The sequence below is a fragment of the Rhinoderma darwinii genome, chromosome 3, assembly GCF_050947455.1.
Source record: "Rhinoderma darwinii isolate aRhiDar2 chromosome 3, aRhiDar2.hap1, whole genome shotgun sequence".
NCBI lineage: Eukaryota > Metazoa > Chordata > Amphibia > Anura > Rhinodermatidae > Rhinoderma > Rhinoderma darwinii.
Window position 1 is genome coordinate 248,401,955 of NC_134689.1, and position 72,089 is coordinate 248,474,043.

Sequence of the window (72,089 nt, forward strand, 5' to 3'; positions counted from 1 at the left end):
GGAGGAAATAAGTATTTGATCCCTTGCTGATTTTGTAAGTTTGCCCACTGTCAAAGTCATGAACAGTCTAGAATTTTTAGGCTAGGTTAATTTTACCAGTGAGAGATAGATTATATAAAAAAAAAAAAGGAAAATCACATTGTCAAAATTATATATATTTATTTGCATTGTGCACAGAGAAAGAAGTATTTGATCCCCTACCAACCATTAAGAGTTCAGCCTCCTCCAGACCAGTTACACGCTCCAAATCAACTTGGTGCCTGCATTAAAGACAGCTGTCTTACATGGTCACCTGTATAAAAGACTCCTGTCCACAGACTCAATTAATCAGTCTGACTCTAACCTCTACAACATGGGCAAGACCAAAGAGCTTTCTAAGGAGGTCAGGGACAAGATCATAGACCTGCACAAGGCTGGAATGGGCTACAAAACCATAAGTAAGACGCTGGGTGAGAAGGAGACAACTGTTGGTGCAATAGTAAGAAAATGGAAGACATACAAAATGACTGTCAATCGACATCGATCTGGGGCTCCATGCAAAATCTCACCTCGTGGGGTATCCTTGATCCTGAGGAAGGTGAGAGCTCAGCCGAAAACTACACGGGGGGAACTTGTTAATGATCTCAAGGCAGCTGGGACCACAGTCACCAAGAAAACCATTGGTAACATATTACACCGTAATGGATTAAAATCCTGCAGTGCCCGCAAGGTCCCCCTGCTCAAGAAGGCACATGTACAGGCCCGTCTGAAGTTTGCAAATGAACATCTGGATGATTCTGAGAGTGATTGGGAGAAGGTGCTGTGGTCAGATGAGACTAAAATTTAGCTCTTTGGCATTAACTCAACTCGCCGTTTTTGGAGGAAGAGAAATGCTGCCTATCACCCAAAGAACACCGTCCCCACTGTCAAGCATGGAGGTGGAAACATTATGTTTTGGGGGTGTTTCTCTGCTAAGGGCACAGGACTACTTCACCGCATCAATGGCAGAATGGATGGAGCCATGTACCGTCAAATCCTGAGTGACAACCTCCTTCCCTCCACCAGGACATTAAAAATGGCTCGTGGCTGGGTCTTCCAGCACGACAATTACCCAAAACATACAGCCAAGGCAACAAAGGAGTGGCTCAAAAAGAAGCACATTAAGGTCATGGAGTGGCCTAGCCAGTCTCCAGACCTTAATCCCATGGAAAACTTATGGAGGGAGCTGAAGATCCGAGTTGCCAAGCGACAGCCTCGAAATCATAATGATTTACAGATGATCTGCAAAGAGGAGTGGGCCAAAATTCCATCTAACATGTGTGCAAACCTCATCATCAACTACTAAAAATGTCTGACTGCTGTGCTTGCCAACAAGGGTTTTGCCACCAAGTATTAAGTCTTGTTTACCAAAGGGATCAAATACTTATTTCTCTGTGCACAATGCAAATAAATATATATAATTTGGACAATGTGATTTTTTTATTTTTTTTTACATAATCTATCTCTCACTGGTAAAATTAACCTAGCCTAAAAATTCTAGACTGTTCATGTCTTTGACAGTGGGCAAACTTACAAAATCAGCAAGGGATCAAATACTTATTTCCTTCACTGTATATAGTGTTCTAGTTAAAACAAATGCACATACTGCATAATCCATGTAACCCTTAAAATGTATGCTTGGGCACTTTTACAGGGAGTACAAGCATTTATGAGTCCATTGTTGGTGCTTTGATATTAAAATGACTTGAAGGAACCAAAGATGAATGTGGTGTCAGCCTGAAGTTACCAAGGCTTTTACACTAAAAGACAGAAACAAATCAAGCCTATTTCAAAGCATTATATATAATATACACAGACTGACATAGTACAGGTAAGACGCACCTGACATACAGAATTTACTTGACAAGAACCCAGCGTTTACACACCGGATATGCTTGCACAATGCAGATAGTGTAAATGCTTAGACAGAGTGGAAATGTTCTGGGAACATGGTGTACCTAGTGAATAAAGTGCATCTGCTCTACCGTGACTGGGAGTGTTTACACCGCAAACACTGTAAAACCGTGTGCCATATGCCTTAGCAGTATGCAGAGCAACACCTAATTGTTAAATAGTTTTTATTATACATACATAACATATGGCTCGTGGGACAGACATAATGTACACTTACTGTAACTGTCCTAGACCAGCAGTAAAAACGATACAGGACAGAATGGCTTGGGGGGGGGGGGGGGGGAACAAAACCCGCCAGAGGGCTCTGGTAATATTTAGTCAAGAGCTACACCGTGACGTCTGTCACCTACAGCCCAACTGGCATGTGATTCTACTACTGAGGTCCCATAATTTTGCTTGACCTATGTACGATGCCATAGGCTATTGAAGCAAGGCTATCATTTTCCGTGTTACCACAGCCTCATTGCACCTCACATATTATTACGTGGGGGTTCCTTCAGTAAAGATTTCTACTTTAAAGTACAGTTGTGTAAATCCTGGGGAAGGGGCTGTTCTGTGAATAAAGTCTGAGGGATGCATAACTGCTTTGTGACAAATTTGCACAACCAATTTAAGAATGAACAGCTTATCATAATACCTAACCCCTTTAGCTACGTTTTTAACATATGAAGCGCCCTTACTATGGGCTTTGGTTTTCTTGAGTGAAGTTCCTAAACACACATATTTTAAACCGGTATCTCAATCTCTAATACTTCAAAAAACATATATAAAAACAAAACGTCGGGGTGGGACATGATTTCTCTTCAAAAGTAATTCTTCAGATGCAGTTATTTCTTCTTGTCCCCAAAAAAGAACCTTTTGTGTTTTTCAACCTGTCAAAAAGTAAGAAACATAATATTAGTATAGTTGGTATTGATGTAATATTCCCCAACTGAATTTACTCTGTTTCCTTGTATAGTTAAATATGACTTTTTTTTTAGTAACTACATGATTTTATGCAAAGTAGTTGTTTTTTTTCTTATGAAGTGACTTGGACCGAAGGTTTGGTTGGTGCTCTGTGCAGTAATGTCTATTGATTCCCTCCTTGCCATCGAGTGTTCATATAATACAATTGTACAGTGTCCAAATCAGATTGCCGTAATGCCCCAAATAATACTGCCAGACCGTTGTCTAAATTATACTGTTCAAGCAATAAACTAGGAAATGCAGCTGCCGTTCCATAGCTTTGGGCGCAAAGTGGGGATCGGAGGTGCAAGCTCTGAGTGCCCAGGCCATCAAGCTCAGTGGTGCCCCCTTAAGTAGCAACAGGTGAGACACCCTGTGTGACCGCACAGGTCGCTCATTCCTAAGGCTGGCCCTGACTGGGTACTGTAGGGCACTGCTGATTTCAGAGGTAGACAATATTATGCCAGTGCAAAACAACAGTATATGGCCCTGCCTACAGTATAGACTGCAGAGGACTGATGCCATCAAATAGTGTAAGCCGAAGTAACCCGGCAGTGTAAGATATACAGGAGTTTTACCACGATCTGTCAAACTTCCCAGGTATATAGTTTATCTTTCTTAAGAAAGGATAAAAATAATCAAGAATAGACATACCTTAGCAACATTCTGTTTTCTCACCGCTAGCTTTGTAAAATCTCTTGAGACTGTTTCATATGGATTGTCTTGTGCAGTACTTGCATGGGCCACTTTCTTGTTAATTTCTCTAGAAGTAACTTCCTTAGATGTCCGTGTGGAAATCTGATCAAAAGTGTTTGTAGTACACATGGAGTAGTTGGATATCTTGTCCACCATATGGTATTCATTCGTGTAGCAGGGATCAATAAATGGTATTTGTTCATAAGTGTCCTCAGCCTCAGAGTGGGATACCACAGTAGGAAACAAAAATGAGCTGCTGGGGTTATCAGCCCTAGCATGTAAGAATGGACCACTTAATGTTTTACTGTTAACTGTCTGTATAGATGTTGCAAACCTCATCTCCAGAACCTCACATTCTGAATGTTCATTCAAGCTGGAGATCAGTCTGGGTTTCCTACTGTCCTTAAGTGCGTCTTGGCTTAAGGACTGTGATGAGCCTTGTAAGTGCCCGAGAGCTGAGGGTAAACTGTGGTCCAACCGAACCTCAGAATAAAGCACGTTTTGAGGATTCTCCTTCACAATATTCTTCTGATTGATTTGGGTTTCTTTTACAAGAGAATAATGAACATCTTTGTTATTACTTGCAGAATATGGATTTCCATTTGCTGCTTTTTTAGGCTTTGCATAGATTTGCTCATCATTATCATCTAGATAACGATTTCTCTCTGGTAACGGTGGAGCAATGTCCTGGAACAATTTCATACAATACATTTGTTGTTAGAGATGATATTACTGTATGTACTGGTTATAATATAATTAACCATTTTATGCCCCCTAACCTTATATGTGTTTGCTAAGGAGATGCATTAAGAAAAATTAAGTTTTGTAACTAATGAGTTTTCTTGGTCCTTTAATAGCTAGGCATGATAAAAAGGATTTGTTTTGCCACTTCCTTTCTACAAATAACTTTTCTTTTATGTATTAATAGTCAATACCACGTGTTACAATGAACATTATACGTTGAGTCATCAAACATATTTTAATATCCACCATAAAACACAATATATATTTTTTCGATCTAAATTTATATTTTGATTATTTCAGAATATATCTTTACAGAGGTTGGAGCTCCATTTTGCTCTTAAAGAGCTCCAAATTATTGGCTTTCTTTTACACAGTGTTAAATGCTAAAATTCTGTCTGCTTGCAGCTACCACTAGAGGGAGATTAGGAGCCTAACGCATACAGATTTATTATTGAGATTAATGGGACCTGTACAAATACATATCCAGTAAGCTCCCTTTAGTGCTGGCTGCAGGCAGATTTTGTTCTACTCTATGACTATTTGAAAAAAAGCAGGAAATTTAGAGCCATGTAACAGAAAAATGGAGCTCTGACTGCTTTAAAGCTACATTATGAAGTTAGATACAAGAGGAAAGCAATGTGGTTAAATAAATGTGTAAGGAAAGCAATAAATTATAAAAAATGAAAGCGTTTAAACTACTAATGCAAGACGGTATCTACAAGGCATTAAATAGTTATAAAGAGATAAGATGTGTAAAACAGACAGAATCATTGCCAAAAAAAGTAAAAATAACCCAAAAATATTTTTCAACTACTTGAATAATAATAAATTTAAAATTGCCCCTTTCTGAAATAATCTGGATGTAATGTAATTATCTAGCGATCGGGTGACTAGATTTTAAAATGGTATGGGGGGTGTCTCTTATATTGAGAGGCTAGAAAAATTAGGCTTGTTCATCTTGAAAAAAACCCGCCTTAGAGGCGATCTCATCTACTTGTATAAGTATACAGTGCAGTCAGAAAGTCATCAGAACCTTTCACTTTTTTGACATTTTGTTACGTTTTTCCCCATCATTCTAAGCTTAATACCCCATAATGACAAAATAGAATTTTAGACATTTTTGCAAATTTATTAAACACTAAAAACTCACGTTTCGCACAGACTTAAATATTCAGACCCTTTGCTATGACACTTGAAATCTAGCTCTGGGGGCCTCCCATTTCTCTAGATCATCTTTGAAAAGTTTCTACACCTTGATTGGAGTTCATCTATGGTAAATTCATTTGATTGGACATCATTTGAAAAGACACACCCTGTCTATGTAGGGAGAGCTGACAGAGCAAAAACCAAGCCATGAGGAGGAAAGAATGGCCTGCAGAGCTCAGAGACAGGATTGTGTGGAGGCAAAGATCTGGAGAGAGGTACAAAACAATTCTGCTGCACTGAAAGTTCCCAAGAGCACAATGGCCTTCATAATTTTTAAATGGAAGAAGTTTGGAACAACCAGGACTCTTCCTCGAACTGGCCGCCCCACCAAACTAAGTAATCGGGGAAGAAGGGACTTGGTAAGAGAGGTGACCAAGAACTTCATGGACACTCTGGCTGAGCTCCAAAGATCCTGGGTGCAGATGGTCAACTATCACTGCAGCACTTCACCAATCCGGGCTTTATGGCAGAGTGGCTAGAAAGAAGTTTCTTCTCAGTAAAAGACACATGAAAGCACGCCTGGAGTTTTCAAAAAAGCACCTAAAGGACTCAAACATTGTGAGAAACAAGATTCTGTGGTCTGATGAAACCAAGATTGAACGTTTTGGCCTCAATTCTAAGTGTCATGTCTGGAGGAAACCAGGCACTCCTCATCACCTGCCCAATACCTTCCCTACAGTAAAGCATGGTGGTGGCAGCATCATGCTGTTGGGGTATTTTTCAGCGGCTAGGACAGGGAGACTGGTCAGGTTTGAGGGAAGGTTGAATGGAGCAAAGTACAGAGATATTCTTAATGAAAACCTGATCCAGATTGCTTTGGACCTCAGACTAGGTCAAAGGTACACCTTCCAACCAGACGATGACCCTAAGCACGCCAACAAGACAGCATAGGAGTGGCCTAGGGACAACTCTGTGTATGTCCTTGAGTGGCCCAGCCAGAGCCCTGACTTGAACACAATCGGACATCTCTGGAGAGACCTGAAAATGGCTGTCCACGGGCGGTCCCCATCCAATCTGACAGATCTTGAGAGGATCTGCAGAGAAGAATGGGCATAAAATCCCCAAATCCAGGTGTGCAAACTTTGTGGCATCATACCCAACAAGACTGGAGGCTGTTATCACTGCCAAAAGTGCTTCAACTAAGTACTGAGTAAGGGCTCTGAATACTTATCTCAATGCAATATTTTAGTTTTTCCTTTTCAATAAATTAGCAAAGATTTCTAATATTCTGTTTTAACTTTGTCATTATGGGGTATTAAGTGCAGAATGACAGGGAAAACTTGATTTTTTTTTTTACTTTAGCACAAGGCCTCAACATAACAAAATGTTAAAAACTGAAAAGGGCAGAAGGCTTTCAGAATGCATTGTATGTATGGTCATAACAAAGAACTGGCACATAATTTATTCTTTCCAAGGACTTTACAAAGGAACAAGGGACATTCATTATGTCTAACGGTTTTTCAGACATCAATATAGGAAGGGTTCTTAACAGTTAGGCTGGCCATACACATTAGAAGTATGACGGCCAAGCCCGCTGATATCGCCGGGACCGGCTGATAATGATTACATCTAAGTTATGTACTTCGATATGATCATTATTAGCTGGATCCTGTGTGCCAGAGACAGGTAGGACCTGCTTTCAATCAAGCCGTCAGTTCATCTGAACAGAAGGAATCGACTTGGACAGAATGATACAGCTTCTATGTATACAGGCAGGGCCGGCCTTAGGGGTGTGCAACCAGTGCCTTTGCATAGGGCGCATCACTCCAGCAGGTGGAAGGGGGAGCTGCACTGGCTCTCTTCCCCTGCTTGTTTCAGAAGCGCCCGGGCCCGGCGACTCAGCAGTCGCATTCCCGCCCGGGCGCCTCTTCACTCGGTGGCCGTCGCTACCGCTGTAGCAGCCATAGAGGCTGCTAGTGGCGACACCGAGCATGAGGGCGCCCGCTCCGGGCTCCCCCATGGGCGTCAGCGCCGCTAGCGGCTGCTGCGGCTGCCACAGCGGTAGCGACGGCAGTATAACATGGAGGTATCTCCCTGCTCTACTATCTACTAGCGCCACTCTAGCTCCCTGAAGGAGCGGAATCCCCGTGTGGCCCGGGATTCCACTCCTGGAGCACTCCGCTTGATTTCTCTGTCCATATATGGACAGTGACATCAGGGGAAACTCCTGAAGCGGAATCCCCGTCCACAGCGTTGTAGACGCTGTGACTGGGAATTCCACTCCAGGAGAAGCCATGATGTCACTGTCCATAAATGGACACAGACGACAGGAGCTTGGTCATATGGTCATATTACTGAGAGTAGGGGGCTGATGGTCATTTTACTATGGGTGGGGGGCTGATGGTCATTTTACTGTGAGTGGGGGGGCTGATAGTCATATTACTGAGCGTGGGGGGCTGATGGTCTTCAAGTGGTTTCCACCTCTGACGTCCAATTGAAATTAATAGGAGGCAGAAAATACCTGTGGCGCTCGTTTGGTGCTTTTTTGCCTGCGTTTTTTGCCTGCGTTTTTTGCAGTAGCTTCAACGGCTTAAAAAAGAACGCAAAAAAAAAAAAAGGTCAAACAACGCTGTCAATACAAAATCTGCTTCAAAATTCCTGAAGAAATTTTGAGGCCGATTTTTTTGGCCTTACAAAAAATGCTGTGTAAATATACCCTACGAGTGTAGTGCTTGTTTTTAGCCGTTTTCTGTCTTTCTCAAAACAATTTTTGGTAGGGGTGCCCTGAGGAATTTTTATTTTGCCAGTTCTGCCTCGAGTCCGAAAAGGTTGGAAAACTGTACTAGGCTACAGGATCACGCCGGCCTACGCAAGGATCCCGTCGTGGAGCAGCTCAGTTCGTCGTGGAAACGGGGCCTAGGTGAGTATAATTTTTGTTTGGGGCACGGTCTACAAGGGGGAGGTGGGGGATTATGGCACTGTCTACAGGGTGGCTGTATGGCAAAATCTACAGGGGCACTATACTGTGTGGGGGCCACTAAGCGGACATTATACGGTGTAGGGGTACTACAGGGGGGCATAATACTGTGGGCACAATTAAAGGACAAAATACTGTGTCCTTGAAGGGGTTGTAATATATTATATTATTAAATATTATTATTATTATACTGTATGGGGGCACTAAAGGGGCATTATACTTTTTTATGGGGCATTTCTTTTTAATGATGGGGTGGGGCGCTGAAAGATCATTTTGCATGGGGCGCCATCTATCCTAAGGCCGGCTCTGTATACAGGCTACAGAGAAGCAAAGAAAAACAGATAACTGGAAAAGCATTGTAGCCAAAAGACCTCTTGGCGGGTGCAGAGCTTCAAAAGGACTGACCTCTCCTCTAAGTCAGTACAAAAGATGGGCAAGGAAGCAGCGCTCCAAAAATGTAAAAGGATTTATTCACCACCACATCTCAGTGCAACGTTTCACCCTCACAATGAGGGCATTCTCAAGGCTTGAAAATGCCCTCGTTGTGAGGGTGAAATGTTGCACTGAGATGTGGTGGTGAATAAATCGTTTTACATTTTTGGAGTGCTGCTTCCTTGCCCATCTTGGATACAGAGAAGCTGTATCTTAAAAAGTAAAACAAAATTGAATAAAAGTGATTTTAAAAATTGCATAAAAACACTAAGTGCATTAATTTAATAAAAAATGCTTAAAAAGGTGTACATATCCTTTAGGGCTTATTCAGACGAACGGGATATACGTCCGTGCAATGCGCGCGATTTTCACGCGCGTCCAACGGACCTATATTAGTCTATGGGGCCGTGCAGACAGTTGCGTGTTTTTTACGCAGCGTGAGTCCGCTGCGAAAAAGTCACGACATGTCCGTTCTTTGTGCGTATTTCGCGCATCACGCAACCATTGAAGTCAATGGGTGCGTGAAAATCACGCGCACCACACGGAAGCACTTCCGTGGGACGCGCGTGATTCGCGCATCAGCTGTAAAACTATGAATGAAAACAGAAAAGCACCACGTGCTTTTCTGTTTACAAACATCCAAACGGAGTGTCATAATGATGGCGGCTGCGCGAAAATCACGTAGCCGCGCATCATACGGGGCTGACACACGGAGCTGTTAAGTGCAAAACGCACACACTCGTGTGAAACCGGCCTCAATGGAAAGGGTGGATTACAGTACCGAGAAAGGTTATCAAACTTTGGGTTATTCAGTTTAGAAAAAAGACGGCTTGAGGGCGAATTAATTACAATGTACAAATATATGAATGGACAGTACAGAAATCTGTTTAATGTTTCTTTTAAAACCTAGGCCTGTAACCATGGCAAGGGGTAATCCTCTACATCTAGAGAAAAAAAAGGTTTCATCCTCATCATAGACGGGGATCAGGGGCGTAGCTAAAGGCTCATGGGCCCTGGTGCAAAAATTCAGCTTGGCCCCTCCTTCCCCGCAACTTCTCTTTATGGCCGATGTCTGTGGCCCACCTGTAACTTACAGCTGCATCGCTGGGTTTCTTAAGTGGCCCATTAAAGCAGCATTAGCAGCCAGAGGCGTTGCTACGGTCAGAAAAGATCATGGGCACAAACTCAAAGACATATGCTTTGTACCGCCCCCCCATACCTCTAAATAATGCAGCCCCCAATAAGTGTCAAATACCAGTTCTACACAGTGAATACAGAGCATAGTACAGTTACATCCAATGACTTACATGTGACGTCTTCTCGTTCCCTTCTCTTCTCGATTTCTTCCAAGTTCCAGTCATGACTCATTTTTGCGCACACACTTCCTATTCTGTTGCTACCCCCAGTGTTTCTACAGAGTTAGGCTATGTTCACACAGGGCGGATATGCTGCGGAGCAGGGAATTCCGGACAAAAAAACGCACCAAATTGTGGTGCAGTTTTTCTAACGGAATGTCCACTGGGGAAAATTAAACATAAAAAAAGTCATACTTTTATATAGCCATGGTGACGCGTCCCTCTGCCGTCCTGCAGGCTGGCCGCCTGGAATGACGTTTTATCCCATATGACCGGTGCAGCCTCTGATTGGCTGCAGCAGTCACATGGGATGTCCCAGGAGGCTGGCCTGGATGAAGAAACACAGAATTCTGGGTAAGTATAAGATTTATTTATTTTTCGTCGTTGAATCGCTGCTTTTCCGCCGGAAAAAAAACCATCTGCTATTTGTTGCAGGTTTTACATCCCCATTGAATTCAATGGGGAAAACCCAGAAAAAAATATTACAATTGACATGCTGCAGATTAAAAATCGCACCGCAGGTCAAATTCTGAGCAGATTTTCCGCTCGTCATTTACGCAGCGTGTGGATGAGATGTGATTAAATCTCATCCACTTTGCTGCTACTGTATTATCTTGCGGATTTTTCAGCACGAAAGCGGCGATACCGAATAAATATAGTTTCTTATGTTTCGCTAGGTTTGCACAATAATAATACTCTTTTTTTAAAAAAAAAAAAGATTTTGTTTTTGCATCACCACATTCCAAGAGCCGTAACTTTTTTATTTTTCCATCTATATAGCCATATGTGGTCTTGTTTTTTGCAGGACAAAGTGTAATTTGCATTGGTACTATTTTGTGGTACATGGGACTTATTGATCAACTTTTATTTTATTCTATTGGGGGGGGGGGGGAATGAAAAGAAAAAGCTATTTTTCTGTTGTTTTTTTAAGTGTTATTGTATGCCATTCACCCGGCGGTTTAATTAATGTGTTAACTTTATTGTTCGAGTTATGATCACGGCTATACCTTATATGTGTATTTTTTCACACTTAAAAAAAAAACAAAAAAAACATTACAGTAAAAACAAAATAAAACCACGTTTTTTCATTCTTTTTTTTAATAAACTTTAACTGTTTTTGAATTATTTTTTTTTAGTCCCACTAGGGGACTTCACAATGCGGTCTTCTGATTGCAGATAGAATGCTTTCGTACACTTACAATAGTATATCAAAGCATTATTGACTGTCAGTGTAAACTGACAGGCAATCCATAAGGCCACGCCTCTGGAATGGCCTATTAGGCAGTTACTGTTGGCAGACTTGGGGGCTTTTGTTAGGCCCCCGCCTGCCATGTTAATCAATCGGCGCGCCACAATCGTGTTGCGAGTGTGCCGATGGGGTGACAGAGGGAGCTACCTCCGTCAAACACCTTAGATGCCGCGGTCGCTATTGACTGCGGCATCTAAGGGGTTAAACTGACAGAATTGTTCTCTACAATTTCGGCAGGTGCGGCAGGAGCCAGGCTGTGTCTATGCTTGTAGGTACACTGGCAGTACCCACGAGAGACTAATATATCAGTCACGATGTGGGAACTAGCACCTGCTTGTGACGGATATATCCGTTGTTCATCGTTAAGGGGTTAAAGGGGTATTCTTATCTTAGGCATTTATGGAATATGCATAGGATATATGCCATAAATGCCTAAAAAGTGCTGGTCTCACCTACGGGATCCTCACCTATCAGAGAACAGGGGTCCACTGACCCCCCATTCGCCAATTCTCAGCTGCTATATTCTTCATACGTGTTAATAAAGAGGTGGCTGCGCTTGCGTGCAGCCATATCTCCACTGAAGTATATGGAGATTACAGCTGGCAGGAATTGGCGGACAGGGGTCAGTAGACCCCTGTTCTGCTGATAGGTGAGGATCCCATAGGTGGTACTTATGGCATATACTGTAAATAGGAATACCTCTTCAAGAAAGTAATAAAATACTTGTTGAATACAATTGGTGAGGAGAACTACAACTCAGAGCTGATCCTGAAAGCCTACAGGTATGCTTGGATTTATAGTTCCCCATGCAGGGCATAACAGACAGTAGTTTCTTTGGATATATATTTTCTATATTTGCTTTGTTGTGCAAAGTACTGGGGACACACTTTTTTCTCATATGCTGCTGCCTGGCTCTTACCTTTGAGTTTGACTATGTCTCTGCTCAGCTCTGTGAAGCCGTGATGCTGCCGGCGCTCTGTCCCCCGAGGATGAATGTGGGCGGGTGGCTGGAAATACCTGCTTATGCAGAGCAGGGGCAACAAGATGTAATATGATGGGGCCGGGTGGGGGGGGGGGGGTTGAAAAGGTAAGTCCACGACTCATGAGGCACCTCCTGCTGCTATAACCATGACAATTCCCCCCTATGCAATGCACAGTCTACATGCTGGCTGCTGTAGTACACAGCCTAGTGCAGTGCAGCCCAGCCAATCAGTATGACCCACACTGACTGGCTGGACTGCAGCAGGCTGCTTAGTATAGGGTCCGTCAAGTGTGCTCAGGGAGGGGAAATGTGTCAGGCTACAGGGCAGGGCCCGCAGCTGGGGATAAAGAGGTGGGTGGGTAGCAGCAGCCTACTACGTGCTCCGGCATCTGCCAAATAGGCAGCCTGGCCCTGCAGTCTGCGTTAGTGTGGCGAGGGGGGCCTGCGGGCCCTGCAACTACGACCTTTATAGCTACGCCACTGACGGGGATTCCTTACTGTGAGAGCAGTGAGACTTTGGAACTCGCTGCCACTGGAAGTTGTGATGGTTTATGCATTGAACAAGTTCAAAAAGGGTCTAGATGCCTTTCTATAAAATTATAATATTACAGGTTATGAGTACTAGATTCTGGACATGGGACGTTGATCCATGGATTTATTCTAATTGCCATATTTGGAATCCGGATGGAATTTTTTCCCCCCATTATGGGGCAATAGGCATCCACTTTATAGGTTGTATGTCCTTCCTCTGGATGAACATGGTAGGATTACATGTTGGACTTGATGGACCTGTGTCTTTTTTCAACCATATCAACTATGTAACTATGTAATTATTCACCGCAGAGTTTTGGATGTAAAAATAAAATATATAAGTTGGACGGCAATGGGCACGAAGTGCACCACTGAACATCCTCCTAAACTACTGTCTTGGAGGCTGTGTGCTATGCCACAAACTGGCTCGGTAGGTGGTTTAGTATGAAATCATCCCTGCCAGTTTCATTGCAATGCACACAAGGATTAAATAGATGTGGATTGCCATAGAGCAAGGAGATTAGCGCGTAATCTTTCACACTGCATCACCTTCCACCTGACCGAGAGCTGGAGAAGGCAAAAGAACTGTGAAGCCTATGAACTGTGGTTTAGTGGGTTCACTTATCACTTACTTTATAACTTTGAGTTGAAATCAGAAAAACATATCAAAGTACATATATAATAAGGCTGCATTTGATCATTGTTGTAACAGTCTGAGGCAACAGGATCCAACTGTCTAGATATTCTGATCCTTTTATGGCAGAACACGTTTTTTTGCATTATTCAGTAAAAAACATGCTTCAACTGTATGCCAAAAATGTTGTGTGATACCAGAACCAAGATCAGTACATAAATGCAGCACCAGAACCAAACTCAGTACATATATACAGCACCAGAGCAAAGCTCGGTACATATATACAGTACCAGAACTAAACTCAGTGCATATATACAGCACCAGAACCAAGCTCGGTACATATATACAGTACCAGAACAAAGCTCAGTACATAAAAACAACACCAGAACAAAGCTCAGTACATATATACAACACCAGAACCAAGCTGAGTACACAAATACAGCAACAGAACAAAGCTCACTGTAACGGTCGCATACCGCAGACCCCTTTCAGCCTGCCGACATCTTCCTCCCCGGAGATGCCAGCACATGCGGCCGTCCTGTCCTGCAGTGACCACTAGGGTGCGCGCAAGCTCATCCCCAGCCTTAAAGGGCCAGCATGCGCACATGTTAAGAATTAACTAATTACTCCAAGATCACCCTGAACTATAAAAAGAGCCCTGCCCTTTCACTCCTTGTCTGAGCGTTGTTTGCAAATGGTTCCTTAGTCGTATCCTATTCCCATGCCCTACTACCTGTATCCCATACTGTATTTGTTCCTGTGCCCTCTCTAGTGTTGGAGTCGTGTTGTGCCATCTGCTATGCCTGCTGTCTTACACCACATCTGGTGTCATCTGCCATGCATGGTACCTCCTGCCATGTTTTGCATCACCTGCCATCAAAGTACCATCTGTGCTCTAGCCGCTGCTACTGTCTGGACTATTACATGTACCCGTGTGCTTGGACTTAGTATAGACTTGGTACACTGTTGCTTGGCCAGCTGCTAGGGGGTCCACATACCCACAGATCGTGACACCCAGTACATATAAACAGCACCAGAACAAAGCTCAGTACATAAATACAGCACCAGGACCAAGCTCAGTACAAAAATACAGCACCACAACCAAGCTCCGTACGCTCAGTGTATAAATACAGCACCAGGATCAAGCTTAGTACATAAATACAGCACCGGTACCAAGATCAGTACATATATACAACACCAGAACAAAGCTCAGTAAATAAATACAGCACCTGAACTAAGCTCAGTACATACATACAGCACCAGAACTAAGTTTAGTACATAAATACAGCACCAGAATCAAGCTCAGTATATATATATATATATATATATATATATATATATACAGCACCAGAACAAAGCTCAGTACATAAAGAGCATCAGAACAAAGCTCAGTACATAAATACAGCACCAGAACAAAGCTCAGTACATAAATACAGCACCAGAACAAAGATCAGTACATAAATAAAGCACCAGAACCAAGCTCTGTACATAAATACAGCACCACAACCAAGCTCAGTACATAAATACAGTACCAGAACCAAGTTCAGTTTCTTGACTTCAATGACAAGGTAGCCATTATAGAAAACTATTGCGACCCCTTTAACTTAGAGGCATGAGAAGAATGTTTTTTTAAGACTTCTTAGGAAGAAGTCTTAAGAAGAGACAGGCTTTCAGCAAAATTTGTACGGTGCTTTATCAAGCGAAGATCCAGCTTCAACAACAACACCCGGCAACTGTCCGAGTTTATCATAGGAGTAAGAATGTATCCTCCTCGCATCAGTGGATGAGACAATTGAGGCTCTTGAAAGTTGTGTGGGAAATTAGATAATAAGTGGGAAAAATGAGGAACAACCATCTTATAAGAGGTAGATGCTGATAGAGAGAACAAGGATCACCACGATGGAGAAGATGCAGATCACCAGATTGGGTATCGTCGCTTCTAGATAAACATGCCGGCGGGTTGTGAGTATGTGATGCTTCTCTCTGTTTCATTCCCAACTTTTTCACTGACACTTCTCTGGTGCAGACCTTCAATATCATATTGTCATATTGCATGAGACTATTTGTTCGGTATTTAGCCCCTACTGCTTTCTTTATTTACTTTAGTTATTTTGATTATACCTTACAAGTAAAACACGGCCGTGTGAGGTGTACCTGAGCAGGTACTGTTGTGATGCCTCGCAGGCCCCATCTATAGTAATGTTATGTTGGAGTTTCTGGCCTGACGGAAATGGAGTGTCCTCCTCATGCCAGAAAAAAGTGAGGACTCGCTGAGTTTTTGTTCATTACAAACAGTCCTTACAGCGATGTGCATGCTCTGTAATCGTTGTGCCCTATGTTTTGGTCTTTTGCTGTGTTATTATGTGTGTGATGGAATTTTATTGCACTGTCTCTTTTTGGCTGTTTATATTGATGCAGGTACCTTAATGTATATCTGTTTTTCTAGTGTAGGCCAAACCTCACTATTCTATAGCTCACCATTAGTCTTTATTGAACGCTAGGTTGTAGGGGGTACAATTATCCCGTTTTACCATGCACCATTATGGTGGTAATTTCCTGAAATGTGAAGGGACTTAAAGAGGCTCTGTCACCACATTATAAGTGGCCTATATTGTACATGATGTGATCGGCGCTGTAATGTCTCTGTGAGATTTACAGCAAGGCAAGCGTAATCTCGTTTGAAATGACAGGTTACATCGTAATCTCGCGAGATTACGCTTGCCTTGCTGTAAATATCACAGAGACGCTACAGAAGTGACAGAATTCTGAATACACATCACGTCCTGGCTGGAGGTAATGTATATTCATTGTCAGGACACTGCAGTAACGTTATAGTGTGCTTATGTGGCTGCACATAGCGATATAGCTATATCGCTATGTGCTGTATAAATGAATGGGGAGAAGTGTATGACGCTGATTGGTCAGTGTCATACACTCCTCTGTACCCCGCCCACTTGGCCAAAAAGTAAAATACGCCCAGTTGTTCATTAAGAAACTCATTAGCATAAAGCTAATATAGGTCATAACTCTGTCAAAAATGATCGTTTTTCTAAATAAAAAACACTGCTGTAATCTACATTACAGCGCCGATCATATTATGTACAATATAGGGCACTTATAATGTGGTGAAAAAGCCCCTTTAAATCCCTAAATAAATGACTTAAGATTCTGGGGCATCTAAAACGGCTACACGCCGATATAGCCCTCTTACAGGAAACCCATCTGTTAGAAGCTGATTTTTATAAAATGGAGAAGCTCTGGGTCGGACACAAATTTGGATCAGTGGGTCAAAAGCAGGGGTCATGATTTTGATTCATAAGAATGTCACCTTTTAATTGAAATCACAAACCAAAGACACCAAAGGTAGATGGGTTTACATTTTAATAGAACATGCGGGAGAACAGCTTAGTATTTACAAAGTATATGGCCCAAATAAGCTTTGTTTTTTTCAAGATTTGTGTGTGACGATCTAGGCGGATAAGACTAAGCTAATTGTAGTGGGGGTTTGAATACTGTTCTTTAGCCTAGTGTAGATAGGAGAAGTAATGAACAAAAATATACTGCCAAGGACTTGGAAAACGATTCTTCCTTCTTTTCTGGAAGTTATGGGGCTCCCAGATGCCTGGTGGATACTTTACCCAGATGGTCGAGAGTTCACTCATTTCTCCCATGCCCACTACGTGTTGTCCCGTATGGAATACATTTTCACAAATGATCACTTGACAAAGAGGATTAGAGATACGACAATCCATGACTTGATAGTCTCAGATCATGCCCCAGTCCCGGTTGAGATCCAGACATTGTATCCCAAAGGTGTAGGTTTCATCCATAAATTTCCCTCCTTCTTCACTAAAGATTACAAATTTGTAGAGCTAGTACAGGGGGGATGGTTGGAATTCAAGTCGGACAATAAGGGCCATAGATCCGATCCAACACTGTGCTGGAATACTGCTTAGGTGATACTGAAGATATAGATTATGGCTTACGCAATGTTGATTAAAAAAAGGGTGGTGGAACAATATGCTAAATTACGAGCAGACTATTCTACTTTTGTTTCCTTAGCTGCGGAAGTGCATAAATCTAACTGGCAGATGGCTAGAAGCTCTTAAGAGCTGTAGTTCGATAGGAGGGAAAGTTTGCATAGGTCACAATTTGAGGCGGACTTGTTCTGTTTTAGAAATGTCTGGCAGATTGTTAGCATGGTTGGCCAAGGGACGGATACATTTGTCTCATATTACCTCTTTCAAGAACTCCAGGGGTACCATTCACTCTAATCTGAAACAAGCTCATGTAAAAGCTCTCTTAAAACCAGATCCGACATCATACCTATTTCGCTCATCAACCAAATTGTTGAAATTATGTCCAGAACAATGGCTTATCGACTGGCTCATTTTATGCCTAGTTTAGCAAGTTCATCCCAAGTAGATTTCATTAAAGGGAGATCAGCTGTCACCAACTTGAGAAAGGTGTTGTTGGTACTGGACAGGGTGCGTTACCATCCTCAGTCAGGGTAAAAACCAAGTCTATTGGCACTAAATGCAGAAAAAGCCTACGATAATGTTAAATGGAGTTAACTGAAGATGGTGCTGGACAGACTGAATATAACAGGGCGGTTACGTACCTTTCTAAATGCACTCTATAACTCACAAACTGCCAGAGTTCATACACCTGGTTTTCTTTATACTCGCTTCTGTCACGATGCGGGGTGTGGACCCACTGGGCCGTACCACGTAGCGGGATGGCAGCTGGCCAAACAGGTAAGTATAGAGTTCAATTAGTTCAGCGAGGGTACCTGAGGCAATCGTAGGCACTAGCGAGGCAGGCACGTCCAGGACCAGGCGGCGGGCAGTCGTCAGGTGAGACGTAGCAGATCAAGTGTAGACTGTAGCACAACACGGTAATAGCACAGCACAGCAATAGCACTAGGTAGAACGGAAACAGGATACGGGATACAGGATACAGGAGCAAGGTACACTGGGAAACTGGAAGACACTGGGAGACCATAAGCACGACAAACAATGGGTAACGAACAACGCTCTGGCAAAGAGCAAGAGGGCAGAGCCCTTTTTATAGCCAAGGGCATCCTGGGCTAGATTGCAGAGTTCCTGCAAAAATGCGCGCACTGGCCCTTTAAGGCCAGAGACACTCTGAGTCCGGAAGTGAGTGCCGGCGCCTGACAGGAGGACGACGCTGCAACAAGATAAGCTGTCCATGGCCACGGCCGTCGAGGTTAACGACCGAACGACGGACCGTGGCCATAGACGTTACAGTATCCCCCCTCTTACGCCCCCTCTTCTTGGGACCAGAGCGGGAGAGAAACTTCCTCATGAGGACAGGAGCATCGATGTTCTCCTCTGGCTCCCAAGACCTCTCTTCTGGACCGAACCCCCTCCAATCCACTAAATAAAATGTACATCCTACCACCTTCTTGGTAGCCAGAATCTCCTTTACTTCGAAAGTCCCCGATGAGCCGCCAGGGGCCACTGTGGAGCTAGGAGTCCTGGAGTAGCAGTTCAGGACCACGGGTTTCAGCAGGGAGACGTGAAAGGAGTTAGGAATCCTGAGGGTAGGGGGGAGCCGCAGCTTGTAGGATACCGGGTTGATCTGTAGCAGGATTTCGAAGGGGCCAAGGAACCTAGAAGCAAATTTGCACGACGGCACCTTCAGCCGGATATTCCTAGAAGACAGCCAGACTTTAGTCCCTGGAAGGAACTGCGGAGGCGCCCGTCTTCTTGTATCTGCCTTTCTCTTCATGCGGTCCACCTGTAAAGGATCTGCCAGACACAGCTTCTGTGTCGACGCCCGTGGGTAATCAGTCTGCACCTGCTCCTACAGTGAAGGAAATAAGTATTTGATCCTTGCTGATTTTGTAAGTTTGCCCACTGTCAAAGACATGAACAGTCTAGAATTTTTAGGCTAGGTTAATTTTACCAGTGAGAGATAGATTATATATATATATATATATAAAAAAAAAAAAGAAAATCACATTATCAAAATTATATATATTTATTTGCATTGTGCACAGAGAAATAAGTATTTGATCCCCTACCAACCATTAAGAGTTCAGCCTCCTCCAGACCAGTTACACGCTACAAATCAACTTGGTGCCTGCATTAAATACAGCTGTCTTAAATGGTCACCTGTATAAAAGACTCCTGTCCACAGACTCAATTAATCAGTCTGACTCTAACCTCTACAACATGGGCAAGACCAAAGAGCTTTCTAAGGGTATGTTCACACGGCCAAATTTCAGACGTATACGAGGCGTATTATGCCTCGTTTTACGTCTGAAAATACGGCTCCAATACGTCGGCAAACATCTGCCCATTCATTTGAATGGGTTTGCCGACGTACTGTGCAGACGACCTGTTATTTACGCGTCGTCGTTTGACAGCTGTCAAACGACGACTCGTAAAAATACAGCCTCGTCAAAAGAAGTGCAGGACACTTCTTTCAGACGTTTTGGGAGCTGTTTTCTCATAGACTCCAATGAAAACAGCTCCAAAAACGGACGTAAAAAACGCCGCGAAAACGGCGCGAAAAACGCCGCGAAAAATGCGAGTTGGTAAAAAAAACGTCTGAAAAGCAGGGTCTGTTTTCCCTTGAAAACAGCTCTGGATTTTCAGACGTTTTGGTTGACTACGTGTGAACATACCCTAAGGATGTCAGGGACAAGATCATAGACCTGCACAAGGCTGGAATGGGCTACAAAACCATAAGTAAGACGCTGGGTGAGAAGGAGACAACTGTTGGTGCAATAGTAAGAAAATGGAAGACATACAAAATGACTGTCAATCGACATCGATCTGGGGCTCCATGCAAAATCTCAACTCGTGGGGTATCCTTGATCCTGATGAAGATGAGAGCTCAGCCGAAAACTACACGGGGGGAACTTGTTAATGATCTCAAGGCAGCTGGGACCACAGTCACCAAGAAAACCATTGGTAACACATTACGCCGTAATGGATTAAAATCCTGCAGTGCCCGCAAGGTCCCCCTGCTCAAGAAGGCACATGTACAGGCCCTTCTGAAGTTTGCAAATGAACATCTGGATGATTCTGAGAGTGATTGGGAGAAGGTGCTGTGGTCAGATGAGACTAAAATTGAGCTCTTTGGCATTAACTCAACTCGCCGTTTTTGGAGGAAGAGAAATGCTGCCTATGACCCAAAGAACACCGTCCCCACTGTCAAGCATGGAGGTGGAAACATTATGTTTTGGGGGTGTTTCTCTGCTAAGGGCACAGGACTACTTCACTGCATCAATGGGAGAATGGATGGAGCCATGTACCGTCAAATCCTGAGTGACAACCTCCTTCCCTCCACCAGGACATTAAAAATGGCTCGTGGCTGGGTCTTCCAGCACGACGATGACCCGAAACATACAGCCAAGGCAACAAAGGAGTGGCTCAAAAAGAAGCACATTAAGGTCATGGAGTGGCCTAGCCAATCTCCAGACCTTAATCCCATCGAAAACTTATGGAGGGAGCTGAAGATCCCAGTTGCCATGCGACAGCCTCGAAATCTTAATGATTTACAGATGATCTGCAAAGAGGAGTGGGCCAAAATTCCATCTAACGTGTGCAAACCTCATCATCAACTACTAAAAACGTCTGACTGCTGTGCTTGCCAACAAGGGTTTTGCCACCAAGTATTAAGTCTTGTTTGCCAAAGGGATCAAATACTTATTTCTCTGTGCACAATGCAAATAAATATATATAATTTTGACAATGTGGTTTTCTTTTTTTTTTTAAATATAATCTATCTCTCACTGGTAAAATTAACCTAGCCTAAAAATTCTAGACTGTTCATGTCTTTGACAGTGGGCAAACTTACAAAATCAGCAAGGGATCAAATACTTATTTCCTTCACTGTATGTCTGTGAGACTGACTCCATCTTCCACCACTCAGGATGGCAAGCTTAGGAGTGGGAGAGCCTATCACAGTCTGACCAGACGGAGCTAGCTCCCACCCACTGTCTATTTATACCTGCCTTTCCTGTTCCTCCTTTGCCTGTGATTCTGCTCTGCTTGTTTCCTGGCTCTGCTGCTGCTGCTTGAACTACTGATCCTCTGCTTGTTATTGACCTTGGCTTACTGACCACTCTCCTGCTCAGCGTTTTGTACCTCGTGCACTCCTGTTTTGACTCGGCTCGTTCACTACACTCGTTGCTCACGGTGTCTCCGTGGGCAGCTGCCCCGTTTCCCTTAGCTTCTGTGTACCCTTGTCTGTTTGTCTGTCGTGCACTTACTGAGCGTAGGGACCGTCGCCCAGTTGTACCCCGTTGCCTAGGACGGGTCGTTGCAAGTAGGCAGGGACTGAGTGGCGGGTAGATTAGGGCTCACCTGTCTGTCTCCCTACCCCGTCATTACACCACCGCCAACAGGATAAAAGATTGGGTCTTTTGCCATATCAGTAGAAAGTCCCTGAAGGTTGAATCGGCTGCAGGCACCTGGGACATTGTAGAAACAGGAAGAGGTATACGAGGATGTTGGCCGTAGACGATGAAGAATGGACTGGAAGTGGTCGACTCACTGGTGTGGTTGTTATAGGAGAACTCTGCCCACGGGAGCAACTGCACCCAATCATCATGGTGCCTGGAAACAAAGTGACGTACACCGCATTCCAAATTATTACGCAAATGTTATTTTTCGCTGATTTTCCTAAATAGTCGATGCAAATGACAGTCAGTATAATCTTCAAGCCATCAACCATTGGAGTATAATGCAAATTTTATTGAACAAATCTCCTAATGATAACAGATTTTTTTTAGAAGTAAAAAACTCAAAATGCACTGTTTCAAATTATTATGCACAACAGAGATCAAAACATTTTAAAGGGTGTAAAGAGAACTAAAATGGTAATTTGTTGAATTTGCAGCATCAGGAGGTCATATTTACAGAAATCAAAAGCTCTTTCAATAAAAAAAAACGTAGCAGGCCAAGTTACATGTTAACATAGGACCCCTTCTTTGATATCACTTTCACAATTCTTGCATCCATTGAATTTGTGAGTATTTGGACAGTTTCTGCTTGAATATCTTTGCAGGATGTCAGAATAGCCTCCCAGAGCTTCTGTTTTGATGTGAACTGCCTCCACCACTCAGGATGGCAAGCTTAGGAGTGGGAGAGCCTATCACAGTCTGACCAGACGGAGCTAGCTCCCGCCCACTGTCTATTTATACCTGCCTTTCCTGTTCCTCCTTTGCCTGTGATTCTGCTCTGCTTGTTTCCTGGCTCTGCTGCTTGAACTACTGATCCTCTGCTTGTTATTGACCTTGGCTTACTGACCACTCTCCTGCTCAGCGTTTTGTACCTCGTGCACTCCTGGTACAAAACCTGGTGAATGGTCTACCGTTGCCTGATCCGATCATGCTCATCACTGAGCCGTTGACACTACGGGTCGGAGCTCTTCACTCAGAACAGATCACCTTCCTGGTACTACCTAAGGCTATCAATCCTATCCTGCTGGGTCTGCCATGGCTCCATCTACACGCCCGACACTCGACTGGAATTCTGGAGAGGTTCTTCAACGGGGTTCCAGATGCCACAGCCATTGCCTGTCACAAGTCCGTCCTGTTGTGCCCCCTCTGCCTCAGTCACTCTCCGATCTACCTTCTCAGTATGCCAGTTTTGCGGATGTCTTTTGCAAACGAGAGGCTGAGACGTTGCCTCCACATCGGAATTATGACTGTCCCATTGGACTGGTTCCCAATGCTTCTCTTCCCCGTGGACGAGTATATCCTCTCTCCTTGCCAGAGACTTTATCGATGTCAGCCTATATCAAGGAGAACTTGGAAAGGGGTTTTATTCGAAAATCTTCCTCCCCGGCCAGGGCAGGCTTCTTCTTCGTTTAAAAGAGAGATGGATCTCTCCAACCCTGCATTGACTACCGTGGTCTCAATCAGATCACGGTCAAGAACAAATACCCGTTGCCACTCATATCCGAGCTATTTGATCGCATACGAGGAGCCAAAAATTTTTACAAGCTAGATCTGCGGGGGGCCTATAATCGAATCCGGATTCGTCGGGGTGACGAATGGAAGACGGCATTTAACACCCACGATGGGCACTACGAATAGCTAGTGATGCCCTTCGGCCTGTGTAACGCTCCCGCAGTATTTCAGGAGTTCGTTAATGATATCTTCCGAGATCTCCTCTATATGTGTGTTGTAGTTTATCTCGATAATATTCTAATTTTCTCCCCAGATCTGATGACCCATCGGAGGCATGTTCGTCAAGTTCTTCTGCGACTAAGAGAGAATCGCTTGTATGCCAAGTTAGAGAAATGCACCTTTGAAAAGAGGTCTTTGCCCTTCCTGGGCTATGTCATCTCGGATCAAGGCCTTAAGATGGACCCTGAGAAATTAAAGTCTGTCCTGGAATGGCCACGTCCTCAAGGCCTAAGGGGCATACAGCGGTTCCTGGGTTTCGCCAATTTCTACCGGCAGTTTATTCTGAACTTTTCTTCTCTGATGGCCCCCATCTCTACCCTTACCAAGAAGGGTGTGAACGCCAAGGTATGGACTCCAGAGGCAGAGTCCGCATTCATTAGCCTCAAGAAAGCCTTCACTTCGCTTCAATCCTCCATCACCCTGACGTATCTCGGCAGTTCTCACTAGAAGTGGACGCTTCCTCTGTTGGTGCAGGCGCACTTCTGTTCCAGAGGAGCTCCAAAGGAAAGGCAGTTATATGTGTCTACTATTCAAGACTGTTTTCTTCTGCTGAGCGCAATTACTCCATTGGAGATCGGGAGCTACTGGCTTTAAAATTGGCCCTGGAGGAGTGGAGACATCTTCTGGAGGGCGCTGCTCACCCCATCCTGATCTTCACCGACCACAAGAACCTCACCTACCTTCAGTCCGCTCAAAGACTGAATCCTCGTCAAGCCAGGTGGTCACTGTTCTTCACCCGTTTCCAATTTCTGCTCCACTACCGTCCCGCTGACAAGAATGTGAGGGCCGATGCCCTGTCTAGATCATTTGAGACGGAAGACATGGTGGAGTCCCTTCAGACGACAATCCTCTGCAGCTTAGAAATATCCCTCCGGGGAGAACTTTTGTTCGGTTGGCAGACAGAAAAAGAATTCTCCGCTGGGGACACAGTTCTAAACTAGATGGGCACGCCGGTGTCCATAAAACCCAAGACCTGATTGCTCGTCACTTTTGGTGGCCCACGCTACCTAAGGATGTTCTGGACTTTGTCTCTGCTTGCATGGTCTGTGCCTCTAATAAAGTGACTCACTCCAAGCCTGCCGGCCTGCTTCAACCTCTGCCTGTACCCAGTGCCCCCTGGCAGCACATCGCTATGGACTTCGTCACAGACCTTCCTATCTCAGCAGGATGCAACACCATCTGGGTTGTGGTGGACCGGTTCTCTAAGATGGCACATTTTATCCCGCTGACCGGCCTACCCTCTGCTCTCCGACTGGCGAGTCTCTTCATTCAGCACATCTTTCGCTTGCATGGCTTGCCTCTTCACATTGTCTCCGACCAGTTTACCTTTAAGTACTGGAGAGCCCTCTGTAAACTCCTGGATGTGAGTTTGGACTTTTCCTCTGCCTATCACCCCCAGTCCAATGGGCAAGTTGAGGGGATCAACCAGATCATGGAAAATTATCTCCGCCACTTCATCTCTTCGCAGCACGATAACTGGGTACAGCTTCTTCCATGGGCCGAGTTTTCTTACAACAACCACACAAGTGAGTCCACCACTTCCACTCCGTTTCACATTGTGTACAGTCAACACCCCAGAGTTCCTTTTCCTGTATCAACTTCATCTCAGGTACCCGCTGCTGACTCTGCATATGGGGACTTCCTGCAAATCTGGCAACAGACCCGGACCTCTATTTTGCTGGCGGTGGATCGCATGAAGCGAAAGGCAGATACCAAGAGAAGAGAGCCGCCTCAGTATCTTCCTGGGACTAAAGTCTGGCTGTCCTCTCGGAACATTCGCTTGAGGGTGCCTTCATACAAGTTTGCTCCCAGGTTCCTTGGTCCTTTCGAGATCCTGCAACAAATTAACCCTGTCTCCTATAAGCTGCAGCTGCCTCCTACCCTCAGAATCCCTAACTCCTTCCATGTTTCCCTCCTGAAACCAGTGGTTCTGAACCGCTACAGCAAGACTTCTAGTTCCACAGTTGCTCCCAGCGGTCCTTCTGATGTATTTGAGGTAAAGGAGATCCTGGACTGCAAAAGGGTAGGAGGAAGGACTTTCTATTTGGTGGACTGGAGAGGGTTTTGGTCCTGAGGAGAGGTCCTGGGAGCCAGAAGAGAACCTCAGCGCCCCTGCTCTTATTAAAAAGTTCCTCTCTCACTCTGGCCCCAAGAAGAGGGGGCGTAAGAGGGGGGATACTGTAGCGTCCATGGCCGCGGGCCGTCGGGTTTACTCACCTCCCGACGGCCCGCAGCCATGGATCTGTGAGCTGGTCTCCGTCTCCCTCCTAGGAGATGCCAGCGCTCACTTCCGCTCCGTCCGGCTGGGTCACGTAGGGTGCGCGCGCACCCTCGCGCCCGGCCTTAAATGGCCAGCGCGCGCAATTAGGAAATCATCATCACTATCAACTGCCACGATTTCCTGGTCTATAAGAAGGCCCCTGGCCTTCTAATCCTTGTCTGAGCGTTGTTAGTCTTTCCCAGTCTGTCTCGCAATGGTCCCTTAGTGTCTCACATTCCAGCTGTTACCCGTGCCCTTTTACCGTTCCTGTATTCCGTATTGTTCTAGTTCCTGTGCCTACCAGCGTTGGAGTGTCATCTGCCACGTCAAGTGTCTTCTGCCACGTCAAGTGTCTTCTGCCACGCCAAGTGTCATCTGCCACGCCAAGTGTCATCTGCCACGCCAAGTGTCTTCTGCTTCATCAGATACTGCCCGCCACATCTGGCGCCACCTGCCACACTTGCCTCCATCCGTACTGAAGCCACAGCCACCACCCGGACAATTTCAGGTACCCAAGCATTACTGTCTGCCATTGACTTCTGCATAGACTGTGACCTGGTCAGCTGCCTCCCCGCTACGGTGGAGCGGCCTAGTGGGTCCACATACCCTGTGTCCGTGACACTCATTATGCCTTTATCTGAACGAACCCGTCTGTGCTCTGAATTAGCCACAAATCTTTTTACAGTACGATGATCACGCTTAAGTTTTCTTGAAATATCCAATGTTTTCATAACTTGTCCAAGGTATTGCACTATTTCACGCTTTTCGGCAGCAGAGAGATCCTTTTTCTTTCCCATATTGCTTGAAACCTGTGGCCTGCTTAATAATGTGGAACGTCCTTCTTAAGTAGTTTTCCTTTGATTGGGCACACCGGGCAAACTAATAATCACAGGTGTCTGAGATTGATTACAATGATCCAAAGAGCCCTAAGACACAATACCATCCATCAGTTGAATTGAAAAACGAATAATGAAATGTTTATGACACTTAAATCCAATGTGCATAATAATTTGGAACACGGTGAAGATAGTTCTCCATGATCTGTTTAACTCTCTCGACTTGCCCATTTGACTGGGGATGATAGGCCGAAGAGAAGTCCAATTTTACACCGAGGAGGCCGCAGAGTGCTCTCCAAAACTTCGAGGTGAACTGGACCCCTCGGTCCGAGACAATATGCAGGGGCAAGCCGTGCAGACGGAAGATGTGCTGTATGAAGAGGTCAGCCAATCGCGTAGCAGACAGCAGGGCGGTCAAGGGAATGAAGTGAGACATTTTTGAAAATCGATCCACCACCACCCAGATCACACTGCAACTCGCAGAAGAAGGAAGATGCATGACAAAGTCCATAGCGACATGTTGCCACGGGGCAACGGGCACAGGCAGTGATTGGAGCAGGCCAGTAGGTCTGGAGTGAGCAACTTTATTTGCTGCGCATACTGTGCAAGAGGAGACAAAGTCCATAACATCTTTGAGTAGGGTGAGCCACCAGACCTGACGGGTGATTAGATCTTGGGTCTTACGAGCACCCGCGTGACCTGCCAGCTTAGAACTGTGACCCCAGCGAAGAATTCTTCCTCGGTCAGCCAGACGTACAAAAGTCCTACCCGGAGGAATGTCTCTAACTTGCAGGGGATTCACAGAGAAGATGCAGGATGGGTCAATAATATTCTGTGGAGATTCCATGGCGTCTTTGGTTTCAAAAGATCTAGACAAGGCATCGGCCCTCACATTCTTGTCGGCGAGTCGGTAGTGGAGTTCGAACCGGAACCGAGCAAAGAACAACGACCACCTGGCTTGACGAGGATTCAACCGCTGGGCCGTCTGTAGGTAGGTCAAATTCTTGTGATCCGCGAAGATCATGATAGAATGAACCGCGCCTTCCAGTAGATGTCTCCACTCCTGCAGAGCCAGCTTGATGGCCAGTAACTCCCGGTCCCCAATCGAGTAGTTGCGCTCTGCGGAAGAAAACAGCTTGGAATAGTAGCCACAAACCACAGCCTTGCCTTTCGATCTTTTCTGGAACAACAGTGCACCAGTACCCACCGAGGAAGCGTCCACCGCTAACGAAAACTGTAGGGATACATCTGGATGGTGCAGAATGGAGGCAGACGTGAAGGCTTTCTTTAAGGATTCAAATGCGGCTTCAGCCTCCGGAGTTCACATCTTGGCATTCATACCCTTCTTAGTGAGGGTGGAGATAGGAGCTGTCAAAGATGAGAAGTTGGGGATGAACAGTCGGTAGAAGTTGGCGAATCCTAGGAAGCGTTGTATGGCCCTTAAGCCTTGAGGGCGTGGCCACTCCAGGACAGCCTTTACCTTCTGAGGATCCATCTTGAGGCCCTGATCTGAGATAATATAGCCCAGGAAGGATAGAGACTTCTTCTCAAAAACACACTTCTCCAACTTGGCGTAAAGGCGATTCTAACATGACTTTGATGAGTTACTGGATCTGGGGAAAAAATCAAAATGTCATCGAGATACACCACAACACAAAATAAAGGAGATCACGAAAAATGTAATTGACAAATTCTTGAAATACTGCGGGGGCATTACACAGGCCGAAGGGCATAACTAAGTATTCGTAGTGCCCATCACGAGTATTAAAGGTAGTCTTCTATTCGTCAACTCGACGAATCCGAATCAGATTATAGGCCCCCCGCAGGTCCAGTTTAGAAAAAAAAATTACCCCCCTTATGTGATCAAACAGTTCAGAAATCAAAGGCAGAGGGTACCTGTTCTTCACCGTGATCTGGTTTAGGCCTCGGTAGTCAATGCAAGGTTGTAACGATCCATCTTTCTTTTTAACAAAGAAGAATCCCGCTCCGGCCGGGGATGAGGATTTACGAATGAAACCCCTCTCCAGGTTCTCCTTAATGTAGGCCGATATGGACTGGGTATCTGGCAGGGAGAGAGGGTACACTCTACCATGAGGAGGAGACGATTTAGGAACCAGGTCGATCGGACAGTCATATGTCCGGTGTGGCGGCAAGGTCTCGGCCTCCTTTTTATTGAAGACATCGCCGAACATGGAGAAACAGGGAGGCAAACCTGTCAAAGACTGAAGAGGAGCAGGTTGTGGCGACTGGATATGACCCAGACAGTGGTCAAGACACTTTGGGCCCCACTGGAGAACCTCTCCAGAGTTCCAATCCAGGACGGGGGCGTGCAGACGAAGCCAAGGCAAACCCAGCAGCATGGGGTTGACGGCCTTGGACAGGACGAACAGGGAGATGAGTTCAGCATGAAGGACTCCCACTTGGAGTCTCAATGGCTTGGTTACGGACACAACTGGGTCCAGCAATGGCAGTCCATCCACCGAGGCAACGATCAGCGGCCTTTCAAGCGGGATAGTAGGCAACTGTAGGAGATCCACAAGATCCTGGCAGACGAAGTTGGTTGCAGAGCCGGAGTCCAGATATGCGGAGACCTGATGGGACCTCTCGCCAGCAATGATGGTTACGGGAATGAATAGTTTGGAAGAGTGTTCTTGATTCAATGTGTTGACGCCCAGGGTTGTCTCTCCAACCAAACCTATGCGCTGGGGTTTATTGGCTTGTGAGGACACAGACGCACGACAAGGCCAGCGAGGCCGCAATATAAGCAAAGTCCAGAGGTGCGCCTGCGCTGTTTCTCCTGGACCGATCATTTTAGTCGGTCTACTTGCATCGGGACCTCGGGCAAAGCAATAGAAGCAGGCAAGAGGGGTTGCTGAAAGTTGGGCGCCAGTCTAGGGCGCCGACGCTCCTGACGAACCTCGTGAGATCTTTCCCTCAGCCTTATGTCTACCCGAGTGGCAAGCAGAATCAAGTCGTCCACGGCAGAAGGCAGGTCTCGAGCAGCCAGTTCATCCTTGATCTCGGACGACAGGCCATGCCAATAGGATGCCACAAAGGCCTCATTGTTCCAGGATAGCTCTCCTGCCAGAGTCCGGAACTGGATCGTATACTCGCCCACGGAGGTGTCCTCTTGGCGAAGGTTGAAGATGGCAGTGGCTGCCGATGAGACTCACCCAGGCTCCTCAAAAACAGTTCGGAATATTCGCACGAACACCTGGAAATCTCGGGTCTCGGATCCCTGACGTTCCCATATAAGATTAGCCCATGCCAGGGCCTTGCCAGTCAGGAGGGAGATGATGAATGCGATCTTGGCTCCATCTGACGGAAATGCTCGAGAGTGCAGGGTAAAATGAATGTCGCATTGGTTCGGAAACCCCCGACAAGCACTGGCGTCTCCATCGAACCGAGAGGGCAATGGTAGCGAGAACCGAGGATCCGTACAGGAACTGCCAGGAGGAGTAACAGGAGGATCGGCTTGAAGGACTTGCATAGAGGCAGGAAGAGAAGCAACTAGTGTACCTAGCTGCTGCGCCATAGAGTCCACTGCCACGAGGAGCTGATCCTGCCTAGCTCGGAGATCCAGCAGATCCGCCTGAATGGCTTGGGAGTGTGCCATGCCCTTGAATTGACCAGCAGAGTCCATGGCCAGAGCGTACTGTCACGATGCGGGGTGTAGACCCACTGGGCCGTACCGCGTAGCGGGATGGCAGCTGGCCAAACAGATAAGTATAGAGTTCAATTAGTTCAGCAAGGGTACCTGAGGCAATCGTAGGCAGTAGCGAGGCAGGCACGTCCAGGACCAGGCGGCGGGCAGTCGTCAGGTGAGGCGTAGCAGATCAAGTGTAGACTATAGCACAACACGGTAATAGCACAGCACGGCAATAGTTATATTTATTGAACTAGCCTCCACTTTTAACAAAACTAGAGCGCAATTGGATCGCTGGAAACATATTCCCTTGTCCTTTTTGGGCAGATGTCATTTTTCCTAGATGCTATAATTTCCTAGACTTCTATACCCTTTACAGGCATTACCAATCTTACTGAAACATGTAGACATCATGAGTATCAATTCCGCCCTCTCTAAATGTATATTGTGGAGGGATACATTTCCCGAACTTTGGAGGACACAATTTGATCAGCCTATTCAGACATGTTGTGAACTGGCTTCATGACACCAGCCAAATGTTTAAATCTGTTTCTGGAATCAGATTTTTATGATCCTTGGGATTTGAAGATTCTGTTGCATACCAGATTTGCTAAGCTCCCACCTCAAATCAGATCCTCGGTTCTCATGAATACTATAGTAACCTGGAAGGAAGTATGTAAAATATTTAAACTATATTTCTCTTTTTGTTCTCCAAGCATATGCCGATATGGCATCACCCTGGACATTCATTAAACCTAGGTGTGAGATTTGCCAGAGTCTGGAGGGAAAATGGACTTCTCAGGGAAGGGACATAATGCACATTGAAAAGAGGCGCTGGCTGACTCATGTAGAGATTAAACATAAATTCTCCTTTGGCAGATGAACACTTTTTGCAGATTCTACAGTTACACTCCTATAAATCACCATCCCTCAAAATAGATCAGGAAGCGGTGACGCACTTGTTAGATGATAGTATAGGACCCACAAGATCACTCTGTCTTACCTTTACAATGCCCTTAGAAACCGTTTTCTTAAACTAGACAACAATTTGTTATTTAAGCCTTGGTTAAAGTGGATGAACGATCAAGACATAGCTTCAATAATGTTACAGGGTTGGGACACGGTCTGCAAGTACATTATCAATGAACGATGAAGGGAAACCTACTTCATACTCATGCATTCAAAACTTTACAATATTAATATTTTACCTTTCTCAAATTTTCCTGATCAAAGTACAGTATGCTGGAAATGTCAGACTGCTCTCAGCAACCTATGGCATGGGGTTTGGGGTTGTGCCTAGTCTGAATTATATTAGCGACAGTTTTCAAGATATCTTTTCACTATATGGCCCGTGGAGATTCTGTTTACACCGCAGGCTATGCTGTTTTATCAGCTTAGACCCCCAGAGAATGCACCTCCGTGTTGTCTTGATAGTGGCCCTCTAATGTCTTTTTACCAAATGGTTACAACAAGGAATGCCTGAAATGGATATGATTGTTACGCAATTCAAAGTTCTTTTGCGTTTTGACCGTATAGATATTGAGAGACATAAGCCAAAACTGAAAGTGGAAAACTTTTATTGAGCCACATTGTAACACTCAGGAAATTAACGATTTGGTCGGCCCCTTTAGGTAGATGGCATGGTATGGATGGGAAGATTGAGGAGATTATGGCTTCAAGTCAAAAAGGTCGATGGGATGGCGGGTATGTTAATTATGTCAATGTAACATATATGGAGGTACGGAAATGATGCATATGTAACCCCCCTTTCCCCCAGTCTTGGGTACCGGGGATGTTCCCTAAGTATTTTGGGTGACTGAGTCTCGGGAGACGGAGTTGGTTTAGAAATGTTATTTTGGTATTCAGCTAATGGGGATAACTGGAGATGTACAACTAACTGTCAATATGCTTTTGTTCTTAAGCTATGAATGTGGCAATTTTGTATTTGTCTATTAATTGAAAATTACTAAAAATACGTTTAAAAAAAACATGAAGCTATATGTTATTATTGGCAAAGTCTAAGTTACTTCTACTATGGTATACAGTATATCAAATGTACCTGTGCACTGGCCACATTTTGCTTTGTTTGTCCATTTGGGTTATCGCCACCTTTGTTGTTTTTCGGAAGTCCTGCTTTATGCTGAGAAACAGATTTTTCTATCTTTGAATTTGGTTGCTGAATGTTGTCATACTTGTTATTTTCAGAAAACTGTAGAATGAATTATGAATTACCTTTTATAATGTTTTTTTTTTTTTTTAAAGTGTTAACAAATTGACTTATTTAATATGATAAGAAAATATACAACATCTAGCCACAAATAAGAATATAAATAATGAATCTATTACTTTTGAAGTTGACTTCTCTCCAAGGACTACTGAAAAAAACTAATGTTACTTATCTGGTAGAACATATTAGTCTTGTTCTCCAGGAAATAATTTTCACTAAAGAACTTATTTAAAGAGGCTCTGTCACCAGATTTTGCAACCCCTATCTCCTATTGCAGCAGATCGGCGCTGCAATGTAGATAAGAGTAATGTTTTGTTTTTTTAAAAACGAGCATTTTTGGCCAAGTTATGACCATTTTTATATTTATGTAAATGAGGCTTTCTAAAGTACAACTGGGCTGGGTTCACACGACCTATTTTCAGACGTAAACGAGGAGTATTATGCCTTGTTTTACGTCTGAAAATAGGGCTACAATACGTCGGCAAACATCTGCCCATTCATTTGAATGGGTTTGCCGACGTACTGTGCAGACGACCTGTCATTTACGCGTCGTCGTTTGACAGCTGTCAAACGACGACGCGTAAAATGACTGCCTCGTCAAAGAAGTGCAGGACACTTCTTTGCAACGTAATTTGAGCCGTTCTTCATTGAAGTCAATGAAGAGCAGCTCAAGATTTCCGAGCGTCAAAGATGCCTCGCATAATGCGAGGAGGAGCTTTTATGCCTGAAACGACGCAGCTGTTTTCTCCTGAAAACAGTCTGTCTTTTCAGACGTAAAAGACAGTTCTCGTGTGCACATACCCTATCTGTGCAACATCTGGGTTTTTTGCAGCTTAGCCCCATTCAAGTGAATGGAGCTTAGCTACAATATCAGACATAGCACTATGTCTGGTAAAAGTCGAAGGAACCTCGGTCTCCATTAAGCCCAAAGGCCCCTTAGTTCTAATGATCAGTAATGGTCCCAGCACAGTATAGATGGTCAATACATGCATTCAAAATACTTGCTGGTGCTGTAACAATAATAGGGGTACGATACTGTGTTTATGATATCTTTGAGTCTTTTGAAGAACCAATGCTCCTCAGCTCACATTATTCATAGTAAATACTGACCTCTCTGAAATCAAAAATTATATCTGCGCTTTTCACTGCCAGATCTATAGTCCATTGGTATTCTATAGCATTCTCTACATTGTTAGAGTAGGAAAGAGAAGTCAATCAGGTTAAGTGGCTTGAATATACAGTGTCCCTACAAAAAGATAATGTTTTTGATAGTTTTCCTTTAACGTGTACCTCCAGTTATATAGGAAAATGGTTATAGTGCAGGACTTTGCAAAATAATAGTTTTTCTATACAGATGTAGTCAAGTTTATCTTGACTGATAACTTGCTGCAGCGTGAAATTATACAACAAAAGCCATTTAAAAAGTCAATTCAAAGTTTCTTATCACTCTGTATTTAATGCGTTAAAAGTCAAGTTAAAGATAGCTTCATCTGTATATTTATATTATCCTATACAGATGCTAAAGAGCAGGATGGACCGGCCACGTTTCGTGCTGTGGGCTGCTCATAACTGCATTTGGAGGCAGAGTGTCCAAGCAACTTTGTCTTCTTCTGCTGAGTTATGAGTTTATAGACCTATAAAAGTATATAGAAAGATGATTATTTTGCAAAGCCCTACACTATAACCATTTTCTGTATGACTGGATGTATGCTTAAGTCATACCATACCTTAATATAAGACAGCGACAGTTTCTCTCCAAAGGGCTCAATAGGTGTATTTTGGTAATAGGATATTAGATCAGGCAAACTACCATGGGAATAGGTATCCCCCGATACTAACAGTTCTCCATTTGACAACTGGTTGATAACAAAATGTCGGCATCTGTCTTTCCCCCTATAAAAAAAAAACCCAACAAAATATCAATGTAATCTGTTTTTACACTGTAGTTTCACATTCACACGTATTTCCTGCACATGCATTTCAAATTCTCCCAGATTCTCCATAGCAACAGAATACAGATTCCATGACAGATTTTTTATGACCCGTTTTGTACCGGATCCTGATTGCCCCACTGACTTATTTTACTACATAAAACAGCGCAGCATACAACAGTATTTTACGATCAAAAAACAATGGAAGCCTGACGATAAAGAGTTCAAGAAAGTATGAACAGAACTTAAAGCGTAGTTAAACTTTCGCAAAAAAAAAATATTTAAACTGCTATTATGTCCCTCTAATTTTTTTCACTTCAAAGTACCTTTTTTGCAGCTTTTTTTCTTGTGAAACCGTCTACATCTATATTTATTTTAAATTTATGCGGACTAGCCATTGCGTATTGAGGGGAAGAGGGCTTCCCTTCTCTCTATCAGTGCAGGATAAAGAGAAGGGACAACCCTTTCCCTAGTAAGAGTAAAAATAAATTCATACTTACCCGGCCGTTGTCTTGGTGACGCGTCCCCCTTTCGCCATCCAGCCCGACCTCCCTGGATGACGCGGCAGGCCATGTGACCGCTGCAGCCTGTGATTGGCTGCAGCCGTCACTTGGACTGAAACGTCATCCTGGGAGGCCGGACTGGAGGAAGAAGCAGGGAGTTCTCGGTAAGTATGAACTTCTATTTTTTTTTACAGGTTGATGTATATTGTGATCGGAAGTCACTGTCCAGGGTGCTGAAACATTTACTGCCGATCGCTTAACTCTTTCAGCACCCTGGACAGTGACTATTTACTGATGTCGCCTAGCAACGCTCCCGTAATTACGGTGCACACACGTAGTCACCCGTAATTACGGGTGCACACACGTAGTCACCCATAATTACGGGTGCACACACGTAGTCACCCGTAATTACGGGAGCCCCATTGACTTCCTCAGTCTGGCTGTAGACCTAGAAATACATAGGTCCAGCCAGAATGAAGAAATGTCATGTTAGTAAAACCAATACGCTCCGCAGCACACATAACATCTGCGGACTTTGAAGTCAATGGAGAAATTCCGCAATGAGTCCGCAACAAGTCTGCGTCACCTCCGCAACAACCATTGTATGCCGCGGACACCAAATTCCGCACCGCAGCCTATGCTCCGCAGCGGAGTTGTCCGCAACGTGTAAACGAACCCTACTAAAAAGCTGCAGAAGGCAATGGAGAAACGTGTACGCTGCGGATTTCCGCTGCGGACTGTCCGCAGCGGAATTCCAGAGCAATTCCGCCACGTCTGGTCATGCCCTTACCGTGTGTGATGTTAAGATTTGTCTGTATCTTTCATGGGCAGTGAACTCTGAGGTGATAACTACAATACTGTGAGCGTGCACTGAGCTATGCACAGCACAACACATTATATATAGAGATGTAAATATCTCTGCACACTCCAGGAGAAAGGAATCAGAGTTTTTCTATTTCACTTTTCCTGGCAAATGCAGGGAAGATAAGACAGGACGGCAGGGTGCTTGTGGGGGACGGAGCAGTCCTAGTCTTATCTGATGCTAATTAGCAGCTCAGATTACAGTGTCCTGAGACTCTTTGCTGAAGGGAAGGGGGAGAATCACCCAGGCACAGAGACCAGTGCGCGCAGAAAATTCATCCTAATGACGGGGAAGTAAGAGAACAGCAGTGCATGCAAGTCCATCACTGCAGCCTGATACAGCGCGGAGTGCGGCAGTGTGATTATCCTGGCTCCTCCTTAGTACAGCCCAGTCAGCGTTAGTGTGGCTTAGGGGCCCGGTCGCAAGTGTGACCGCTGCGACCCCTATAGCTACGCCACTAGACGCAGGTCTGGCGCCCCCACCCTGTCCCCTCTTCCGCCTGTCCACAGTACTGTAACCGGCAGTAGCAGAGCGCAGTGAGGAGAATGAAAGCTATGCTACTGTCCGGTCTATGGTATGTGTGTGAGGCGCTTCCGTAGCGGAAGTGCAGGTCTAGCGAGGGAGCCGCCGCTAGACCTGCGCTTCTGCTACAGAAGCACCACTCATACATACCATAGCCTGGACAGTATCAGAGCTTTCATTCTCCTCCCTACTGGTGACAGTACAGTGGACAGGTGAAAGAGGGGACAGGGAGGGGGCGCCAGACCTGCGCTTCTGCTACGGAAGCGCCTCTCACACATACTATAGTCCGTACAGCAGCAGAGCTGTCATTCCCCTCCCTGCGCTCTGCTGCTGTCGGTTACTCTATAAAGAACTGTATAGTACATAGAGGCAGAGAGACCTTCCTGACGTCACGATGGGGGCGTGCACATCTGACATCAGGATGGGGCCACCACCCACCCGTACTCATAGACAGCAGAATCCATACACTGATAACATTCTAACGGTGTACGGATTTCTGCTAGCAACAGGAGAAATACAAGAAATAAAATGTAGTAAAAAAGTGTCAGTGGCCATTTAAAACACATATAACAAAAAAATTAGCCCATATTCATTAATAAAGTATATTACAAAATCTATATATGTTACGCATGCTGCTAGAAAATAAAAAGTTGATCGAATGTTTAGTTACGCTTTAAAGTGACATTCTCATAGTTCGTAAAATAGAACATACTGTACCAGGGCCATTAAATCTTTCACTCTGGTCCCTCACCCTCAAATGCAGATTTTTAAAGTGCTCTCTACACTATAGCTCCTTAACACTATAGGTAATAACAAATACTGCTGCATGTTTCTGGGGTGTTCAACAGAAGTTGCCAAAATGGCGTTCCCTTCCCTGACATCACTTCCTGCTCTGCATCTATTTACTGAAGCTGCACCTCGCAGACTTCCTGCTATGCCCACCACTGCATTAACTCTACACATAATACTGGTAATACTGAGGGTTCTCTGCTCCATTTCAGTTACTTCCCCCCTTCTTTCTGGTGTAAATGCAGGAGGCAGCAGCTAATATACACTTCATCCCCATTCTGTCTCTGCTATGTAACAGATGCTGTGTTACAAATTCCCATATATATTGTTTTAGGGCCCCGAGTTCCACTGAATATGGAGCGCCTCTCCTGTGGAACAACACCATATGATTCCTGGAACAGTTGTTTTTGTTCTAACATAGGTGCTTCTGCATTCACTCTTGAAGAGCGAATAGATGCAATCGGAATCTGAGGTGTTCTAAACCCCCTGTCTGATCAGAGGTTAATGCTGCTTCTCTGTCTTTTCCCCATACTTTACACTGCAGTTTGAAATAGGCTTATTATGAACTACAGGCATTCTGAAGGATAAATGACACATGTAAATATAGGTCAAATTATTCTCAGTAAAGGGCTTACCTGTAATACTGTGTGCGTATAAATTATTATATATCTTTTAATTGTTAATATATGTCCAGTGCTTTCCTGAATATACTAAATATATTCTAGGAATGCAATCGCTCTGTTTTGGTGCCAAATTTGCTAACTGTTCGTAAAGGTACAGGGTGGAGGAGACCTCATCTCTTGTCAGTAGGTGTTCTCTCCTGCATCGCTGTGACACTGTCTAATAACAGCGGACAGGCCTCACAGTGATGCAGAACACCTGCAGTAGATCTCGCAAAATCGGCAGGTTTTTCTGAATCGCTATGAGGCTGTCCGCTGTGATTGGACAGTGTCATAGCGATGCAGAAGACAACGCCTACTGAGGAAAGATGAGGTCTCCTCTTCTCTGTACCTTTACTCACAATTAACATATCTGGCGACAGAAACGGTGCAGGGGCCATAGCTGGACAACGGAGAGGCAAAAAAAAAAAAGAGAAAATGTTACAGCGTTGGAATTGGGAGGATGCCAGGAATAAGGGAAGTTATATAGATTAAAAAAAATAATAATAAATAATAGGTCCTCTTAAATTGCTCATACATGAACCACTTTTCATAATTACTTTTTCCCCAAAATATACGTGTCGAGTTTGATTCACAGTGGGGTTTTCCATACAGGCAATATGCAGAGAATGCAGTCTCACTCATGCCCTGGTGCCAAAGTGGCCAAAGTGCCACATAAGTGAACAGCTGCATTATGATGCACAATAATGAAGTAGACAGATCTATCTTACTATACAAATGAACACTTTAATTGTATAATATGTATAGATCGTACATTGCAGACAATCAGGGCTGGCCTAGGGGTGTGCGACCCATGCCATTGGACAGGGCGCATCACTCCAGAAGGTGGAAGGGGGTGCTGCTCTGGCTCCATTCCCGTGCTTGTTTCAGAAGTGCCCGGGCCCGCCGACGCTGTGACCAGGGATTCCACTCCAGGAGAAGCCCTTGGTCTGGATAGAGCGCTTGATGTCTCTGTCCATATATGGACAGTGACGTCAGGGGCTTCTCCTGGAGTGGAATCCTCGGTGGGGATTTCGCTTCAGGAGTTGCCCCTGATGTCACTGTCCATATATGGACAGAGACATCAATTGCTCCGTCCTGGAGTGGAATTCCCGGCCACAGGGGGATTCCGCTCCTTCAGGGAGCTACAGTGGTGCTATCTACAACGGGGCTGAGTGGCACTACTTATAAGGATGTGTCTGGCACTACCTACAATGGGGCTGTGTGGCACTACCTACAGGGGGGTGTGTGGCACTACCTACAAGGGGGATGTGTGGCACTACTTACATGGGGGCTGTGTGGCACTACCTTCAATGGGGCTGTATGGCACTACCTACAAGGGGGCGGGCTGATGGTCATTTTATTGTGTGTGGGGGGCTGATGGTCATTGTACTGTGAGTGGCGGGCTAGTTTCCACCACTGACCTCCAATTGAAATTAATAGGAGGCAGAAAATACCTGCGGTGCTCATTTGGAGTGCTCTTTTGCCTGCGTCTCTTGCATTAGCTTCAACGGCTTAAAAAATATGCAAAAAAGAATTATCAAATAACTGTAATGACGGGGGTAGGGAAACGGACAAGTGAGCCCTAATCTACCCGCCACTCTGTCCCTGCCTACTTGCAACGACCCGCCCTAGGCGACGGGGTACAACTGGGCGGCGGTCCCTACGCTCAGTAAGTGCAAGAGACGAACAGACAAGGGAACACAAAGCAAAGGGAAATGGGGCAGTTGCCCACGGCAACACCGTGAGCAACAAGAGTGGTGAACGAGCCGAGTCAAACCAGGAGTGCACGAGGTACCAAACGCAGAGCAGGAGAGTAGTCAGAAAGCCAAGGTCAGTATGGAGCAGGATCAAATAGTCAGAAGCTGTAGCTGGGCCAGGAAACCACACGAGAAGAATCACAAGCAAAGGAGGAACAGGAAAGGCAGGTATAAATAGACAGAGGGCGGGAGCTAGCTCCGTCTGGCCAGGCTGCGATAGGCTCTCCCACTCCTAAGCCTGCCATCCTGAGTAGTGGAAGCTGGAGTCAGTCTCAGAGACATAGACTCAGGTGCAGACTGATTACCTATGGGCGTATACACAGAAGTTGTGCCTGGCAGATCCTTTACAGTACCCCCCCTTTTATGAGGGGCCACCGGACCCTTTCTAAGTGGACCTGGTTTATTGGGGAAACCAAGGTGGAACCTCCTGAGCAATACCCCAGCGTGAACATCCCGGGCGGGTACCCAAGTCCTCTCCTCAGGCCCGTATCCTCTCCAATGGACCAGGTACTGGAGGGAGCCTTGGACCATCTTGCTGTCCACAATCTTGGCCACCTCGAATTCCACCCCCTCAGGGGTGAGAACGGGAACAGGAGGTTTCCTTGAGGGAGCCAAGGACGGGGAACAGCGTTTAAGGAGGGAGGCATGAAACACGTCGTGTATTCGAAAAGATGGGGGCAACTCCAGTCGGAAGGAGACAGGATTGAGGACTTCAATGACCTTATACGGCCCAATAAACCGGGGAGCAAACTTCTTGGACGGGACCTTAAGGTGCAAGTTCCTAGACGATAACCACACCAGATCCATAAACAAGGGGTTAGCAGAACGTCTTCTATCAGCCTGAGTTTTTTGTACGCTCTGGGACGCCTCTAGGTTCTTCTGAACCTGGGCCCAGACTGTGCACAGTTCCCGATGAACGACCTCTACCTCTGGATTGTTGGAACTACCAGGTGAGACGGAGGAGAACCGTGGATTAAACCCAAAATTACAGAAAAAGGGGGAGACCCCTGACGAGTTACTGACCCGGTTATTAAGGGAAAATTCGGCGAGGGGAATGAATGAGACCCAATCATATTGACAGTCAGAGATAAAACACCTTAAATATTGTTCTAGAGATTGACTAGTCCTCTCAGTTTGACCATTAGTTTCAGGATGGAAGGCAGAAAAGAAGGACAGATCAATCTCCAACTTTTTACAGAAGGCTCTCCAAAACAATGAAACAAATTGTACCCCTCTGTCCGAAACAATATTGACAGGGACCCCATGGAGACGCAGGATGTGTTTGACAAACAAGGTAGCTAACGTCTTGGCATTAGGTAGTTTCTTGAGGGGCACAAAGTGGCACATCTTACTGAAGCGGTCTACTACCACCCACGCCACCGACTTGCCTTGAGATGGAGGCAAATCGGTGATAAAATCCATGGAGATATGGGTCCAAGGTCTCGGGGGAATGGGCAAAGAACGTAGTAAGCCCGCTGGTTGGGACCGGGGAGTCTTGGACCTAGCACAAACCTCACAAGCAGCGACGTAGGCCTTAACGTCTTTAGGCAACCCAGGCCACCAATAGTTTCTGGCAATGAGGTGTTTGGTACCCAGGACGCCTGGATGACCAGATAGTGCGGAGTCATGATTTTCCCTAAGTACCCTTAGCCGGTATTGCAGGGGAACAAACAGCTTGTCCTCAGGAAGGTTCCCGGGAGCTGAACCTTGATCAGCCGCAATTTCAGAGACTAAATCAGAATCAATAGAAGAAATGATTATACCAGGAGGCAAAATACAAGCAGGATCTTCCTCCGAAGGAGGGCTGGCAATGAAGCTACGCGACAGTGCATCGGCCTTAATATTTTTAGACCCAGCCCTATAGGTAACCAAAAAGTTGAATCTGGTAAAAAATAGCGCCCATCGAGCTTGTCTCGGGTTTAGCCTCCGGGCAGATTCTAGGAAAACCAGATTCTTGTGGTCGGTAAGGACCGTTACCTGGTGCCTAGCCCCCTCCAGGAAGTGGCGCCACTCTTCAAATGCCCATTTAATGGCTAAGAGTTCGCGGTTGCCAATATCATAGTTACTCTCAGTGGGCGAAAACTTCCTGGAGAAGTAGGCACAGGGACGGAGATGGGTGAGGGACCTGGTACCCTGGGACAAGACAGCCCCCACTCTCACCTCGGATGCGTCAACTTCCACGATAAATGGCTCCATTTGGTTGGGCTGAACCAGCACCAGGGCCGAGATAAAGCACTTCTTAAGGACCTCAAAAGCCTGGACAGCCTCAGGGGGCCAGTGGAGGAGATCAGCACCTTTGCGAGTGAGGTCCGTAAGAGGCTTAGCGATGACCGAGAAGTTAGCAATAAATCTCCTGTAATAATTAGCGAACCCCAAGTAACACTGTAACGCCTTCAGGGAGGCAGGTTGGACCCATTCCGCCACAGCCTGGACCTTGGCGGGGTCCATGCGGAATTCATGAGGAGTGAGGATTTGACCCAAAAATGGTATCTCCTGTACCCCAAACACACATTTTTCGGTTTTCGCAAAGAGTTTGTTTTCCCGAAGGACTTGGAGCACATTCCTGACATGCTCAATGTGGGAGGACCAGTCCTTGGAAAACACCAGTATGTCATCAAGGTACACTACAAGAAATACCCCCAGGTAATCTCTCAAAATCTCATTTATGAAATTCTGGAAGACCGCAGGAGCATTACACAACCCAAAGGGCATGACGAGGTATTCGAAATGACCTTCGGGCGTGTTAAACGCAGTCTTCCACCCATCCCCCTCCTTGATGCGGATAAGGTTATACGCCCCCCGTAGATCAAACTTAGAGAACCATTGGGCCCCCTGAACCTGATTAAAGAGATCAGGAATCAAAGGAAGGGGATACTGGTTCCTTACAGTGACCTTATTCAAGTTACGGTAGTCAATGCATGGCCTAAGACCACCATCCTTCTTCCCTACGAAGAAGAAGCCAGCACCTACTGGAGAAGTAGAGGGGCGAATGTAACCCTTGGCCAGGCATCCCTGGATATACTCTCTCATGGCTTCACGTTCGGGACAAGAAAGATTAAATATCCTACCCTTAGGGAGCTTAGCTCCTGGTACCAAATCGATAGCGCAATCGTATTCTCTATGAGGAGGTAACACTTCGGAGGCCTCCTTAGAGAAAACATCAGCGAAGTCCTGAACAAACTCAGGTAGCGTGTTCACCTCCTCAGGGGGAGAAATAGAATTAACAGAAAAACATGACGTCAAGCATTCATTACCCCATTTGGTAAGCTCCCCAGCATTCCAGTCAAACGTGGGATTATGCAACTGCAACCAGAGAAGGCCTAAAACCAAATCGGACGATAATCCCTGCATCAACAGTACAGAGCACTGCTCCAAATGCATGGAGCCAACAAGGAGTTCAAAAACAGGGGTATGCTGTGTAAAATAACCATTAGCAAGAGGAGTGGAGTCCATACCCACTACCGGGACAGGTTTAGGCAAATCAATTAAAGGCATAGCTAGAGACATGGCAAATTCCACAGACATGATATTAGTAGAAGACCCTGAATCCACGAAGGCACTGCCGGTAGCAGACCTACCCCCAAAAGAGACCTGAAAGGGAAGCAAGATTTTATTACGTTTCATATTTACGGGAAATACCTGTGCGCCCAAGTGACCTCCCCGATGATCACTTAGGAGCGGAAGTTTTCCGGCTGCTTATTCTTACGCCTAGGGCAGGTGTTCACTTGATGCTTGTCATCCCCACAATAGAAGCAGAAACCATTCTTCCTGCAGAACTCTCTACGTTGTCGGGGGGACACGGAGGCCCCGAGTTGCATAGGTACCTCCGAGTCTTCCGTGGAAGAGCGAAGCAACGGGACCTCGGGAGGCATCATGGGGGAGTCAGAGGGGAAAACACAAAAACGTTCAAGTTGTCGTTCCCTGAGACGTCGGTCAAGTCGTACCGCTAAAGCCATAACCTGGTCAAGGGAGTCAGAAGAGGGATAGCTAACTAGCAGGTCTTTCAGGGCGTTCGACAGACCCAACCTAAACTGGCACCTTAAGGCAGGGTCATTCCACCGAGAAGCTATGCACCACTTCCTAAAGTCAGAACAATACTCCTCAACAGGTCTCTTACCCTGACGTAAGGTCACCAGCTGACTCTCAGCAAAGGCAGTCCTGTCAGTCTCGTCATAAATGAGTCCGAGAGCAGAAAAGAAACGATCACCGGAGGAAAGTTCAGGGGCGTCAGGAGCTAAGGAGAAGGCCCACTCTTGGGGCCCTTCCTGGAGCCGGGACATAATAATACCCACCCGCTGGCTCTCAGAACCTGAGGAGTGAGGCTTTAAACGAAAGTAGAGCCTACAACTCTCCCGAAAGGAGAGAAAAGTCCTCCGGTCCCCTGAGAACCGGTCAGGCAACTTGAGGTGGGGTTCAAGAGGTGAGGTGAGGGGCACTACCATGGTAGTGTCAGGCTGGTTGACCCTTTGAGCCAGGGCCTGGACCTGTAGGGAGAGACTCTGCATTTGCTGGGCCAGGGTCTCAAGGGGGTCCATAGTAGTGTCAGGGACCAGGGTAGACTAGGTATATGGGCTTGTGATTATGTAATGACGGGGGTAGGGAAACGGACAAGTGAGCCCTAATCTACCCGCCACTCTGTCCCTGCCTACTTGCAACGACCCGCCCTAGGCGACGGGGTACAACTGGGCGGTGGTCCCTACGCTCAGTAAGTGCAAGAGACAAACAGACAAGGGAACACAAAGCAAAGGGAAATGGGGCAGTTGCCCACGGCAACACCGTGAGCAACAAGAGTGGTGAACGAGCCGAGTCAAACCAGGAGTGCACGAGGTACCAAACGCAGAGCAGGAGAGTAGTCAGAAAGCCAGGGTCAGTATGGAGCAGGATCAAATAGTCAGAAGCTGTAGCTGGGCCAGGAAACCACACGAGAAGAATCACAAGCAAAGGAGGAACAGGAAAGGCAGGTATAAATAGACAGAGGGCGGGAGCTAGCTCCGTCTGGCCAGGCTGCGATAGGCTCTCCCACTCCTAAGCCTGCCATCCTGAGTGGTGGAAGCTGGAGTCAGTCTCAGAGACATAGACTCAGGTGCAGACTGATTACCTATGGGCGTATACACAGAAGTTGTGCCTGGCAGATCCTTTACAATAACGCTGTCATTTCAAAATATGGCTCAAAATTCCTGAAGGAATTTTGAGGCAGATTTTTTCTGCCCTACAAAAAATGCTGCGCGAACATACCATAAGAGTGTAGTGCTTGTTTTTAGCCATTTTATGTCTTTCTCAAAACAGTTTTGGGTAGGGGTGCCCTGAGGAAATTTTTTTTTTTTCAAGGGGTGCCTCGAGTCTGAAAAGGTTGGGAAACTCTGTACTAGGCTATAGGATGATGCCAGCCTACGCAAGGATCCAGTCGTGGAGCAGCCCAGTTCGTTGTGGGAACAGGGCCTAGGTGAGTGAAACATTTTTTTTTAGGGGCACTGTCTACAAGGGGGAGGTGGGGGGCTGTATGGCACGATCTACAAGGGGGAGGTGGGGGGATGTATGGCACTGTATACAAAAAGGAGGTGGGAGATTATGGCACTGTCTACAAGGAGTAGGTGGGGGATTATGGCACTGTCTACAGGGAGGCTGTATGGCACAATCTACAGAGGGGCACTATCTACAAGTGGGGGGCTGTGTGTGGCAGCCTGAGGAGGGGGGCATTATACTGTGTGGAGGCCACTAAGCGGACATTATACTGTGTAGGGGCACTATAGGGGGCAACATACTGTGTGTGGCACTTAGGGGGCATAATACTGTGTGGACACAATTAGATGACAGATACTGTGTCCTTGAAGGGGTTATTATATATTATATTATCAATTATTATTATTATACAGTATGGGGGGTACTAAAGGGGCATTCTACTATGTGGGGGCACTATAGTGTTGGGGGCATTATACTTTTTTATGGGGCACCCCTTTTTATGGTCAGGGTGGGGTGCCGAAAGATAATTTCGCACGGGGCGCCATCTATCCTAAGGCCGGCCCTGCAGACAATTATCCTTGTGAGAATTAACAACTTTTTTAATGTCAGGTTTTGCTGTTGCATAAGTATGTCACCTTCACTCCTTTCTTTGAAATCTTCTACGTCTCCAGGGTATAGAGGTTTTTATTGTATTAGAATGATTTGGGCTGTCAGCCTGAGTGTCTCCTATATCACAAATAATATCATTCTCCAAACCATTAGCAACTGAGAACAGAATTATATTAGAGTAATCCTGAGAGAGCAGGAAGTATGTATGCAACAGAAAAACAAGCAGGAAAATTGCACATAAATTACATGAAACTATAACATCAATTTCAAATGTGTTAAACTTGGAGAATTTACTGAAATGCTTTCCAAGGATATAACACTATTTGAGCTGTCTTTCAGCACATTTTCAATAAAGATAGATGGATAGATATAGATAGATATGAGATGGATGGATGGATGGATGGATGGATGGATAGATAGATATAGATAGATAGATAGATAGATAATTCAAATCTATACCAATAACTACAGTATATTATACTCTCCAGGTCTAATGATCTTGTGATTATGTTGACTGAAAGATGATGGAGTACCCTCAAACCATTTGTAATATGAAAAATTAAACTTACTGGTACGACAAAATGTAGCCAAAAGTTCTCTGGCTTAATCTAATAATGAAGTATCCTATATCCTTGTTTTTCAGAAGTTCCTCACAATCTCTGTACATGGGGAAAAAAAAAAGTTGAATTGATCTTAATGAAACTAAGTAAGTAAAAAAAATATCACATAATACATTCAATTATTACATATAAGAGAATGTACACTAATGGACCATTTTTCTAATAAACAATACCATAATAATTACAACAACCTAACAAATAAATTAGATCTTATTGCATTTCCAGACAAATTGATTGATTAAATACAGCAAAATGAACAAGGTTAGTAATTATGTTTTGTTCTTGTATATGAGTTAACAAGTGTTAGGCCTCATGATCATGGCCATATTATGGATCTGTGTTGTGCCGCACTATATAGTGGTACACAGGGTGCCCACAGGTTTGTATTGTGCTACCGTACTGTGAATGATGCCTTAAGCTGGATTCTCACGAGCATGTTCGGTCCGTAAAGGACGGAACGTATTTTGGCCGCAAATCCTGGACCGAACACACTGCAGGGAGCCGGACTCCTAGCATCATAGTTATATACGACGCTAGGAGTCCCTGCCTCTCCGTGGAACTACTGTCCCGTACTGAAAACATGTTTTCAGTACGGGACAGTTGTCCTGCAGCGAGGCAGGGACTCCTAGCATCGTACATAACTATGATGCTAGGAGCCCGGCTCCCTGCAGTGTGTTCGGTTCAGGACTTGCGGCCAAAATACGTTCCGTCCATTACGGATGTAACATGCTCGTGTGAACCCAGCCTTAGGGCTACTTCACACAAAGTATTAAATATAACCGTCCAAAGAAAAGTCACGACCATAAGTTTGAAAAAATACAAAACAATTCTTTATTAAGTATTACATGAAACATATAAAATACATAGACAAACATTAAAAACAAGAAGCAGAACAACCCTCGCAGGAATACAATGGAGTCAGAACACTGAAGCAGTGGAAGAAAGTCCAGGTGGTAACATAGTGTCAATGTCCTCAGTATATATTATCGTATGTAAACAATATCAGAATGTATGAACAAGAATAATGATACTTCAATAAATAGTCAGTAAGAAACATATGACATGAGCATAATATAAGAAAAACCTAAGTATTAGGCTGTATACATACACCTATTGATGACAAATAATGAGGAGCAACCAAGACCGGACCCACCACTGCTGACCCGATGCAGGTTTCACCGAGGCTTCATCAGGGGTCACACAAAGTATTGTAGCTCTGTTTTTGACGCGGAAACCGCATCGGAAACAGCGCCAAAAGACGCTTGAAATCGCCTCACATTGATTTTAATGGGAGGCAGAGGCATTTTTCCTCCCACAAGCGGTAAAAAATGCTCGCGGGAGAAAGACGCAACATGCCATTTCTTCGGCCGTTTCTATCTCTGACCTCTCATTGACATCAATAAGAGGCAGAGATCGAGTTTTTCACTGCGGTTTTTGCCTGTGGCGTTCGATGGCCGCGGTCGGAAAACCCGGCAAGTGTTCTGCCGGCAGGTCAAAATCTGCCTCAAAATTCCTGAAGGAATTTTGAGGCAGATTTTTCTGCCTGCAAAATACTCTGTGTGAACTAGGCCTTAGAGTATATCTTTCAGTAGGGATGTGACAGGGATTTGCACCATTAACTCTTTCAGCCCCATTTTTTCAAATCTGACGTGTGTCATTTTATGTGGTAATAACTTTGGAATGCTTTTGCCTATCCAAGCGATTCTGAGATTGTTTCTCATGATATATTGTACTTTATGTTAGTGGAAAAATTTGGTCAATAAATTCATTGCTTACTTGTGAAAAACACCAAAATTTAAAGAAAATTTGCAAAAATTATGATTTTTCTAAAATATATATGTATCTGCTTGTAAAACAGATAGTAATACCACACAAAATAGTTACTAATTCCCATATGCCATATGTCTACTTTATATTTGCATAGTTTATCTAACATTATTTTATTTTTCTAGGATGTTACAAGGCTTAGAACTTTAGCAGCAATTTCTCACATTTTCAGGAAAATTTCAAAAGGCTATTTTTCAAGGACCAGTTCAGTTGTGAAGTGGCTTTAAAGGCCTTATATATTAGAAAGTCCCCATAAATCACCCCATTTTAAAAACTGCACCCCTCAAAGTATTCAAAAGAGTATTCCGAAAGTTTCTTAACCCTTTAGGCGTTTCACAGGAATTAAAGCAAAGTAGAAGGGAAATTTACAAATTAAATTTTTTTTGCTGAAATTCATTTGTAATAATTTTTTTTTAGAAATATCCCACATGTGGCCCTAGTGTGATAATGGACTGAAAAACAGGCCTCAGAAGCAAAGGAGCACCTAGAGGATTTTGGGGCCTCCTTATTTTAGAATATATTTTAGGCACTATGTCAGGTTTGAAGACGTCATGTGGTGCCAAAACAGTGGAAACTCCCCAAAAGTGACACGGTTTTGGAAACTACACACCTCAAGAAATGTATCTAGGGGTATAGTTAGCATCTTGACCACACAGGTATTTTTGCTATATTTATTGGAGTTTGTCTGTGAGAATGAAAATCTACTTTTTTTCAGAAAAAAGATATAAAAAAATAATTTTTACAAGGAATAAAGAATAAAAAGCACCACAAAACTTGTAAATCTATTTCCCCCGATTATGGCAATAATACCACATACCCCATATGTGGTAATAAACTGCTGTGAAATAACATAGAAATGTTTAATTTTTATAATGCATAAAGGAGAAAAAGAACCCACTAAATTTGTAAAGCAATTTCTCCTGATTACGGTAATACGCCATATGTGGTAATAAACTGCTGTTTGGACCCACGGCAGGACTCTGAGAGACCAAAACAGTGGAAACCCCTCAAAACTGACCCCATTTGGGAAACTACACCTCTTAAGGAATCTAGGGGCATAGTGAGCATTTGGACCCCACAGGTCTTTTGCAGAATTTATTAGAATTAGGCCATGAAAATGAATATCAACATTTTTTCCACAAAAATGTTGATTTTTTTTTCATCTTCACAAAGGATAAAGGAGAAAAAGCACCCCAATATTTGTAAATCAATTTCTCCCAAGTACGGCAATACCCCACGAGGTCATAAATGGTTTTTCATTAGAAATTAATTAACCCTTTCAGGACTGATCCATTTTTTGCTTTTTCATTTTAGTTTTTCCCTTCCCGTTTTCCAAGAGCCATAATTTTTTTTATTTTTCCATCAGTAGAGTGGTGTGAGAGCTTATTTCTTGCGGGAGGAGTTGTAGTTTCTAGTGACACCATTTAAGTACCATTTAATGTACTAGGAAACTGAAAATAAAGTTCTTTGCAGGCTGAAATTGGAAAAAGCTGTTTTTTGAGTTTAGTTTTTACGGCTTTCACCGTGCGGTAAAAACGACAACTTGACTTAATACGATTAAAGTGATACCAAATTTATACAGTTTTTTTTTTTTAATATCTTACTACTTTTACAAAGTAAAAACTATTTCTTAAATAAACAAAATGTTTTGTTTCACCACATTCCAAGAGCCATACGTTTTTTTAATTTTGGTTCGATTGAGAGGTGTGAGGGCTTATTTTTTGCAGGACGAGCTGTAGTTTTTATTGGTAGCATTTTTTGGTACATACAACTTTTTTATCACTTTTTATTAAAATATTTTTCAAAGCTAAGGTGACCAAAAAACAACGATTTGGGCGTTTTAAAGTCTTTATTTTTTACGGCGTTCACCATGCGAGTTAAATAATAGTATATTGTAATAGTTCAGACTTTTATGGATGTAGCGATACCAATTTTGCTTATTTTTTTTATTTTTTACATTACTTTAGAAGAAAAATGGCAAAGGGTTTTTTTTTGGGACTTTAAATATATTATATATTTTTTTCACTAATAATAACTTTATTTACTTTTTGTTTTACACATTTTATTAGTCCCCTATGAGACATGAACCAGCGATCATCAGATCGCTGGTACAATACACTGCATTACTAATGTACTGCAGTATAATGTCATTTTTACAGGCTCCTGTAACAGCGCGATCACTGTTCCTGTCCGTTAGTCCCAGGTGTCAGCTGTAATACACTGTAATTTCACTGATATGCCATTTTAATGCACAATATGTTGTGCCCAGTTTGTGCCACTGAAGACAAATACCTCATACAATGTTAAGCGGGTTCTCCCGGGTATAAAATGTCATATATGTGGACGTAAGCTGCTGTTTGGGCATGCTGTAGGGCTCAGAAGAAAGGGAGTGTCATTTTGCTTTTGGAGCGCAGATTTTTCTTGGTGATAGCTCTGTTGGGGGTTTTGCTGGTATTTCAGTTTATAATGTGGGGGTATATGTAATCTGTGCGGAGTACATCAGGATATATGTAATCTGTGCGGAGTACATCAGGGTATATGTAAGCTATGCGGAGAACATCAGGGCATAATAAGAGAGTATAATAATGCGGTAAATAAATAATAATTCATAATAATTGGAACGCTCTGCACAATTTCTGTTGCTATATTCTGAGAACCAGAACTTCAGAACTTTTTCGTCACCGGAGCTGTGTGAGGGCTTAAATGTTGCGGAACAATCTGTAGTTTTCAATGGTACCATTTTGAAATACATGCGATTTGTGATCACTATTTATTAGATTTTTTGGCAAGCAAGGTAACAAAAAGACATAAACTCTGACAATGTACGACATGTCACTATGACATATCAGAAGTTTGTCAAACATTTAGTTACCCTTTAATCGAAACGCCTTTTGCCAATTAGCTCTTGGAAAACTCATTATCACAGAGGTTCACTCACTTTTTCTCCCTACACTGTGGATGCCCACTCAATGTGCTCAATAAAAGACATGAAGAGTACAACTATTTGCGCGTTATCGGTTTAGTCAGATTGTGTTTGTCTATAATTCTCACTTAGATAAAAATGAGACCACGTTTTATTAGTAACCAATGCAGAAATCCAGGTCATTCCAAATCCAGGTTTACTTACTTTATTTTGCAACTGTGTGCGCGCACGCACGCACGCACACACACACACACACACACACACACACACACACACCATTTTAGATGTTTTATTATCTAAAACCATAGAAAGCTTAAATAATGTAAACTGCATAAATTTCTGTATTGGCAAATATTTTATCAATGCAGTACTGTGAAATTTACAGAAACTACAAACACACGCTCAGTCTACATCCACTTTTAGTTAGAGCTTTTTATTGGTGCCCCTTTCCCTTTTTTGGGGGTCGGCCCATTTTCATAGGTTAAATATAGTTACAATATGCCCATCTGAATCTTGTGTGTACTAACCTCCTCGACATAATTCCATGGAACCAGTCAGGAAGTCCATCATCTGCCCCCTGCTTCACTGGCAATTCCATTGGCCCTCTACTTATTGTCCCTTTCTTGTCATTTTTTGACATTCCTGGATGGGTTCCTCTTTCTATGCTAGAATGCCCAAACTGGTAATGCATTCTCTATATATACAGTATGGGAACATAAGATTTGCCTATTTCACTTCTGCATCTAGTCATAGTAAACCATCAATGCATCTATTGTTTTAGAAACAGGGCATGAATTTATTCTTAGAAGAGTGTCTAATCATATTACGTTGGGTCCTCTTTTCTAACACTAAACATTTCCCAAAAAAATATCTACTGTAGTTCATTGTACGAAAGTTTACTAGCACATATTGCTGTTCATGTATGCAAATATGTACAAAACCGCACAAAGGTGTTTAATTTACCTTAAGACTTCGTTCACATCTGCGTCGGGGTTCCGTTTGTGGATTCCGTTGGACCGTTCCGTCAGGGGAACCCATGAACGGAAACCAAACGAAAACAAATGGAAACCATAGCTTTCTGTATGCATTACCATTGATTTCAATGGTAATGCATCCGTTGCAAATGGTTTCTTTTGGTAATGCAAATCGAAAGCTATTGTTTCCGTTTGTTTCATTTTGGTTTCCGTTTATGGGTTCCCATGACGAAATGCTCAGACGGAACCCATGAACGGAACCCCGACGCAGATGTAAACAAGCCCAAGGAGCTAAAAAAGCATGAAATGTTACTTCTTTTTGGGTACTTTGGGACATGCTGCAATGTTTTAAAAGGCACGGTTTGTTTTTAGAGCTACTAACAAATGTGCATTCTGTCTACAGGAAACAGAAACAGGCATTTTGAGAATTATGGGAATTCGGGTAATGCGTCCACCCATATCGAGTGTTGTTAGTCTCTGTGCGTAGACGAACCCATATAGACTAAAACTGTATGGGATGGAACTGATTATTTAATTATTGTGACATATTACCACTGCTGCAATGTATTATTGCTGTCATAAAAACAAATGATGTACTCTTATTCTTTCAGGTCACCTCATCATTTAGAGCACTTATTCTCAGACTGAATTTATTGCCACTTTATCCTTTTAGTCAGTTAATAAGTGACATAAAACCGGTGTACTTCTCATTCAACCCAATGGGAATCTCACAAGGATGGAAGGATTCAATGGCCTCTGACACTCCTTTTAACAGCTACTGATTACAAACTCATACTATATCAACACTGACACACTTGGGAGCCTAATTATTTGAGCCCTTTATGGAACTATTATTTGGACACTCTATGGCAGTATTGATTATGCACTGTATGGCGGGTTTTTTTCAATGTTTGTAACATTTTATAATTTTGTATATTGGGCATACAATTTATATTTTTTTATCTATAGCCTTTTTTCTGAGCTATTTTTCTTCCAAAAAAAAAAAGTGAAAACACAGGCCCAGGGGGCTCCACAGACCTATACCCAGTCCTATTCTAAATGATCAAACACGGTTTAGTGATTTTTTTGCTAGTTTGATAGCTGAACAGCTGTAACTTTTTTATTTGCTGGGAATTATTTTTTTAATATATGAAAGTCTTTATTTTTGTATTATAACCGGTTTCAATAGCTGTTATTAAGTTCAGTTTTATTGTATTTATTTAGTTTATTACACATTGAAAATATAGGACATAAATCACATGTGTGTCTTATAAGTAAAGTAACATTATAAACCAAACATAGATAACATATAAAAACGTTTTGCGCTGTACGTGATTACAGTATATGATTATACATCATAAAGGTTACAAGAAGTAGCTGGAAACTAGATTAAATTTAAGTGAATTGGGGAATAGGAATGTAAGTAGGAAGAGAAAGAAAGGATAGAGAAAAAAATGAAGAGAACGCAGAACCCCCTAGAGTGGTCCCCATTACACCAGGTTGGGCTGTAACTATATGTTCATTCTTCAATAATTACAGTTACAGTGTGTTAAAATACAAATTCCTGGGAGAATGCACCAAAACCATGATAAAAGGCTTTATTCAGGCAGCTGTAATGTGGCTGCATTTTAGTTTCTGTATTATGACCACAAATTTCAGGCTAACAGCATCTGAAAACCTTATGATCCTGTTAGTTCAGGTCCCCCAGTAAGGCAAGATCAGTCCAGATCCCCCATTAGACCCCCAGTCAGGCCTTGACATGCATCCATAATAAAGATGCTAAAATGCAGCCACATTACCGCTGTCTGAATGAGACATTATGCATAGGATTTTTCAATTCCGCAGAATGCCTTATCTGTCGCGGTTTTATTGCAGTAGTTCAAAACTGCTGCACTGAAAACTGTATGTAAAAAAATCAAGGCAAAACCGCACATGCTAACAGAAAAATGTGAATAAAAAGGAGAAAATCGCCAGATACTTATCCATCATGCAATACCATCAGGGATCTGATCAGTTCCAAATTTATTCTGCAGCAGGACAACTACTCCCAACATACAGCCAATGTCATTAAGAACTATCCTCAACGTAAAGAAGAACAAGGAACCCTGGAAGTGATGATAGAGCCATGATCTCAACGTCATCGAGTCTGTCTGGGATTACATGAATAGACAGAAGGATTTGAGGAAACCTACATTAACTGTGGTTAGTTCTGCAAGATGTTTCTAACAACCTTACCTGCTGAGTTCCTTCAAAAACTGTGTGTAAGTGTACCTAGAGGAATTGATGCTGTTTTGAAGGCAAAGTGTGGTCACACCAAATATTGTTTGATTTAGATTTATCTTCTGTTCTTTCACTTTGTATTTTGTTAATTGATAAAAAAAAATATTATCACTTCTATTTTTTAAAGCATTCTTACTTTTTTCCACAACTGCCTAAAACTTTTGCTCAGTACCATATAGTGCATTCAGAAAGTCTTCAGACCCTTTCACTTTCTACTTATTTTATTATGTTGAGCCGCTTCGTAAAATAAAATAAATCTATTTTTTCACTATCATTCTGCACTCAATATCCCATAATGACAAAGTGAAAGCAGAATTTTAAAAAATGTTGCAAATTTATTATGAATTAAAAACTCAAATGTCGTGTGGACATAAGTATGCAGACCCTTTACTATTACACTGGAAATTTAGCTCTGGGGCCCCCCATTTCTCTAGATTATCTTTGAAATGTTTCTACACCTTGATTGGAGTCCACCTGTGTAAATTCATTGATACGGCATGATTTGGAAAGACACACCCCTGTCTATATAAGCTGCAATGCATATCAGTGCTAAAACCAAGCCATGAGAAGGAAAAAGCTGCTTGTCGAGCCCAGAGAATAGGATTGTGTGGAGACAGGGCTGCCATCAGGGAAGTACTACTGGTACTGCCATCAGGGGCTCGGCCACAATGATGAAACTATAGAGGCCCACCCGCTTCTCAGCTGCTTTAAACATTTGAATGAGGGCCCCAGCCTTAGTCACTTGGAGAAAGGAAAGGACCAGTGGCGGATTATCATTAGGGCGCTTCGGGCGGCCGCCCGGGGCCCAAGGCTCCCAGGGGGCCCATAGCCACCCGAACCCCCTCATGCCCAGTGGCATCGCTAGCACCGGAGGGAGCCCCGGTGCCAGGACCGCACCTGTCATGAGACGAGGGGATCTTCGCTCCTACTTAGCAGCCGTGGTCTCTGCTGCTTTAGAAGCTCCCCCTCCAGCCCCCCTTTCCTGCTCTAAACATCTCTCCTCTTGCTGCTAGCTGTCGGGACATGGGGGAGGGGAGACTGTCGGCGGGCTCTGTGTCGGGCTGTGAGCAGGAGAAGAGCTGCAGTGAAGACTCACAAATATCCTACATAAAAGGTAAGTGCATGTGTGTTTACAATGTGTACATTATATGTGTATACTCATGTGTGTTTACAATGTGTACTTTATATGTTTATAATGTGCATACTCATGTGTATTTTATGTGTATAATGTGCATACTCATGTGTACTTTATAAGTGTATAATGTGCATACTTATGTGTACTTTATATGTGTATAATGTGCATACTCATGTGTACTTTATATGTGTATAATGTGCATACTCATGTGTACTTTATATGTGTATAATGTGCATACTCATGTGTACTTTATGTGTATAATGTGCATACTCATGTGTGTTTACAATGTGTACTTTATATGTGTATAATGTGCATACTCATGTGTACTTTATATGTGTATAATGTGCATACTCATGTGTACTTTATATGTGTATAATGTGCATACTCATGTGTACTTTATATGTGTATAATGTGCATACTCATGTTTGTTTACAATGTGTACTTTATGTGTGTATAATGTGCATACTCATGTGTACTTTATATGTGTATAATGTGCATACTCATGTTTACTTTATATGTGTTGTAAACAGTCAGTAGGAAGACTGGTAGAGGGTAGGTATGTGCCACTGAGATTTCTTATCTCAGTGGTGTAAATCTCTGGGAAGTTCGTTGCTCAGCAAGGTTAGTTGGTGAGCAGGAGTTTTTTAGGCTGGATTTCAGGGTCCAGGATTTAGGAATGGCTGTAGAGATTCTGGGTGAGATGGCCATTCCCATATCTCCACTCCAGGTTTTGGTTTCTAGAGGTTCTGAGTCTGAGCTGGCCCTGATTAAAAGGGAAGCTGACAGTGTGAAGAGGGAGAGTGAGGAGGAAGGAGGTTGTTATTCCTCCAGGGAGACTGCTATGACCGAAGCACCTAACAAAGGGGATTTGCACACTCAGGTGGTGGCTGCTACAGGGTGAGAACTTTAAAGATTGTTTTTCAACAAGTTATATTGTTTTGTTTGTTGCTTTACCCAGTGGACGCAAACTCTGTACAAAAAGGATTTGTTAGTTTGGTGCAAATAAAAAGTACCCGCTGTGTCTGTTTACCCTGTTTCCGTGTGTGTGTGTAATGGCAGGAAGGAGGTGAAGGGAAAGTGAGCCCTAATCTACCCACCGCCCTGTCCCTGCCTACTTGCAACGACCCGCCCTAGGCGACGAGGTACAACTGGGCGGCGGTCCCTACGCTGGCTAAGTGCACAGGAAGACAAACAGGGAACACGCAAGGGAAGGGGCAGTAGCCACGGAACGCCACGAGGAAACGGGGCGGCGAACGAACAGTCAGGACCAGGACGAAGTGAGTACACCCGAGCAGGCACGGAGACAGAAGCAAGCCAGGGCAAGCAAGCAGGTCAAGCAGAACTGCAGCAAGGCAGAAGCACGGCAGAAGCAGGCTGGAGCAAGCAGCAGTGGGGCCAGGAATCCAAAAGAATTACAAGCACTGAGGGAGAGCACAGGGCAGGTAATAAAGGGCAGGGGGCGGAGCTAACTCCGAGAGACCAGGCCGCGATAGGCTCTCCCACTCCTGAGCCTGCCACCCTGGTTGGTGGGAGATGGTGTCAGTCGAGCAGGTCTGGCCTCAGGTGTGGATTTATTAATCCCAGGAGTATAGCTAGATGAAGTACCTGGCAGATCCCTAACAGTACTCCCCCTTTTATGAGGGGCCACCGGACCCTTACTAAGGGGACCCGGTTTAGTGGGGAAGAGGAGGTGGAACCTCCTGATCAATACCTCAGCGTGAACATCACGGGCAGGTACCCAAGTCCTCTCCTCCGGCCCGTATCCTCTCCAATGGACCAGGTACTGGAGGGAGCCCTGGACCATCCTACTGTCCATAATCTTGGCCACCTCGAATTCCACCCCCTCAGGGGTGAGAACGGGAACAGGAGGTATCCTCGAGGGGGACCAGGACGGGGAGCAGCGTTTAAGGAGGGAGGCATGGAAGACGTCATGTATGCGAAAGGATGGGGGGAGCTCCAGACGGAAGGATACAGGGTTGAGGACTTCAATGATCTTATAAGGTCCAATGAATCGGGGAGCAAACTTCCTGGACGGGACCTTAAGGCGCAAGTTCCTGGACGACAACCAGACCAAATCCCCGACGACAAACCGGGGGTTAGCAGAACGTCTACTATCCGCCTGAATCTTTTGTGCGCTCTGGGACGCCTCTAGGTTCTTCTGAACCTGGGCCCAGACAGTGCACAGTTCCCGATGAACCTCCTCTACCTCAGGATTATTGGAACAACCAGGGGAGACGGAGGAGAACCTTGGGTTAAACCCGAAATTACAGAAAAACGGGGAGACCCCTGACGAGTTACTGACCCGGTTATTCAGGGAAAATTCAGCAAGGGGAAGGAATGAGACCCAATCGAATTGACAGTCAGAGATGAAACACCTTAAATATTGTTCCAGGGATTGGTTGGTCCTTTCCGTTTGGCCATTAGTTTCGGGATGGAAGGCGGAGGAGAAGGACAGATCAATCTCCAACTTTTTACAAAAAGCTCTCCAAAATAAGGAAACAAATTGTACCCCTCTGTCAGAAACGATATTGACTGGGGCCCCATGGAGACGCAGGATGTGTTTCACAAACAAAGAAGCTAACGTCTTGGCGTTAGGTAGCTTCTTAAGGGGCACAAAGTGGCACATCTTGCTGAAGCGGTCGACTACCACCCACACCACCGACTTGCCCTGAGATGGAGGCAAATCGGTGATAAAATCCATGGAGATATGGGTCCAAGGTCTCTGGGGAATGGGCAAGGAACGTAGTAGGCCCGCAGGTCGGGACCTAGGGGTTTTGGACCTAGCGCAAACCTCACAAGCGGCGACGTAAGCCCTAACATCTTTAGGCAACCCAGGCCACCAATAGTTTCTGGTAATGAGGTGTTTGGTGCCCAAGATGCCAGGATGACCAGATAGAGCGGAGTCATGGTTTTCCCTGAGTACCCTCAGCCGGTATTGCAGGGGAACAAACAGTTTGTCCCCAGGGACGTTCCCGGGAGCTGCACCCTGATCAGCCGCGATATCAGAAGCTAAATCAGAATCCGTGGCAGAGACAATTATACCAGGGGGTAAAATACAAGCGGGATCCTTTTCGGAAGGAGGATTGGCCATGAAACTACGTGACAGAGCGTCAGCCTTAATATTCTTGGACCCAGCCCTATAGGTAACCAAGAAATTAAATCTGGTAAAGAATAGTGCCCACCGAGCTTGTCTAGGATTAAGCCTCCGGGCCGATTCTAGGAAAACCAGATTCTTGTGATCCGTAAGGACCGTTACCTGGTGTCTGGCCCCCTCCAGGAAGTGCCGCCACTCCTCAAAAGCCCATTTAATGGCTAGAAGTTCGCGGTTCCCAATATCATAGTTACTCTCCGTGGGCGAAAACTTCCTAGAGAAGTAAGCACAGGGGCGGAGATGGGTGAGGGAGCTGGTACCCTGGGACAAGACGGCCCCCACTCCCACCTCGGAAGCGTCAACCTCCACAATAAATGGCTCCTCTTGGTTGGGCTGAATCAGCACGGGGGCCGAGATAAAGCACTTCTTGAGAGTCTCAAAGGCCTGGACGGCCTCAGGGGGCCAATGGAGGACATCGGCACCCTTGCGGGTAAGGTCCGTAAGAGGCTTAGCGACGACCGAGAAGTTGGCAATAAATCTCCTGTAATAGTTGGCGAACCCTAAAAAACACTGTAACGCCTTAAGGGAGGCAGGTTGGACCCATTCCGCCACAGCTTGAACCTTGGCAGGGTCCATGCGGAATTCATGAGGAGTGAGGATTTGCCCTAAAAATGGTATCTCCTGTACCCCAAAGACACATTTTTCAGTCTTAGCAAACAGATTATTCTCCCGAAGGACCTGGAGCACCTTCCTGACATGCTCCACGTGGGAGGACCAGTCCTTGGAAAACACCAGTATGTCATCAAGGTACACAACAAGAAAATTACCCAGGTACTCTCTCAGGATTTCATTAATAAAATTCTGGAAGACAGCAGGGGCATTACACAACCCAAAGGGCATGACCAGGTATTCGAAATGACCCTCGGGTGTGTTGAACGCAGTTTTCCACTCATCCCCCTCTTTGATGCGGATAAGGTTATATGCCCCCCGTAGATCGAACTTAGAAAACCATTGGGCTCCCTGAACCTGATTAAAAAGATCCGGAATCAAAGGAAGTGGGTACTGGTTCCTTACGGTGACCTTATTCAGGTTACGATAATCAATGCACGGCCTAAGACCACCATCCTTCTTCCCCACGAAGAAGAAGCCAGCACCTACAGGAGAAGTCGAGGGGCGAATGAAACCCTTGGCCAGGCATTCTTGGATATACACCCTCATCGCTTCACGTTCAGGACATGAAAGATTAAATATCCTACCCTTAGGAAGCTTGGCACCAGGCACCAAATCGATAGCGCAATCGTAATCTCTATGGGGGGGCAACACCTCGGAGGCCTCCTTAGAAAACACATCGGCGAAGTCCTGAACAAACTCAGGAAGCGTGTTTACCTCCTCCCGGGGAGAAATAGAGTTAACAGAAAGACATGACATAAGACATTCATTACCCCATTTGGTGAGATCCCCAGTATTCCAATCAAATGTGGGATTATGCAACTGCAACCAGGGAAGACCTAATACCAGATCAGACGATAATCCCTGCATCACCAGTACAGAGCACTGCTCCAAATGCATGGAGCCAACCAGGAGTTCAAAAACAGGAGTATGCTGAGTAAAATAACCATTAGCAAGGGGGGTTGAGTCGATTCCTACTACAGGGATGGGATAAGGTAAATCAATACAAGGCATCTTTAGAGACATAGCAAAATCCACAGACATGATATTAGCAGATGAGCCAGAATCCACGAAAGCACTGCCCGTGGCAGACCGGCCAGCAAACGAGACCTGAAAGGGAAGCAAAATTTTATTGCGTTTCACATTAACGGGAAATACCTGTGCGCCCAAGTGACCTCCCCGATGATCACTTAGGCGCGGAAGTTTTCCGGCTTCTTATTCTTGCGCCTGGGACAGGTGTTCAGTAGATGCTTGTCGTCCCCACAGTAGAAGCAGAGACCATTCATTCTGCGAAACTCTCTACGTTGTCGAGGGGACATGGAGGCCCCGAGTTGCATAGGTACCTCCGAGTCCTCCGTGGAGGGGCGAGGAGACGGGACCTCGGGGGGAATCGCAGAAAAGTCAGAGGGGAGCACACTGAAGCGTTCTAGCTGACGTTCCCTGAGACGTCGGTCAAGTCGTACTGCTAGGGCCATAACCTGGTCAAGGGAGTCAGGCGAGGGGTAGCTAACCAGCAGATCCTTCAGGGCGTCAGATAATCCTAACCTAAACTGGCACCTTAGGGCCGGATCGTTCCACTGAGAAGCTACGCACCACTTCCTAAAATCAGAACAGTATTCCTCAACCGGTCTCCTACCCTGACGTAAGGTCACCAGCTGACTCTCGGCTAAAGCAGTCCTGTCAGTCTCGTCGTAAATGAGTCCGAGGGCAGAGAAAAAACGATCAACAGAGGAAAGTTCAGGGGCGTCAGGAGCCAAGGAGAAGGCCCACTCTTGGGGCCCTTCCTGGAGTCGGGATATGATGATACCCACCCGCTGGTTCTCGGAACCTGAGGAGTGGGGCTTTAGGCGGAAATACAGTCTGCAACTCTCCCGGAAGGAGAGAAACGTCTTACGGTCCCCTGAAAACCGGTCAGGTAACTTGAGGTCGGGTTCTAGAGGTGAGGTAAGGGGTACTACTAAAGCAGCGTCACCCTGATTGACCCTTTGGGCCAGGGCCTGGACCTGTAGGGAGAGGCCCTGCATCTGCTGGGTCAGGGTCTCAAGGGGGTCCATGATAGCGTCAGCGTAGGAGAAATGGTAGACTAGGTAAGGGCTTGTAATTATGTAATGGCAGGAAGGAGGTGAAGGGAAAGTGAGCCCTAATCTACCCACCGCCCTGTCCCTGCCTACTTGCAACGACCCGCCCTAGGCGACGAGGTACAACTGGGCGGCGGTCCCTACGCTGGCTAAGTGCACAGGAAGACAAACAGGGAACACGCAAGGGAAGGGGCAGTAGCCACGGAACGCCACGAGGAAACGGGGCGGCGAACGAACAGTCAGGACCAGGACGAAGTGAGTACACCCGAGCAGGCACGGAGACAGAAGCAAGCCAGGGCAAGCAAGCAGGTCAAGCAGAACTGCAGCAAGGCAGAAGCACGGCAGAAGCAGGCTGGAGCAAGCAGCAGTGGGGCCAGGAATCCAAAAGAATTACAAGCACTGAGGGAGAGCACAGGGCAGGTAATAAAGGGCAGGGGGCGGAGCTAACTCCGAGAGACCAGGCCGCGATAGGCTCTCCCACTCCTGAGCCTGCCACCCTGGTTGGTGGGAGATGGTGTCAGTCGAGCAGGTCTGGCCTCAGGTGTGGATTGATTAATCCCAGGAGAATAGCTAGATGAAGTACCTGGCAGATCCCTAACAGTGTGACAGCCCAATACAGCAACCCAAGGGGGACGCCAGCTCACATATGGTGGAGAATGCGGGCGTTGCGCTAAGGGTAAACGCACAGTTCCTTAATTTGATTGGACTTCCCGTATGTCCTGGGTAAAAGCAACAGAATTGAAAAAAGAGACTGTTATAGAAGAGCTCGTAAAACAGATGTTGCAGGCAAACCTGCAACAGCAGCAAGCGATCGCACAGCAGCAGAGGGCTCATGCGGAGGCTATACAGGTTCAACAGGAGACCAACCGCCTGCTGGGTGAGCAAGTTTCCGCCCTAAGAAAGACGGTCGTGGCTCAATCACAGTTACCACGGGAAACAGCCACCCTCCTGATAAATGTGCGCAAAACAGTGCAAAGCACCCTGCAGAAAATGAATGCTGCAGATGATGTGGAGGCATATATAACCATGTTTGAAAGGTTGGCAGAGCGAGAGAAACTCCCTCTGAAAGAGTGGGCAGAGGTCCTGGCACCATTTTTAGTGGGAGAACCACAAAAGTCATACTTCGACCTGACACAGGAGCATGCCAGTGACTATCATCTATTGAAAGCAGAGATACTGGCTCGGTTGGGGGTTAACCTTTCTGTGCGGGCTCGTCGGGTTCATGCTTGCGGTACGAGAGGACTAAATCACCGCGATCCCAGCTGTTCGATCTCCTGCATCTGGCATGCAAGTGGCTTCAGCCCAAAATCCTAAATCCTAGGGAGATGGTGGAAAGAGTGGTGATGGACCGCTACATGAGTAGCCTGCCAAGAGAGTTGTATCGCTGGGTTGCCCGGGGAGACCCCCAGACTCTAGACCAAATGCTTTCGGTAGTCGAGAGGTATACCTCTACTGAAGATTTTCTTGCCCCTGAACCAAAAGTGCGACCTCCTGAGCGAAGCTACGAGGTACACCCTGCTGCGGTCGGAGCGAATCCGGTCCCTAGGACCCGAATGGCAGAGTTGCCACGAGGAGGGAAACTAAAGTTTAAACCCCTAGCACCAGGCACCCAACAGTTCCAGTCTCCAATCTGGAGTACACCTGACTTTCTCTGTTGGAGGTGCCAGCAGCCGGGCCACATTGCGGCCCACTGTCCCCAAAACACGGAACCGATGGATTGCAGTGCCACTCGACGATGCTCCCTGTTTTCCCATTTGGCCTGCAGTGCTGGTACCCAACAGGATGAGGGACTACAGAAGCGACAAGTCCTTGTGAATGGGGCCGTTGTCACAGCCTTCCAGGACTCAGGGAGTCTGGTCACACTCTTGCAGGCCACCCTACCACATGTACTGGTTAACCCGGAAAGGCGGGTGGGGGTGATATATGTACATGGGGACACCAAGGACTACCCGGTGGCCAATGTCACTATAGAGACTGACTGTGGGTCTCAGGCCCATGAGGTCGCGGTTCTAAATAATTAGATTCATGCCTTTATCATTGGCCGTGACTTTCCCTTGTTCTGGGAGCTGTGGGACCACAGGTCGGCTAAAGGGGGCAGGAATAAGGTTGATATTTTGTCTTTGCACCCTGTTCCTTTAAATGAGGATGGGCCCACTGAGGCAGTAGCGGTAACAGAAAAGGGGGCCGACAATTTTCCTCTGGCGGTTTTAGCAGGAGAAGAGGGTGAGCCTGCAGGTCCCGAGGCAAGTCCCCCTGATCTTGAGGTATCCCAGGACAACTTTGGAACAGCTCAACTGAGAGACCCCACCCTAAAAAATGCCTTCGGAAATGTGACCGTCATTAATGGTGTTCCGCAGGGTCATAATGTGGATAAATGTTTTCCCCATTTTGCTCTTAATGGGGATCTACTGTATCGGGTCACGCAAATAAGGGAGACCCTAGTTGAACAGTTGCTGGTACCCGCCCCTATAGACGTATGGTACTGGACATGGCTCACACCCATGTGCTAGGTGGTCATTTAGGTACAGATAAGACCCAGGAAAGGATCCTACAAAGATTCTACTGGCCAAGCTGTTATAAAGAGGTTGCGAACTATTGTAAATCATGCCCAACCTGTCAGTTAACTACTCCGGTAGCCCACTTTAGGAGCCCGTTAGTTCCCCTGCCTATAATTGAGGTCCCGTTCGAACGAATCGCGATGGACCTAGTGGGACCGTTGGTTAAATCTGCCCGGGGCCACCAGTATATTCTGGTGGTGTTGGACTATGCCACCAGATACCCTGAGGCTATCCCCCTGCGAAACACCTCCTCTAAATGTATTGCTCGGGAGTTGGTGCACATATTTTCGAGAACTGGCCTGCCAAAGGAAATATTGACAGATCAGGGAACCCCTTTTATGTCTAAAATCATGAAAGAGTTACAGTGAAGGAAATAAGTATTTGATCCCTTGCTGATTTTGTAAGTTTGCCCACTGTCAAAGACATGAACAGTCTAGAATTTTTAGGCTAGGTTAATTTTACCAGTGAGAGATAGATTATATAAAAAAAAAAAAATTAAAATCACATAGTCAAAATTATATATATTTATTTGCATTGTGCACAGAGAAATAAGTATTTGATCCCTTTGGCAAACAAAACTTAATACTTGGTGGCAAAACCCTTGTTGGCAAGCACAGCAGTCAGACGTTTTTTGTAGTTGATGATGAGGTTTGCACACATGTTAGATGGAATTTTGGCCCACTCCTCTTTGCAGATCATCTGTAAATCATTAAGATTTCGAGGCTGTCGCTTGGTAACTCGGATCTTCAGCTCCCTCCATAAGTTTTCGATGGGATTAAGGTCTGGAGACTGGCTAGGCCACTCCATGACCTTAATGTGCTTCTTTTTGAGCCACTCCTTTGTTGTCTTGGCTGTATGTTTCGGGTCATTCTCGTGCTGGAAGACCCAGCCACGAGCCATTTTTAATGTCCTGGTGGAGGGAAGGAGGTTGTCACTCAATATTTGACTGTACATGGCTCCATCCATTCTCCCATTGATGCGGTGAAGTAGTCCTGTGCCCTTAGCAGAGAAACACCCCCAAAACATAATGTTTCCACCTCCATGCTTGACAGTGGGGACGGTGTTCTTTGGGTCATAGGCAGCATTTATCTTCCTCCAAACACGGCGAGTTGAGTTAATGCCAAAGAGCTCAATTTTAGTCTCATCTGACCACAGCACCTTCTCCCAATCACTCTCAGAATCATCCAGATGTTCATTTGCAAACTTCAGATGGGCCTGTACATGTGCCTTCTTGAGCAGGGGGACCTTGCGGGCACTGCAGGATTTTAATACATTACGGCGTAAGGTGTTACCAATGGTTTTCTTGGTGACTGTGGTCCCAGCTGCCTTGAGATCATTAACAAGTTCTCCCCGTGTAGTTTTCGGCTGAGCTCTCACCTTCCTCAGGATCAAGCATACCCCACGAGGTGAGATTTTGCATGGAGCCCCAGATCGATGTCGATTGACAGTCATTTTGTATGTCTTCCATTTTCTTACTATTGCACCAACAGTTGTCTCCTTCTCACCCAGCGTCTTACTTATGGTTTTGTAGCCCATTCCAGCCTTCTGCAGGTCTATGATCTTGTCCCTGACATCCTTAGAAAGCTCTTTGGTCTTGCCCATGTTGTAGAGGTTAGAGTCAGACTGATTAATTGAGTCTGTGGACAGGAGTCTTTTATACAGGTGACCATTTAAGCCAGCTGTCTTTAATGCAGGCACCAAGTTGATTTGGAGTGTGTAACTGGTCTGGAGGAGGCTGAACTCTTAATGGTTGGTAGGGGATCAAATTCTTATTTCTCTGTGCACAATGCAAATAAATATATATAATTTTGACGTGATTTTCTGTTTTTTTTAAATATAATCTATCTGTCACTGGTAAAATTAACCTAGCCTAAAAATTCTAGACTGTTCATGTCTTTGACAGTGGGCAAACTTACAAAATCAGCAAGGGATCAAATACTTATTTCCTTCACTGTATGTAGGATCTTGAAGATCAAACAAATAAGAACCTCTGTCTATCATCCTTAGACCGATGGACTGGTAGAGAGGTTCAACAAGACCCTGAAGGGGATGTTAAAAAGGGTTGTGGAGAAGGATGCTCGGGACTGGGATTGCTTATTGCCCTATTTGTTATTTTCTGTCAGAGAGGTCCCTCAGGCCTCCACTGGGTTCTCTCCATTTGAGTTACTGTACGGCAGGCACCCCCGTGGTCTCCTCGATATTACCAAAGAAACATGGGAAAGTGAGGCGACACCTTATAGGAGCATAATAGAACATGTTGCACAAATGCAAGATCGGATAGCCAGGGTTATGGCCATAGTAAAGGACCACCTACAGAGAGCTCAGGAGGCACAGAGCCGAATATATAACAGGGCAGCCAAAGTGAGGCAGTTTAACCCGGGTGATCGCTTGTTGGTGTTAGTGCCCAATTTTTGGCCAGGTGGCAAGGCCCCTATGAATTTGTGGAAAAGGTTAGTGAGGTAACTTACAAGGTACATCAGCCTGGGAAAAGGAAGCCGATCCAGCTCTATCACATAAATTTAATTAAACCCTGGCAGGATAGGGAGTCCTTGCTAACTTTCTCAAAAATATCTGAAGATCTGGATGTGCAGATTAGAAAGGTTAAGATTGCTGAAACTTTGTCACCGCCACAAAAACAAGAGACGAGTGAATTTTTACAGCATAATAGGGACCTGTTTTCAAATCTCCCAGGGGTTACTGATGTGATAGAACATGATATTATTACTGACCCAAAAGTCAAGGTAAGCATTAAGCCCTATAGAATCCCAGAAGCCAGGAGACAGGCCATCTCAGAGGAAGTGAAACGCATGTTAGCTCTGGGGGTGATTGAGGAGTCTAATAGTGGGTGGTCCAGCCCCATAGTATTAGTTCCAAAACCCGACTGGACATGGAGGTTCTGCAATGACTTTTGTAAGCTGAACAAAGTTTCCAAATTTGATGCCTACCCTATGCCTAGGGTAGATGAGTTAATTGAGCAATTGGGGCCAGCCAGATATATTACAACCCTAGATCTCACAAAAGGGTACTGGCAAATTCCGTTGTCAAAGGAAGCCAGGGAGTAAACTGCCTTCTCCACCCCAGAGGGGCTGTTTCAGTATGTAACCATGCCCTTTGGGTTACAGGGTGCACCGGCCACCTTTCAAAGGGCGATGGATCGGGTTTTGAGTCCGCACAAAAGATACGCGACAGCCTACCTAGATGATAGTCATCTTCAGCACTAACTGGGAGACCCATTTGAATAAAGTTCAGTCTGTGCTAGATTCCCTCAGAAAAGCAGGGTTTACTGCTAACCCAGAAAAGTGTGCCATTGGGTTAGAGGAGGCCAAGTATTTGGGCTATTTGGTAGGAAGAGGTGTGATAAAACCTCAAGTGAACAAAATTGAGGCAATACAAAATTGGCCACAGCCCCTTACAAAAAAACAGGAAAACAGGTGATGGCATTCTTAGGTATTGTGGGATACTATCGAAGGTTCGTCCCAAACTTTGCCTCCATTGCAGCACCCTTAACAGATCTAACGAAAGGGAAGAAGTCTGTTATGGTTCAGTGGTCCCCAGTAGCAGATAGGGCATTCCAGGGGCTTAAGAAAGCCTTGTGCAGTCAGCCGGTGTTGATAGCACCAGACTTTTCGAAAGAATTTGTTGTACAAACCGATGCCTCCAATGTTGGTTTAAAGGCAGTCCTATCGCAAGAAGTGAATGGGGAGGAGCATCCCATAGTGTACCTAAGTAGGAAACTCACTTCTTGTGAGAGGAATTATTCAATAGTGGAAAAGGAATGTTTGGCCATAAAGTGGGCACTAGAGACGTTGAGATACTATCTACTAGGCAGAAAATTCCGGCTAGTTTCAAATCATGCCCCCTTGAAGTGGATGTGCCACAACAAAGGAAATAATGCAAGGGTAACTAGATGGTTTCTAGCATTGCAAAATTTTTATTATAGTGTGGAACACAGACAGGGGAAACTACATGTCAATGCCGATGCCCTTTCACGTCTCCATTGCTTATCGGCTACAAGTGCCCAGTCCCCTGGCCTTGGGCAGAGGGGGGGATATGTAAACAGTCAGTAGGAAGACTGGTAGAGGGTAGGCATGTGCCACTGAGATTTCTTATCTCAGTGGTCTAAATCTCTGGGAAGTTCGTTTCTCAGCAAGGTTAGTTGGTGAGCAGGAGTTTTTTAGGCTGGATTTCAGGGTCCGGGATTTAGGAATGGCTGTAGAGATTCTGGGTGGGATGGCCATTCCCATACCTCCACTCCAGGTTTTGGTTTCTAGAGGTTCTGAGTCTCAGCTGGCCCTGATTAAAAGGGAAGCTGACAGTGTGAAGAGGGAGAGTGAGGAGGAAGGAGGTTGTTATTCCTCCAGGGAGACTGCTATGACCGAAGCACCTAACAAAGGGGATTTGCACACTCAGGTGGTGGCTGCTACAGGGTGAGAACTGTAAAGATTGTTTTTCAACAAGTTATATTGTTTTGTTTGTTGCTTTACCAAGTGGACGCAAACTCTGTACAAAAAGGATCTGTTTGTTTGGTGCAAATAAAAAGTACCCGCTGTGTCTGTTTACCCTGTTTCCGTGTGCGTGACTGCCCAATACAGCAACCCAAGGGGGACGCCAGCTCACAGTGTATAATGTGCATACTCATGTGTACTTTATATGTGTATAATGTGCATACTCATGTGTACTTTATATGTGTATAATGTGCATATTCATGTGTATAATGTGCATACTCATGTGTACTTTATATGTGTATAATGTGCATACTCATGTGTGTCTGTGATGTGTATAATGTGCATACTCGTGTGTGTGTGTGTGTGTGTGTGTGTGTGTGTGTGTGTGTGTGTGTATACACTACCATTCAAAAGTTTAGGGTCACTTAGAAATTTCCTTATTTTTGAAAGAAAAGCACAGTTTTTTTCAATGATAACATTAAATTAATCAGAAATACACTCTATACATTGTTAATGTGCTAAATGACTACTCTAGCTGCAAACGTCTGGTTTTTAATGCAATATCTACATAGGTGTATAGAGGCCCATTTCCAGCAACCATCACTCCAGTGTTCTAATGGTACATTGTGTTTGCTAACTGTGTTAGAAGGCTAATGGATGATTAGAAAACACTTGAAAACCCTTGTGCAATTATGTTAGCACCGCTGTAAACACTTTTGCTGTTTAGAGGAGCTATAGAACTGACCTTCCTTTGAGCTAGTTGAGAATCTGGAGCATTACATTTGTGGGTTCGATTAAACTCTCAAAATGGCTAGAAAAAGAGAGCTTTCATGTGAAACTCGACAGTCTATTCTTGTTCTTAGAAATGAAGGCTATTCCAATGCGAGAAATTGCCAAGAAACTGAAGAGTTCCTACAACGATGTGTACTACTCCCTTCAGAGGACAGCACACACAGGCTCTAACCAGAGTAGAAAGAGAAGTGGGTGGCCCCGCTGCACAACTGAGCAACAAGACAAGTACATTAGTGTCTCTAGTTTGAGAAATAGACGCCTCACAGGTCCTCAACTGGCAGCTTCATTAAATAGTACCCACAAAACCCCAGTGTCAACGTCTACAGTGAAGAGGCGACTCCGGGATGCTGGCCTTCAGGGCAGAGTGGCAAAGAAAAAGCCATATTAGAGACTGGCTAATAAAAGGAAAAGATTAATATGGGCAAAAGAACACAGTTGTGGGAGCAGCTTGACCGTATGGTACGCAAGAAGTGCCCATCAAGCCAATCCAACTTGTGGGAGGACCTTCTGGAAGCATGGGGTGAAATTTCTCCCGATTACCTCAGCAAATTAACAGCTAGAATGCCAAAGGTCTGCAATGCTGTAATTGCTGCAAATGGAGCATTCTTTGACGAAAGCAAAGTTTGAAGGAGAAAATTATTATTTCAAATAAAAATCATTATTTCTAACCTTGTCAATGTCTTGACTATATTTTCTAGTCATTTTGCAACCCATTTGATAAATATAAGTGTGAGTTTTCATGGAAAACACAAAATTGTCTGGGTGACCCCAAACTTTTGAACGGTAGTGTATATATGTGTGTATATATATATATATATATATATATATATATATATATATATATATATATATATACACAGTGAAGGAAATAAGTATTAGATCCCTTGCTGATTTTGTAAGTTTGCACACTGTCAAAGTCATGAACAGTCAAGGATTTTTAGGCTAGGTTAATTTTACCAGTGAGAGATAGATTATATTAAAAAAAAACAGAAAATCACATAGTCAAAATTATATATATTTATTTGCATTGTGCACAGAGAAATAAGTATTTGATCCCCTACCAGCCATTAAGAGTTCAGCCTCCTCCAGACCAGTTACACGCTGCAAATCAACTTGGTGCCTGCATTAAAGACAGCTGTCTTAAATGGTCACCTGTATAAAAGACTCCTGTCCACAGACTCAATTAATCAGTCTGACTCTAACCTCTACAACATGGGCAAGCCCAAAGAGCTTTCTAAGGATGTCAGGGACAAGATCATAGACCTGCACAAGGCTGGAATGGGCTACAAAACCATAAGTAAGAAGCTGGGTGAGAAGGAGACAACTGTTGGTGCAATAGTAAGAAAATGGAAGACATACAAAATGATTGTCAATCGACATCGATCTGGGGCTCCATGCAAAATCTCACCTCGTGGGGTATCCTTGATCCTGAGGAAGGTGAGCGCTCAGCCGAAAACTACACGGGGGGAACTTGTTAATGATCTCAAGGCAGCTGGGACCACAGTCACCAAGAAAACCATTGGTAACACATTATGCCGTAATGGATTAAAATCCTGCAGTGCCCGCAAAGTCCCCCTGCTCAAGAAGGCACATGTACAGGCCCGTCTGAAGTTTGCAAATGAACATCTGGATGATTATGAGAGTGATTGGGAGAAGGTGCTGTGGTCAGATGAGACTAAAATTGAGCTCTTTGGCATTAACTCAACTCGCCGTGTTTGGAGGAAGAGAAATGCTGCCTATGACCCAAAGAACACCGTCCCCACTGTCAAGCATGGAGGTGGAAACATTATGTTTTGGGGGTGTTTCTCTGCTAAGGGCACAGGACTACTTCACCGCATCAATGGGAGAATGGATGGAGCCATGTACCGTCAAATCCTGAGTGACAACCTCCTTCCCTCCACCAGGACATTAAAAATGGCTCATGGCTGGGTCTTCCAGCACGACAATGACCCGAAACATACAGCCAAGGCAACAAAGGAGTGGCTCAAAAAGAAGCACATTAAGGTCATGGAGTGGCCTAGCCAGTCTCCAGACCTTAATCCCATCGAAAACTTATGGAGGGAGCTAAAGATCCGAGTTGCCAAGCGACAGCCTCGAAATCTTAATGATTTACAGATGATCTGCAAAGAGGAGTGGGCCAAAATTCCATCTAACATGTGTGCAAACCTCATCATCAACTACAAAAAACGTCTGACTGCTGTGCTTGCCAACAAGGGTTTTGCCACCAAGTATTAAGTCTTGTTTACCAAAGGGATCAAATACTTATTTCTCTGTGCACAATGCAAATAAATATATATTGAAGGAAATAAGTATTTGATCCCTTGCTGATTTTGTAAGTTTGCCCACTGTCAAAGACATGAACAGTCTAGAATTTTTAGGCTAGGTTGATTTTATGAGTGAGAGATAGATTATATATATATAAAAAAAAAAAAAGAAAATCACAATGGCAAAATTATATATATTTATTTGCATTGTGCACAGAGAAATAAGTATTTGATCCCTTTGGCAAACAAGACTTAATACTTGGTGGCAAAACCCTTGTTGGCAAGCACAGCAGTCAGACGTTTTTAGTAGTTGATGATGAGGTTTGCACACATGTTAGATGGAATTTTGGCCCACTCCTCTTTGCAGATCATCTGTAAATCATTAAGATTTCGAGGCTGTCGCTTGGCAACTCGGATCTTCAGCTCCCTCCATAAGTTTTTGATGGGATTAAGGTCTGGAGACTGGCTAGGCCACTCCATGACTTTAATGTGCTTCTTTTTGAGCCACTCCTTTGTTGCCTTGGCTGTATGTTTCGAGTCATTGTCGTGCTGGAAGACCCAGCCACGAGCCATTT

General features: G+C 44.8%; 1 protein-coding gene across 1 annotated transcript; it reads right to left on the bottom strand.

The window, feature by feature from the left end:
- Nucleotides 1-2,248: 2,248 nt before the first annotated feature.
- Nucleotides 2,249-46,525, bottom strand: LOC142750423 (uncharacterized). The gene is made up of 5 exons (XM_075859425.1): nucleotides 46,428-46,525; nucleotides 34,491-34,656; nucleotides 32,596-32,745; nucleotides 3,532-4,260; nucleotides 2,249-2,804 (listed from the first exon to the last, which is right to left on the bottom strand). Exons 1-5 carry the CDS (start codon nucleotides 46,523-46,525, stop codon nucleotides 2,760-2,762), a joined length of 1,188 nt encoding a protein of 395 aa, XP_075715540.1. The 3' UTR covers nucleotides 2,249-2,759.
- Nucleotides 46,526-72,089: the final 25,564 nt, after the last annotated feature.

Bases quoted from the DNA above. Each gene is read 5' to 3' on its own strand.
- LOC142750423 (XM_075859425.1), bottom strand. From the start codon at position 46,525: ATGTACAGAGATTGTGAGGAACTTCTGAAAAACAAGGATATAGGATAC. The intron at 4,261-32,595 runs GTACATTTGATA...AAATTGTTCCAG, and splicing joins AAAATGTGGCCAGTGCACAG to GACATTGCTCCACCGTTACC. The intron at 2,805-3,531 runs GTATGTCTATTC...ACTTTTTGACAG, and splicing joins GAAAACAGAATGTTGCTAAG to GTTGAAAAACACAAAAGGTT.